General features: G+C 46.5%; 1 protein-coding gene across 4 annotated transcripts; it reads right to left on the bottom strand.

Moving 5' to 3' along the window:
• Positions 1–3,550: 3,550 nt before the first annotated feature.
• Positions 3,551–54,415, bottom strand: MAPK8 (mitogen-activated protein kinase 8). Of its 4 annotated transcripts, none has more exons than XM_083146051.1 (12): positions 54,202–54,415; positions 38,571–38,751; positions 30,920–31,049; positions 30,498–30,556; positions 30,101–30,239; positions 26,098–26,263; positions 25,069–25,140; positions 14,219–14,401; positions 13,605–13,729; positions 8,282–8,345; positions 7,532–7,609; positions 3,551–5,378 (listed from the first exon to the last, which is right to left on the bottom strand). In XM_083146051.1, exons 2-12 carry the CDS (start codon positions 38,690–38,692, stop codon positions 5,236–5,238), a joined length of 1,281 nt encoding a protein of 426 aa, XP_083002177.1. In that variant the 5' UTR covers positions 38,693–38,751; positions 54,202–54,415; the 3' UTR covers positions 3,551–5,235. The 4 variants fall into 4 exon arrangements, with proteins under 4 accessions (XP_083002177.1, XP_083002176.1, XP_083002180.1 ...); XM_083146050.1 differs by lacking the exon at positions 25,069–25,140 and adding an exon at positions 20,554–20,625; XM_083146054.1 differs by lacking the exon at positions 25,069–25,140 and adding an exon at positions 20,554–20,625 and having other exon boundaries at positions 3,551–5,383; positions 54,202–54,414.
• Between the last annotated feature and the right edge of the window lie 1,263 nt (positions 54,416–55,678).

Raw genomic sequence — 55,678 nt, 5'->3', positions numbered from 1 at the left:
CAGCTATTACAAAGATCAGCGCCGCCGTCTGGACCAGGGGGACACAGTGGTGCATTTTTTTTGGGGGGGGGGGGCGCGCTCCCCAGAAAAAAAACTCGCCCAGTGGGGAGCGCTCCCTAAAAAAAAACACCACTGAGGTTAAAACCTTTTTCATGCACAAATAAAATATATTTGTGTGTGTCATGTGCTTCATGCATTTATACAACATAAATGCAAGATCTCAAGATCTAAAAATATTCAGTACTTGTGTATTACCTGGGCGCCCGATTTTTTCATCCATCGCACATTAAAAATCGCATACAATCATATCGCATGCAATGCGATGCGATTGGGCCCGATTTTCAATCGCACATGCACCCAGATGCCTGATTCTTATGTTAAATGCCCCCCCAGACCCGATTTTTGATTGTACACCCACCCTGATGGGTGATTAATATGTTAAATGGCCCCCCATTGTTAACGCCACCCCATTATCAACGCAAACCCGAAGCGTGGCGAGCGCAGCGAGCCCGTGAGGGGGCGGTGGTACGCGTCCTCCAACCTTTTAATACCCCCACTATCCACGTCGGCATGGATTTGATTTTATATAGTGTGGCGAGCGAAGCGAGCCACCGAGCCCGAAGCGTGGCGAGCGCAGGCGGAATACATGTGAAGTAATACGCGTCCCCTCGCCACGCTTTGGGCTCGGTGGCTCGCCCCACAATAAAAAATCAACTCCACACCGACGTGGATAGTGGGGGTATGAAAAGGTCGGAGGACGCATACCGCTGCTCACGCCACGCTTCGGGTTGGCATTGATACTGGGGTGGCGTTAACAACGGGGGGGGGGGGGGATTTCACATAGTAATAACCCATCAGGGTGGGTGTACAATTAAAAAACGGGTATGGGGGTGCATTTCACATTGTAATCAGGCATCAGGGTGCCTGTACAATGTATTATCGGGTATAATCGCGTTGCATCGCATGCTACTAGTAAAGGCATGCGATGCGACGGGTATAAAAATTGTACACTCCTCCCGGTAAAGGATCAAAATCGGGTACAATCGCATCACATGCCTTAAGTAGTGGCATGCGATGCGATGTACCGGGTGCCGAGATAATACACAAGTACCAAATATTCCAAAATACAGAATATTACATTATCCAAAATTCTTCTGGTCCCGAGCATTTTGGATAAGGAGCACTCAACCTGTACTGGTGGCAGGATTTTAATCTATTGATATTATACTCCATTATTCGTTTGCCTAATTTATAGCACTTCGTGAAATAACTTGATGCAGTAAATAAGTGATATTCCTTGGGGTGAAACATCAGAGGTACACCTGGCACGCTTACTGGCAACTTATCACCAGCTTCGCTCAGTAACAGGTGGAAAGACGAAGGGCCCATTCATCATATTTTGGGGTATTTTCCCAGAACACCCGTTTCCGAGGGGTTAGCTACAAATAAGTATCTCTCTGATCACTGCTGCAATTCCTCATCCACCGCCAGTCATATCCCTAATAGGTGCCTATGGGGGATGCCATGCTGAGCAATGTATTAATATTAGGCAGAATTGCATCAGGTCCCTGGGCTACCGCCATTCTGAGATAGGGCGGTGCGGTCTGCAGGGGGCCTGAATGGGCTCCTTTCTGAGATCCTGTCCATGCTTCTGCAGAGACCTACACCTGGAGGTTAGGATTGCATTCTAGGTGGCAAGATTCTGCCCAAAGTGCATTGTATTTCTGAACCTTCATAAATAGGCCCCTAAATGTGCAAATGTGACTGCAGAGCGATATAAAGATTGAATGATTCAATGCAGTAAAAACATTTAATGCCATTTTTGGCGCTCACCTCATGTCAAAAGATTTTGTGAACAATTCACAATACCAACACATCTGAATAGCACTGGCCAGCAACTGTAATGTAACTTTTTTCTCTACTTACACCGGGGATATAGTCAAAACGTTGACAGTAATGTCGACACCACAGTATCAACAGTTTTGTAAAAATGTCAGATAGGCATTAGGGATAGTGGAAAATTACTTACCAGAACACTGGAGGATCAGAGATCCGATTCAGAAGTCAGAGTCACATCAATACCAGGATAGAGAGAATAAGCCACTGGAGCACCAGGGGCTGTATAACATCTAACCCAGGGTCCTCAAACTCGGTCCTCAGGACCCCAACACAGTTCACGTTTTCCAAGTCACACGGCAGGTGCACAGGTGCATTCATTACTCATTGACACATTTGAAAAGATCCACAGGTGGAGATAATTATTTCACTTGCGATTCTATGTGGAGATCGGCAAGACAGGCACCGCGTGGGGACAAGAGGACAGAGCTTGAGAACCTGTGATCTAACTGTCAACTTTTTATCCTGGTCTAGATCAGGCCGGGCCAACCTGTGGCTCTTCAGTTGTTGTGGAACTAGACATTCCAGCATGCCCTGACTCAGTCTTAGCATTCCCTAAAAGCAAAACTGTGGCAGAGCACGCTGGGAATTGTAGTTCACACCAGTTAGAGTCACAGGATGGTCAGGCCTGGTCTAAATCAATAGTTCCCAAATTCAGTCCTCAAGGATCCCCACACAGTGCATGTTTTCTGGGTCTCCTCACATAATCTCAATTGAAATAATTAGTTCCACCTGTGGATCGTTTAAAAACATGTGAGGGAGTAATAAAGTGCACCATGAAGACTGAAGGGGTGTATTCATTCTGGGATTCCGACAGTTGGCAAACCAGGCCATTTTTGGGCCAACGCATTTTGTAATAACTTTTAGGTCTGTAACAGTGCAATTTTTTTTTTCACAATTCAAACAGTCTGGTTTAAATTGATTGTAATTTAAAATTTATACAAAAACGGTCTACATTGAATGTTGAACAATGTTAAGGTGTGTACACACGGTCGACATGCTGCCGTGCGATGCGAGTCCCGACGCGATCTGATGGCATCGGGACTCGCATCGCACGGCAGCATGTCGACCGTGTGGGAGCATGTAGGAGAGAGCAGAGACATTACCTGCCGGGCCCGGGATGTCAGCGTGTGCACATCAAACAGCTGTCCCCCGCCGTGCCGTGCAGACATCAGGATATCAGGCCACACCCCCCCTCCTCTTTAGGGTGACTTCTTCCGGCCGGGTCATCAGCCGCCCTGCAGCGCAGCCCCAGGACTCGTCCCTCTCCCTCTGGCCGCCGGAGGTATGGTGAGTATAAGGCACAAAGACTATATAGTGCAGATCTGCACTATATAGTCTTGCCTGCCCTCACTATGTCGCTGCCGATTTGCGCTCACTCGGGAGCGCGCATCGGCAGCGCATCGGGCTCGCAAGCCCTGAAATGTGCACAATCGGTATGCGATATGGCTTCCGATGTGCACTATATCGGCAATATCGGAAGCCATATCGCACCCGTGTGTACGCACCATTAATGTTCTTATTTTAAAGTGTCTCACCACTGGATCTGCCAATAGCGCTAGGGCTGTTCAGCCTGACTAGACACTGGTTCTGAAAGGGTTAAGTTGTAATGTAGAATACTTCCCAAAAAAAAATGCCAAAAAACAGTCAAACGTGTTTTACCCAACATTGATCTTTTATTATGAGTCGGTGATCATATAAATGGCTGCTCTAGTGTCTGTGGGTTCCCACAGCTGTCATCAGCAGGGGTAACGCACACTGGGCTGCATGATTGATCTGCACTGCTAACGTAAACAGAAGAGGGATTAACAAGCAGTGATATGGTGCGTCTAGACAGAAAAGAAGGACTCTATCAAGGTTAAGATTGCTCCTCCACGGCAGGCCGGCTCTGGGGAACGCAAAACCTGGTAAATATACCATAGCGGTGACAGGGAGGGTGAATGCTTTCTCGCAGTTCAACCAAGCCCTCAACTCTACCTATTCAAAGCAACATGATCGATAAAGTTTTTTTTAACCCAACCCTGAATAACATAAAAAAAAGAAAGAAAAAAAAAGAAAAGAAAAATAAATAACCTGCATTTCCACACAAAACAATGTCTGCTTCCATCCAACTATTTGTTCAGGTTCCTGAGAGGAATAAAAATAAGATATATTTTTTTTGTGATTAGCCCAACATCAACCCCATGCCGCCCCAGCCTCCAGATTGTTATGTGCTGAAGGGCTCCCCAGCACCAGAGGGGGTATATCTGTCAGGTATTAGTGTGAGCACTGTATTGTGTGTCAGTTAAGTATTCCTTTTCATTGGAGCATTGGCCACAGAGAATACAATGAGGCCAGTCAGTCTGTAAACCATACTGGGAAGAGAGAGGGAGAGAGGGGATAGAAGGGAGGTCCTGGCATGAACACTAAAACAGAAGCACTGCCGAGGTTGGGGATTTGTACTCTAATGGGGGATAACGGCTCGCCATGTGATCAATAATCCATACAAAGACTGTAGTCAGGAGGATGATTGCCACATCTAACGCTTCCATGGAAATTCAGACAGATAGAAGGTGTCGTGACTTTCCAGGTTCAGGAAGGTTTGGTGTTCTGACCCCTCCAAAGCACAGGAAATAGTACGCCACAGGAAGTGGGTAGAAGCAGTGCCTCGCTTTGGTTTACTGGCACTAGAGGCATGAATGCATGAGGAGAAAATGCTTACAAAAAAAAAACAAAAAAAATTTAAATTAATAGAACACGGAACAGACCTGTAAAACTCTAAAAGATTAGAAGAACACATGAGCAGCACCAGCAAAGAGTCAGAAAAAAACCCAAACCAAAAAAAAAAAAATTAAAATCAAATAAAAAGTAAAAATTTCAAGACAATCAGGACCAAAGTGACCTTTTCTCAAAAAGTTGGAGCGCTAAGCCCCTCCCCCTCCCCCCATCCTCTCCTCGCACAATGGAAAAAAAAAAAAATACAATACATATTTATGGCAGCGTTTCAAACTCTCCAGCACTTAAGTGTTCAAATTACAGCACACAAAACAAAAACAAAAAAATGAATAAAAAAATAAAATTGAAACTACACCTTTTTTTTTTTTTTAACCTAGTCCTGGTAAGAAGTACATTGGATTATATGTCTCCTTCTCCAGCGAGTAAAAGGTGCCTCAGTCAAAATTTTTAAACCTTGCCCCCCCCCCCCCCTAACCTCGACTGCAGAGCAGTTTCTGGTAGCTAAGGGGTTAATAATATTTACTCTACAATACAAGTGGCATCTTCCGGCCTTCATCTTGTGCTACCCTAGAGGTTCCTCTACCCCCTCCTCCCTTCCATATCTCCTTATAGTTCCCTACTGGATCATCGACAGCAGCCCAGGGCCCCTGCTGAGGTTTCAAGGCTACTGTCCGTGTCTGAGGGCAGAGTTGGGTCTGTGGACATGGAGGAAGCATCAGCTGACGAGGAGGAGGTTTGAGGCTGGGAGCCATCAGTTACTGCTGCACCTGTGCTATGAGAAAGCAGAGAGGGGGGGGTTAGTTGTAGTAAGAGTTCCTCCAAACAGCAAGACACATCACAGCGAACAGTGAATTGTGTTTAAAAGCATAAAAATCTAAAATAATAAAACACAACTATATTTTAATATTTTCTTTTGTACATCCTTACATTGGGCAGTATACAATGAGGCTGATTCGCCATGTTCTGCGATTTTTGTGCTATTTTTGTGCTGTAAGGCGATTTTTTGACTAAAACGGTGAATCACCCTATTCAATGACCAGATGGCGAATACATTTCAAGGTTTTTTTCGCCATGATTCACCGAGTAGCAATCGCTATCTTTTTATGGTGAAGTGGAATGTGAACTTTTAAAATAAAGTGTTTTGTTTTTACATTTGTTGTCAAAAAAATCAGGAATTTTATTCTGAGGAGGGGCATGCTATTTTTATTCATGTGCTGTAAGCACATGAATATATATTTAATAAAAAAAATAAAATAAAAATAAAAACGTTCTGGGGCAGGCAGGGAGACTTCCATCTCCCTGCCTGCCGCATCGCCGCAGGAGTTGAAATTCGCCGGTCAGGGGCAGTGAGCCCCTGACTCGTTGAATACTGGAGCCGGCGAGGCTCTGGAACACGGCGGGCAGTGGCGAATGTGCAAAATTCTCATTGAATACTGCCCACTGTATATAAGAAAGTCCCCAAAGCAAGTCTGTCTGACTGGCTGCGCTACTCTCAAAAACCGCTGGACACATTTTTGTGCAATTGTTCACTATTATGCAGTATAGTTCTCAAGGCTTCTCATCAGCCTAAACCCTATGGTCATTGATGGACTCAGCCTGCATGACAATATATATCACTATGAGGTGAATTACCACCAGTGACTACTAGAAGCCGCTCCACGGACTAAATGACTCCTTATACCTCTTTCACATCTGAAATGCCGGGTCGCCCCGAGGATTTGGACCCGGTTCCGTCCCAGCATTTGCTATAAATCATGCCCTGCCAGGACTCGGCATATTGCCGGGTGCTGACGTCAGACCAGGGGGTGGGGCAGAGCAGCGGCAAGTCATGTGGAGCAGGGGAGGAGGAGGTAGCACTGATGGGGATCTGAGTTGCTCAACCCTGGGTTCCCATTCAGACTGGCCAGTAACCCGGTTCAGACCCACGTAAAACACTGCTTTTACCCCGGCTCAAATCGCTGGGTTGCTGGACCCGGGGTATTGAAAATGGCCCTTTTCACAGCACACGCTCGACCGAGTGCACTGGGCAAAAAGTCGGGGTCCACCCGGGATATTTGTGCGATGTGAAAGGGGTATTAGTGCGCCAAAGTATGTCATTACAGAAAGTGGAAGGAATTGTTACAGGGACACCAATCGGTTTCAAAGTCGGCGGAAATGAAAAGAGGGAGCGGTGCAGACAGATTGGAGGTAGGAGCGCATAAGGACTGGGGGTGGGTTGGAGGAGTTTGTGGGCTTAGAACGGTCATAGCTCACAGTGAAAGCACATTGCAGAAGCTGCCATTTTTATGTACTTTTAACTAGTTAAATATAAAAGGGAATACAGCTTTTATATACATTAAGGCGGGGGTTCTCAAACTCGGTCCTCAGGACCCCACAAAGTTTACGTTTTCTAGGTCACCCGGCAACTGCACAGGTGCATTCATTACTGACTGACACATTTTAAAAGATCCACAGGTGGAACTAATTATTTCACTTTGATTCTGTGAGGAGACCGGCAAAACATGCACTGTGTGGGGTCCTGAGGACCGACTTTGAGAACTCCTGGGCTTGCCAATAGACGTGGATAGCTTAAAATGCTCACATATTAACCTTTTGAGTGCCAAGTGGTTTTTTTTGTGTGTTTTTTTTTTTTAAATTGGTGTCAAAATTGTCAAACATCTTTATTCATCATAATGACGTATAATGTTACCTTGTATAGGAAATATAATCTTTATTACACAACATTTTTCAACAACATTATACGAGTGATGCCGGCATCTTAGCTGATATTTTGCACATCTCACAGTTGTTGACACAAAGGGTTAACAGGCCGCATAACCGCATATAAAGGTTCTATTTATGTAAAGGTGTAGAGGTTATTTTGTTATCCCCCAATGCTGGCATATGCCTAAATCCCCATCTCTGTGCAAAGGAAACCAACCTAAAGGGGCCGGCTGCCCGCGAATCACACCGTTCCTTGCTCTTTCCTCCCAATCCAGGACTTCCTTGTATATTAGCTCTGCAAAAGACAAGAAGGCAAAAATCAGCTTATGGGTATGGCAGCAGCTTGATCCCAGGCTGTGGCTGTAGCTTTGTACCACGTGCCTGACAGAACATACCATGTGACCTGCAGCAGTGACAGCAACATGGTTGGTGGAACATCAATTTGACTATCCACACCACCATCTAGCCTTCGGGCCTGAAGCGGGGCAAAGGTACACTTTGGGTGTTCCATTATAAGCTTCCATGCTCCCCCTGCCCTATCAGCTCATATGTTATGTCTGGTCAGCCGAAACATCTACTGCATGAGATCTATATGCAACCTTATGGGTTTAGGTCTGAGCCCTTTTCACAAAAGACATCTGCTCAAATATAGATTCCACCCTGTCCAGGAACTTCATGCGAAGATAACTGGACGCCAGTCAGAGAGACCGACAACAATGATCTTTTCTAGCAAGATAAAACCCTGCCCCTGCCTTGTCTGGTGGAATAGGATTAACCACGTGCAGAGCATTGCGGAGAATGCAGATGGGGAGTAAACTGCATGCTAACAAGTTACGTTTGCTATTGTACCTGCTCCTTGAACAGTGCCCTCTACATCCAGGTTTACCAGTGTCCCCGACTGTCTATACCGTACATGCACAAAAAGCTGGAAATTGATGCAGTACCTATACGATGAAGAGTCATTTACCTTTCCATTCCTCTATTGTGTGTTCTCGCTCATCTAGCTGTTTGTCTGGGATCTTTGGTGGAGGCTGTTTTGAGAAAAGTAAGCGTCAATGTGGACCATTACCCAGGATGCATTTAGAATATCAGAGAATACCACTATTCTTATATAGATCATAGAATACCACTGCTTTTATGTAAAAATAAGAATAGTTCTCCCGGACTATAATCTGAGAAATTAGATTTTTTGGGCGTGTAATGTTTTAGTAACCAGATTAAAGAGGCGACTTAAAGCTGGAAAAAAGGAAGGTAGACTGCGCTCATTGATGACAGAGTGAGGATATTTAAAACAGAGTATATTTTAATACTACAATGGCATGTATAAAATACAATATAAATTCACAGTAAAAAAAAGGGGGGAGGGAGGGGGGAAGGGAAAGGAATGTGCTGCATCCACTGAATGATAGAGATCGCCTTTTTGTAAGTCCACAGTTCAATGGGAACCCAATGCTGGTTTGATCCTGTAGTGCTTGGCCACAGCGGTGCTCTGTAAAACTTTATCCAGATGTGGTATGGGGGTAGCGAGCCTCCCAATTCGGAGTGGAAAGTTAGGTCGAGACGTCCGCTGGATGACACTGGGTGGGTATTAGATAGGCGGCTTGCCTTCAAAAGGAGAGTGCCTCACTCCAGGTCAGGTGTGCCGGTGATGTTTCGCAGCTTTAGGATCTCCAGTTGGTTGTGGGTAGTAGATGGTGATGGTGAGGAGCAGCGTATTGAAGGGGCAAATTGCAGCCTGGGCCAACGCGTTTCGCTGCAAACAGCTGCTGTTTGCAGCAAAACGCGTTGGCCCAGGCTGCAATTTGCCCCTTGAATACGCTGCTCCTCACCATCACCATCTACTACCCACAACCAACTGGAGATCCTAAAGCTGCGAAACATCACCGGCACACCTGACCTGGAGTGAGGCACTCTCCTTTTGAAGGCAAGCCGCCTATCTAATACCCACCCAGTGTCATCCAGCGGACGTCTCGACCTAACTTTCCACTCCGAATTGGGAGGCTCGCTACCCCCATACCACATCTGGATAAAGTTTTACAGAGCACCGCTGTGGCCAAGCACTACAGGATCAAACCAGCATTGGGTTCCCATTGAACTGTGGACTTACAAAAAGGTGATATCTATCATTCAGTGGATGCAGCACATTCCTTTCCCTTCCCCCCTCCCTCCCCCCTTCTTTTTACTGTGAATTTATATTGTATTTTATACATGCCATTGTAGTATTAAAATATACTCTGTTTTAAATATCCTCACTCTGTCATCAATGAGCGCAGTCTACCTTCCTTTTTTCCATTTTCTATAGGGACTGACAATCCCTTTTTTGACAGCTGCTGGTAGAGGCCACTCATACAGGCGCCCCTCCAGTTACTCCGGTAACTGACCCCCCTGTTCCGGCGACTTAAAGCTATATAATGATCTAGCAAGTGATTTAATAACACTGAAAGGAGAAGGAGGGGAAAAAAGCTAAATATATATAAATAAATAAGACTTTAGAATCTCATATCCTTATAATTGATATAGATGTGTTTTCATTTAGGGCATTAAAAAAAAAAAAAAAAGGAGTATAAAGGATTAAAGACCTACTTGCTCAAAGATACATATAGACAACTAGGTGATTCATCGCGCCCTACGGGCGCTCTTCACACCGTCGTAAGGGGCTGCGCCCCCTTAATTTGTGAACATTTGTTTATGAGAAAGATGGTTAGAATTGTATGAAAGATGGCCTGTATTGCAACTTGAGTTATAGGTGAAATGTGTTAAATAGAGAGCATATGCTGTGGAAGGGGGTGTGTATTGTTTTGTTTAATTAAAAAGCGGTTACAGAGTAAGATGTACATTGACAGTGTGGATGGTACAGTGACATTTGTGGGTGTGTGGGGGGGGCTGTGTGTGCATGTTGTTTAGGTGTGTGTGTGCAATAGTATAATAGGGTGTTTCTGAGTCAGCGGCTCCCCACTGGCGGAGGTCACGACACAGGAAAACAGGAGGCTGGGTAGTGATAGGGGAGTGTGGGCATAAGGGGGACTAAAGAGGAGGGTGGGAGATACTGTGCAGCTTCTGCCAGTGGGTGAGGGTCCAGCATGGCAGTACAGGAGTACAGGATGGTGGCCCTTAGTCAGTGTCTCCTCCTACTGGGTGGGAGTTTGGGTGCATGAGAGCAGGAGGCTGGGCTATGAGGCATGATAGGGGCATGTGGGCAAAACAGCGTCAGCGACTCCCCAGTGGTGGAAGTTACGGTTCAGGAGATCAGGAAGCTGGGTAGTGATAGGGGTGTGTTAGTATACGGGGTACTAAAGAGGGGCTTAGGGGTGCCGTGAATTGCGGGAGGGGCGCTGGGGGTGCTGTGAATCGCGGGAGAGGGTCCGCAAAGCGTGGGAGGGGGCGTGAATTGCGCGAGGGGGGGTTGCGAATCGAGGGAGGGGGGGTGCGCGGGGGTACGTGAATTGCAGGAGGGGGGGGCACGGGGCGCGATGAATCACCTAGTTGGTTATATATTCTTGTAGAAGGATGGTAGGATGTTGCTGTCATTCAGAATGCGGGAGGGGGGGCGCGGAGGGTTGCAGTGAATCGCGGGAGGGTGGGTCGCGGGGGCGGGGGGTTGCCGCAATGACAGGAGGGGGGGTCAGGGGTGGGGAATCGCGGTAGGGGGGGTCGTGGGGGGCACCGTGAACCGCGGGAGGGGGGGCCCGGGGGGTTGGCGCGAATCGTGGGAGGGGGGGTCGCGGGGTGCCGCGAATCGCAGGAGGGGTGGTGTCACGGGGTGGGGCCGCGAATTGCGGGGGGTGTGCTGCAAATCGCGGGAGGGGGGTCGCGGGGGGTGCCGCGAATCGCCACAAGAAAAAATCAACACAGAACGTTCAACACATGTAAATGTTGACATAAGTGTGGCACTTCATCGGTGTCCATGTCGACACATGAGAATGAATATGAAAACATTGAAAAAAAGAAAAATAAATCTTCAAAAACTCATGTCAACCTTTTTCATTGTCGACCATAGCCGTGCCAGTGTTTTGCATGTGCCATTTAATCCTGGGGTTGCCGTGAATCGCGCGTGGGGGTGGGGAGGGAGGAGGTGAGGGGTGTCCGCGAATCACGGGAGGAGGGGTCGTGGGTGGACGCCGTGAATTGCGGGAGGGGGGGTCGCGGGGGGGGGGGGGGTGTGTGTGGGTGCCGCAATGACAGGAGGGGGGGTCAGGGGTAGGAAAGCGCGGTAGGGGGGGGTCGTGGGGGGCACCGTGAACCGCAGGAGGGGGGGCCCGGGGGGTGGGCGTGAATCGTGGGAGGGGGGTCGCGGGGTGCCGCGAATCGCATGAGGGGGGGTGTCACGGGGTGGGGCCGCGAATCGCAGGAGTCACCGGGGGTGCCGCGAATTGCGGGGGGTGTGCTGCAAATCGCGGGAGGGGGGTCGCGGGGGTGCCGCGAATCGCCACAAGAAAAAATCAACACAGAAAGGTCAACACATGTAAATGTTGACATAAGTGTGGCACTTCATTGGTGTCCATGTCGACACATGAGAATGAATATGAAAACATTGAAAAAGTGAAAAATAAATCTTGTCAACCTTTTTCATTGTCGACCATAGCCATGTCAGTGTTTTGCATGTGCCATTTAATCGTGGGGATGCCGTGAATGGGGGGGGGAGGGGGGGGGGAGGTGCATACCTCCCAACATGACCCTCTCCAGGAGGGACACATTGCTCTGTTTCTGGACTTTCTTCTTAATTTATGGATTACCATCACCTGTGCTTAAACACCTTTCTTATCAATTACCCTGTTTAAAACAGGTGATGACAATCATAAATTAAGATGGAAGTCCACAACCCAGCGTTACAGCTCCAGACACACTTTGAGTGACAGATGTAGCCAAATATATAAGAGATATGAGGCTTATAATTTAAATTTATGGAGAAGCTGCAGCAGGATAGGGGATGAGACACAGACACTGCGGATTCCCTTGGCTCAGACGCATCCCAGGCCACCCCTGCACGCCCATCCTGTACACAGTAGCCAATAGCCGGCTCTGTGTACAGTTAATTGAATAAGTGGTGGTGGGGGGTTTGTAGTCTCTGCCATGGCCGCACCCGCACTGTGGCTGACTCAACTCCGGTGCTCAGCCAGTGGACAGTGGCAGGCAGCAGCATGTCAGTGCATCCAGCGGGTGCTGGCGCCCACAGACTCCACTGTGACTTGTTCTCCCAAGCGGCAGCTGGGGCTGCCTTACAGTAGTTACGCCACTGGACTGTACATTGATTGTAAATAGGAATGGCGTATATTGCTCTTATAAAAATGTTCGGTACTTGTGTAGTTTCACGGCGCCAGTATGGCGCCGTGCGTCTGAGTCCCCTTGCGGGGCTCGCTTAGCTCGCCCACGCTGCGGGCTCGGTGGCTCGCCACGCTATTTAAAATCAACTCCATGCCAACATAGATAGTGGAGGTATGAACTATCCAAGTTGGTATGGAGTTAAGTTACTTTTTTTAACATTGTTTGTGGCGAGCGTAGAACCCGGCGCCGTGAAACTACACAAGTACCAAATGTTCAAATACTGATGATCTGTGACAGAGCTGATATAAGGCAAGCAATATAGGAGCAATTGGGGTTTTCTTGAGCGCTAGGGGCACGTGTGCTGTGTGGTACAGAATGCTGCCCTCTGGTATAGGGATGCCGCCCTAACAAGAGTGCTTACAAAGAAAAGAGAGCCAGTGGGCGCCTTCTGTACACTAAAAAGATTTAATCGATATACACATAGATACAATACACAAAACACAGATTACATATGACGAATAGTATGCATGCATGCAAACAGAATAAAAATGTATATTCCGTATAGAGATATTCTAAAAATTGAAAAAATAATAAAAATGAAAATATAGGAGATATAGTAAACCTGCACACTGGTCACATAAAAAAAAATAAAAAAAAAAATAAAAAAAAAAAATCACACGTATAATTATCACTAGGAATTCGCAAAGGCTTATTATAATTTTTATACAATTAATTAAGCAATTAAAAACACAGATTTTCTTCACCTAAATAACTGAACCCACTGATTTAATTTTTTTTTCACAGAAGCTCAAAATAACAAGTAATGTTTTCACGTTTTTGATTTTTATTACCACTTAGTACAAACATAGATGAGAGAAAACCCACATACCGATTTCTTTAGATCTACACAATGTCCACAGCAAATAAGGAAATAAATGAACACAATAAAACTACACATTGGCTTACTATAGGAAATGACTCAATCAAAAGAAACTTCATGGCTTTGGAAGCAGTGGGATAAAACTTACCGCTTCAGCCTCTAGTGAGTCGTACCAGACATTGATGTAAGGGTGCAGCAAGGCATCATCAACGGAGATCCTCTTCGATGCATCGATAACCAACATTTTGGATAGCAGATCTCTGGCTTGACTGGCTGCAGGGGAGAGAAAACGTATTTATATATAGTGTTATACACTGAGGGGACAATCCGATCAGTCTGACAACATGAGTTTACAATCCACTGGCTGAAATGATTTAACTGGGAAAACATTTCCCAAACAATGCACATCACATGCGGCACGTCATCACTAGCAACCTGCAGGAGAACACATATCGTTGGTACACACTAGAACAGCCCTGGCCAACCTGTGATTTTCCAGCTGCGGTGAAACTACAAGTCCCAGCATGCCTCGCTACCATTTTGCCATTAGAGAATGATAAAACGGTGGCAATGCATGCTGGGATGTGTAGTTTCACAACAGCTGGAGAACCAAAGGTTGGCCAGGCCTGGTCTAGCTGAAGTTCCTGATAGGTCAGAAGTGAACCGTAGAATCAGGTGACATATTGTTGAGTGTGTAACCAGCTTGATACCATAGTCCAACAATAACTGGGGCAAAATAAATATAAAAAAAAAGTCTCCTACCTTTCAACTTGTTGTGCTCAGAGTCTGCAGGAAACAGGACATCTGGGAACAGTTTCTCAAAGCTGTAGCCGGCATATTTGGGCCGGTTTTCCACGTATGTCCTCACCGTGGGCTGCAGCTTCTTCATAAATTCTGTGCAGGGCGTTCCCAGCTGCTCAATCACTTTGTTCCACTGATCAATATCTGAGGTTGGAGCTCAAGAAAATGTGGAAACAAGTGGCGAGGCAAAAAACCATAAACCCAAGCAAGTGTGCAGCCATGATACACCAACCGCACTGAACCCAGCTTAGATAACATGGCATCAATGGCACGTTTACACCATGCCCACTACAACATTATAATGTGATAAACTAAAATCGCACCGATTCACAATGGGGAGACGTTACAGACGTACACAGCATTAAGCCTTCTGCTTTCTGATCATTCTCCTGACTGTGCAGATCACAATGAAAACCTACTGTAGCTATCTACCAGATCCTCACACTGACACATAGCACCTACAAGACTGGCAGCATGACATGATCAGGGGTGTGTCTTGTTGCACAGAGCAACTGTTCTCTTAATAACTGCACTATGCCCTAGAGTAGTACATGGGAGGACATCTGAAATGCAGGGGAAGACGCATCTATTATTCAACCGTCTCAAACTCTGGTCAGGTCATTAACACGTGCTGTACCAATAATACTAGGATGTGCTGGAGTAGAATCTTCTTTTAGGCCTTTGGTTTTAATGTAAATCAGTACCAGGCTGATATACTCTATCTAAATTTAAGCAAAGAAAAACAAGAACTTGTGGTTTAGCCCAATTTGGAAAGAGGGGGGGGGGGGGGGGGGGGGAGAACAACCATGCAATTGCCCCAGTTTTTGAAATTGCCCCTAGGGTGCCACACGGTATCTAGACTGACCAAGTTATGGTCAAACACGCTTAGTCGAACCAGTCTAGTTAGAAGCCTAAAGAAAGAGAGTCGACTGCGTCTAAATCAACAGAAATGGAAGTTAGACGGCAGTTTTAGAGCAATGGGAGCGTGGTCAACACACGTCTTCAATGTTTTGATTTTTTTGTGGTGCCGAATGTCACAGGTCAACTGGGTTCATACTTTACTATCCAAGAGGACATAGAGATTATAATTAGTGTGCAGAGTGTAGCGAGACACCGTGCCCAAAGCATGGCGAGCCAGGTGAGGGGACACTGTGCACCCCCAAATAAAAAAAACTCATGACGACCATGTGACTATCGGCCACGCTCCCATCGCTCTGGCGTCTAACTTCCATCACGGTCTATCTAGACGCGGTTGACTATCTTTAGGGATCATCAGAGAGGAATGTGGTGTCACAAGGGAAACGCAACGGACACGTTAACATATTTAAAAAAAAAAAAAAAATGGGACATAGCTTTATCAACAGCCTATGAAGAATACAAAATGTGCAGTTACGCTAAAGTGAATAAAGTTCCAGGGTTTGGACATTGTTTTGCCAATGACATCAGAAATGGAAAAAAAGGGCGCTAATTGCATAAATGATTAAGGAGAAGCAAATCCCTAAACATAAAATTTGCGTATTTAAACCATGGAGATACAACGTTGCTTTGGGTTGAGCAGACATTTTATTGCAGCTTTGGTTAAAATCAATCTATTATAAAAGGTCATATGTATAAACAGGGAGCAGGGAGATATAGGGAATGTGTCATATTCTTTACCAACATCACTTAAGAGCGTGAGAGTAGTTTTCTATTGGTGTGCAATGTAGATGATATAGTGGAAAATGCAGTCATTTAAGGTACTTTGAGGTTATTGGCTGTGCCCCTTGTCAATCATTTAACAGTCTATGAGGGGTATTCAATTAAGTCCACTTTTTTCAGCTAGCCCCCCCAAAAAAAGAACTTTGCTATTCAATTTGGTGTCCGTTTTCAGGTTTGTTTGTTTTTTAAATAAAGTTGAAACTTCATTAGCAAAACATGAATAAAAATAGTCAAAAAAGGGCCCCGATTTCGACAAAAACACGTGGATCTGCGAGTAATGTTTTCTGACCGTGCCAAATTTTACAGCAGTCAGGAAATCTGCACTTTAATTGAATAGGTTGTGTGTAGATTTGACCTAAAAGCATTGAAAAGTGCAGTTGTTTCGACCGTCCCCTTATTTCTGCTTATCTTGTTCGCCAACCTACTAGACACTCGGATTCCTGTGTTAGCGAAGAAACTCCACACATTACTACCAGCCAGCTAATGACAGCAGCCACGGCTAGCTGCAGAGAGAAAGGTAAGGGATTTATGCTGGGCAGAGTAATCAGAGATGGCAGCTGCAGCTTTGCTTGACAATTGATTTTTATTACATAGGGCATACTTAATTTGCCGCAGTAAAGTTTTTGTTAGCATGGTAACTTCATTTGGCAGGTCTGTGTGTGTAGAACAATTGGAAAAAGCACTTTGATGGAAACTCGTCGCTGTTAATACCGGTGGGGGGAAAAAACCCTGTTTTGCAAGTTAACTGAATATGCCCCATGTATTTAACAAAAAATAAATTTTACAAGCCCCAATCACGAGCAGGGCCCTCTTCCCTCGTGTCCTTCTATCTTTGATAGCACAAAATCAGTGTTCTCTGCTGATGTAGCCATGTTTATCTTCCCTGTACTTGTCTACATTGTCTTAAACTGTAAGTCACTGTCTCCTGTTTTGCTTATTCGTTTATGTACTCTGTAATTGGGTGTCATCAAGTGATAATATTTTTTTATAGCCACAATCCAGGGTCTAGTCCAAGTTACTGAACACGAGATACAAGCCATAGTGCCTTAAAACTCGTTCACACCACAGGCTGGACCTGGGATATTTTTGGGGATTTGCTTCAGTGAAGACAAAAATTTACTTTCCTACCCTTCAACCTATGGTGGACACTGGGTCCGTGGGACCTTTCCAAAGCGATCCCATTAGTCAGGAACGCTCCCAAGCTGCACTAAGGGCATGATGCCAAATGGCCACATTGGCCAAGGCAAAGGTGACATAAAACTTAATAGAACAGAAGAAAACATAGCTGCCCGGCAGAAGTCACATGGCGGACCACCCAAGAAGGGCCAACTGTTTTTGAAATGAGCTCTTACGGACACCAGAGGATGAGGGTGACTGAGTCGGAACCATAATATCTGACTGATAAGGAACTTGGAGACTCTCTCAGGGAGATAGTCTGAGTATGTAGATCCAAGTGGAAACCACAACGTGCCCAAGTCTGAAACTTGACTGTCCGAAAAATGAGTCGGAGAAGCCAAGAAGATCAACAGAGTGCAAGGGCTCAAAGGGAGTCACAGGATGCCTACACCTGACCTAGGATAAGTCCCACAGATGAACTGACGCTATCAAGGGAGGCTGTATATACAGCACCCTCTGCAGGAAAGTTTGAACTGCAGAGGAATTGGCGACCGTGCGCTAAAAGAAAAAGTCAGACACTTGTACCTTTAAAGAAGACAGCAGACTGCCCAATTTTAACCCTGACTGAAGGAAGACCTTGGAAACCCTGTATACTAATGGGTTGAAATGGCAGCCAGCACACCACTGGAAGTACTTCTGACACACCCTGTGATATATTCGAGCCAAATTAGTCTGCCTGAGAGCATGGTCTGGATGAGTCATGAGCTCTTAAAACCGACCTCTCAACAGCCACCTGTTAAAGCCATGTGGGAAAGATCAGGGTGAATACATGGGCACTGGGACAAGAACTCTGGACAAAGAGGCTGGTGTATTGGGGGCTCTACGGACATATCGCTGAGGTTTATGTACCAAGCCTGTTTTGGTCAGTCGGGGGACCAGAATGTCATTGACAACTTCCTGCTTCAAATGACTCTTGGAAAGAGGGCAATTGGTAGAGATAGATACACCATGCAAAAAAGGACTAGGAAGCAACAAGAGCATCTACTAGAAAAGGTGACTGGGTCCCTGGTCCAGAACTCGTATTGAAGAAGCTTGTGGCAGGAAGCCATTAGATCTGTGTGTGGCCATCCACAGTGGCCCACAAGAATCTAAAAAAAATGAAAGCGATCACTCACCAATATGGATGACCTGTCTGAGAAAGTATGCTTTCCAGTTCTGATTTTATAATGCCGACAGAGCAGGAAGAAAATGTTCCCACACATTAGAGAATGGGATCGAACACTTGCCTTGTGGCATAACTTCTTCTGCCGTCCTGATGATTGATGTATGAGACTGCCATGGCGTTGTCAGTCTGGACCTTCACAGATTTGTTGTATGGGAATAGTCTCGCTTGTCAGGGTGCTTAATAACCAACACCCTTAAAAAATAAGTTCTCACAGTCGCCCATCCACACAGAGTGGCGTCCATGGTAAGAATGGCCTAATCATGGATCAAGAATGGATGACCCTTGTTCAGACGAGATAACTAGAGCAACCACAAGCGCAAGAGACGGGTCTCCATGGATCAGGTGTTACTTGAGATGGAGAGGCCTTAGCATTTCAATCTGTAATGGCCTGGAGTGGAATTAGGCCTTATATTTTACCATGTCAAAATAGGAGACCATCTACTGTCCAGAACTCGCACACAAAAAAAAAAAGTATCAAGACCATGCATTGTCTGCAGAGGAAATCACTGCTCAGGGACTGGAGATCCTTCAATGTGCTCCTGGGAAAAAAAATAATTTGGACTCTGGAGTCCAAGATCATCCCCAGATGAAGCATGGTCTGGGATGAAGTCAGCCATATGGGTGCAACAAAGACCACAGCTATTTGCAGGTGGTATTGCAAAACTTCCTGAGGCTGAGCCATGAGTATAAGATAGTCCAGGGAGGCCAGAATGTGGAATCCCTGGAGATTGACTTGGGCCACCATAAAATCACCATGACCTTGGTAAAGACACTGAGTAGTAGAGTCTGAAAGGTAGGGCGAGGAAATGGATAGTGCAGCAAAGCCCAGATAGTGCTGGTGATACGGATGAACGAGGGTATAAAGATGAGTCTTGAATATCCAAAGAGGCCATAAAATCCCCTCGTTCAAGAACTTGCATGATGGAACAAATTGATCCCATCCGAAATATTTGAAAGCAAAGAAATAGTTTAAACTTCCAAAGACTGAGGATAGGACAGAAGAATCCATCTGGCTTTCGAACCAAGATTTCAATAAAAGCCTGTACTCTCCTGAGTATTTACCACCATGGACAGGATTCAAACATTCTGTGGTGCATCAAATGGCTTCATAAGACAGGAAGAGGACCCGTCCGACTGTGAAACATCCTTGTAGTCTTATCCAGAACTTACTCTGTCTCAATCTTATGGCTGGAAAAATGGTTTCTGGAGTTCTCTCTCTATTTTCCATTGTGATATATATCGGGGGCACTTCTATTGCTGCTTATTCTTGTTTGAGAGTTGTCCTACCACAGCTAGATCTCCAATCATGTTTCCTCTGAGAGCGATCACTAGATTATCCCACAGGAGAGTGGGGGAATTATTTAACATGAGGTTGGTGGTCCTGAGTGAGGTTGTAATTGACTAATGAATGGTGAAATTAATTGAAGACATGTTATCAAAACCGGATAATTGGCCATGAGAGATTATTGGTCCAAATATTTGGCCACCAACTCTGTACTGCTAACTGGGCATGGGACAAAACACTATGGGTACAGGATTGATCTTCTTTACTGCCAAACGTAACTCGCCATCCCACACATGCCCAGTAGAGATTCTCTGTGCAGAGAATGTCCCACTGGCTCAGTAACATCCCAACAGACTGATAAAGCGATTTCCTCACTATTTTTCTTGTGTCGCTAGTATTGTGTAGCGACAAATACGCCTTGGGCAAAGAATGGGTCGCAGTCATGGTTTCAATACATTTCCTACAGGCTGGCTATTTGTCCCCAGAACCAATGTCTTTACTGGTGCTTACAGACAGCCAAATTATGGATTATATTACATCAAAGCAGGACTGCTGCAATAAGCTGCTTTCTTAAACACAATACCTTTCCAATGGTCATCGAGAAAGGGTAACAGCAAGTGAATGACCAAACAAGTCTTTATCAATGGCCCAAAAATGTACCAAGTGGGCCCTTACATGCTGTTGCATCACAAACACGGAGGCGACGCTGTGCTTTCTGCTCACTCAACGCACCTTGCAGCAAATGAGCACATATTAAACCTGGGCAGTGAAGCCGCAATACATACATTCACATCTCATCTTGTACTTACTATTGCATCATCATTAAATAGTTTTTGCATGGGAGGAAGTGAGCCTACAGAGCAACTTGATATCTGTAAAGAATAACTTGATATATGTAATCATTGGTACAGCCTAGTATCCTAGTTTGGGGGAGGGGGAACCGTGGTTTGTAAGAGCCAATGGGAAGGATACGGTCTGAGCCAGGGAATAACACACCACCTTTGATCATCTCTCCCAAGATGCACCCCACTGACCAAATGTCAACTGAAAACAGAACGTAAGGCAATTAGCAGGGAGCAGCCTTATACTGAGCACCAGATAGAAAAGGGGGAAGGGGGAGGGAGGAGGAAGAGTGACCAAATAAAATGCATAATTTACACTGAAAGCTCTGTCACTTGGCTGCAGACATCAACCGTGTTAATCTACTCTGATAGGTGACTATTGACATCTATTAAGTTATAAAACTGCAAAAAGAAACAAATTCAAATCTTTAGTTCTATGGATAATTTTTGGCATCGATAATTTAATAACATTTGTTGAACCGTTAAATACTAAATTAGGTACAATTAGCTGGACTACATTTGATTAGCAAGCTATAATTACAGGATGGAGGAACGTCTGGCTTTGCTAAGCCATCATTTGCTACTTCACGTTCGTAAACTGCAAAGTGTGGGCGTAGCGGTCCTCGTGGTCACCAACATCACACATTGTCCCTTTTACCCATCAGAGGTTCGCTGGATGATGAGCCTACCATCATTTATGGGATGTGACCAACACTATTTATCAAAGTAAACTACTCCGTGGGTGTACCAAATATTCTGTAACTACCAAAGTGCTCGGGAATTGGCCAGTGCAGGGGTTGTCTACTGCAATTCTCAACCAACCCCAACAGGCCATGTTTTTTAGGGTTTTTGTCTGTTGTATTAATTACAGACCAACGGCCTGATTCAGCAGCTAATTGCAAGGTTATTCATAGCCGGCGGCAATTTGTGGGCGGCATGGTGGCGTTGCCCCGGATCACCCCGCCACGGTCATCGCAGCACTGAGTAAGTCTAGACTTATCATGGTGGCTGTGAGCAAGGGGAAAACTATTCAATGGTGAGTGATTGCGAATGGTTTTCCCCGTGTGCAGGTCTGCAAATGTATTCGCAGCCATGCGCAGGAGTGGGGTACAACTCTGGCTGAGGCTACGTGTAACCTGATCGCTGGGCCCAGCAAACAGATCTGAATCAGGCCACAAGCAAACGGATTAAAATGACCTGTGCATAACGAAAAGGAAAAACTGAAAACATGACCTGTTGGAAGGAAGAACTTGTGGATCGGAGTAAAAAATTATTTGAAAAACCTGGCTAGTAGTCCAATGCATATTGTAAAGTTGTATTTGATGTCATCTAAAGCATTTTAAAAAAGCAAATGAATAAGGACATGTTCTCTCTCAGCTAGGTATATTCAATGCTCCTACCTAACTTAGTATGTTAAAAAGCAGCAAAAACACCACATGGCAATCACCTATGTCTAACAACCACAATCACTCTAATATCTAACGACCACGGCTGAAGTTTGCAGTCAATTAACAATGGGCGCTCCATGCGGTTGGCGGCAGTGGTTTTGCTTTTTGAAGCTAACACTCTGTTTCTAAAGTGAATTTACATTCGCTGATGCAGCAGCACAATTAGCTTGAACACAGAAATGCAAATGCTTTGCTCTCCCCGCTCACCCTTGCGGACAGTGCCGGCCCATTACCAGCGGTACTGGGGGAATAACAGTGTTGACAGAAAACGGTACCTTTTCTCTTTTACCAGTTGAGAACAGGTCATCGGGGGAGAAAAAATAAAATCTTTTTGTTGGCAAGAGCTAATGCCAGTGATGAGAACAGATTCACAGTATATTGTAAAATCTACATTACTACGTTATACAAATCCAAAAAGAATCTGATGTCTTATACTAGTGCAGTGATGACTAACCTTGACGCTCCAGCTGTTGTTGAACTTCACATCCCAGCATGCCCTGCGTTAGTTTTAGCATGACCAAATAGTAAAACTGTACCAGGGCTTGCTGGGATGTGTAGTTCAACAACCGCCGGAGTGTCAAGGTTAGCCATCACTGTACTAGTGTGTAAAACACCTCAGGTTCTCTTACAATTTACTGTGTGCCGTTGGCTTAAGCTGGTTGCAGCCGTGACAGTGGGAATGGCAACTAGATTTTTGAACCTCGAAGCATTCAGGAGACTGTCAGCCAATCAGCTCCTAACAGTCGTTTTTGAAAAAAGACAGGTAAGGAGCCGATTGGCTGGCTGTTGATTGCTCTCCGTATTATCAGTTTTTAAAGCTTGATACATCTAGCCCTTCTTCATTTAAGAAAGACCACTCACACCGTCACAGATAGCTCACACTGCATAGGAGAAAATGTAGGGTAAGGACTGATATGAAAACATTTAATCTCCTGTTGGGGGGTATGAATGCGCACCTAAAATTCTGTATTAGCATGCTCAGTTTTGCTATTTGGAGTTTTTAGTTTATCATGCCGATACTTTAGCATATGATCTGTGATCTAAAACAGTTTTTCCCAAAATCCAAGCTTGTCGTTTTATCTAACTTGAATCAGATTATCCAGAAATACATAAATCTCCAGGGATCAAAGTGAAAAGTGATTTCATGGTTCATGATGGCACAATGGCTTAGGAAACACAAGTAGTAACATATTTTACATGTATTTGTATGTACAGATGTGTCCGCATATGCTGTGGTTTCAGTAGCGACAACGCGCCCGTGCAACTCATCTGTTGAGACTGCCTTCGTCTCTCAAAATGCAGAAATAAAACTAATGGGAGCAACTAAACGACTTTGCTAGATTGAGTTTATCAATTTGATTTGTACATCGGTGGGTGACTGAGGGGTAGATGTATGTAGCAGTGATAAGGGAGTAGAGAGCCAGAGGAGAAGTGGCCCATGGCAACCAATCAGCACTGTAGTAACATCTATAATTTGCATAATATATAATTATACACAGAGCAGCTGATTGGTTGCCATGGGTCACTTCTCCTCTGGCTCACTGAATCATACATCTACTCCCTCTGTAGGTGAGAGGCATCGAATCTGGGAGAGAGATAAAATACTGACTAATAAGCTTCTGATATTTGACAGGAGCGGACATTTGCTCTCTCCAAGCTTTGTACAAATGATGCAGCAGTCGCTCAGGTACTGCTGTGCTTCATCTGTGACTTGGGAAGGGTTCCAATTCCAGTTGCATCTAGTACATTTTGAGTTGTGTTTTGTTTCATCTGCAATGCGAATAAGATGCAAAAGTTTTTACCCTTTGGGGTGTATTCAATCTGTGTCATTTCCCCCCAGCGGAAATAACGGAATTCGCCTGTTGAATGCTGCAGTTGCCAGCAGCACTGAAGGAAGTTAGATCTGACTTTATTTAAATAAGGATCCGATTTGTCGGAAATGGCAGCAGTGTCAAATTCATTGACTTTTTCGCCAATCCACGGACTTTCTGATACTCAGAACATGGAATTCCGGCTGTCAAGGTCCTGTCTGATCGGAAGAAAATGGCCCAGGATTCTGACCATCAGTACGTTCCCACAGTCAGAATCCCAGAATGAATACCCAGCTTTGGAGTGCCAAGAGAATTTGTCAAAATAGCTCGGAAAATTGCAGAGCAAACATTTGTAGGTACTTGTGGAGTATCACGCCTCCCACGATGGCCATCGCACGGGAAAAAAAATCGCATCGCATGCGATTTTTAACAGAAAAGCATCCACATGCATTGAAATTAGTAGCAAACATGTTCAATGGCCCCCAAATGTCATTTTGCCCAAAGCGTGGCGAGCGCAGCGAGGGGACACTGATATCTTCACAGGTATACGCGTCCCCTCACGGGCTTCACAGGTGTCCGCTCGCCACACTTTCTATTCTCAACTCCACGCCGACGTGGATAGTGGGGGTATGAAAAGGTCGTAGGATGCGTACCGCCTGCGTTCGCCACGCTTCGGGTTTGCGTTGATAGTGGGGGTGGTACAGCCTCAAAAATGACATTTGGGGCCCATTGAACATGTTTGATACTAATTTCAATGCATTTGGATGCTTTTCTGTTAAAAAACGCATGCGATTTTGTAAAAAAACGGTAAAAACGGACAAAAATCGCATCCAATCGCATGCCATATATATGGCATGCGATGGGAGCCGTGATAATCCACAAGTACCCATTTGTATTCATCATAATGACCTGTAATATTTACCTTATATAGGAAATTTTATCTTTTTTTACACAACTTTTTTTATTTGAATTTATATAACAAATGTGAGAGATACTGACATTTTTAGCTGATTTTTTTTTTTTTTTTTTAAAGCCACCTCCCAGAGCATCTCAGTCAGTCACACCAGATGTTTTGCACTGTATGGCGGTGTAGACGCTGTAATTGTATGGAGGACACAGCTGTAAATCTATAAACTGCTTTTTTAAATTGCAAAAGCAAAAAGGCAGATTTAATACATTTATAATTATAATATAATTAGATTATAGCCATATTAATAAGTCACTTGTCACTTAAAATCACTGTTTGGTCCCGGGAGGCAATAGTTCTATGAAAATATTAGTCAACATTGGTATTTGAAGAATGGATGAACCAAGTCACGCACAGGAAGTTATTCACTTGCTCTCCCAGCTGTCAAACCATATATTTTTTTAAGTGCGCAAGGATACAGTCCCTTCCCGGGAAGAGAATCTTGTGGCATATCATTTCTCCCATAATGCACCCCACCGACCACAAGTCCACTTTTAGAGTGACAGCACAAGGAGAGGGAGGGGGAAATAGATGGTAGAAGGAGGAAAAACAAAAAAAGCAGAAGCGAGAGAAAGAGAGAGAAGTGTCAGTGAAAACAAGTGAACAGCCAAGTGCGGCAGAACCTGGAAAAGGTGAGAGGTCAGCATGAAAAAAAGACAGGAGGAGCCCAGGGCAATGCAGAGAGGTTAGCTGAACATTAACCTGTGTTGGCTACAGGTCCATATGTTGCCAACATAACCAGAGGGTTAATGGAGAGATCAGTGCTGTGCTTCAGGTGTGGCATCCTGCTAGAGGCTTCTTGTAACATCTAGGCTCAAAGTTTTATAGACATTACCATGATGCATTGCAGCCACTTTTGCCATACAGAGGCGTCATTTTAGGTCAGCTTCACAATGGTAATGAATAAGGATCTCCATGTAAACTAGACAGTGGTCACATGTGCATCACTGTCAACAAGTTATGAATTGTTCCGGAATCCACTATTAACAAAGTTGTACTTGACGGAAACCCTGGCTACTTGCCACTTGCTATAGGCTGCCATCTCTTTGACCATGTGCAAAGAGAATAGCGGTTCTTAAATCAATGGGGTATACACACACACTGGTCTAGAAGGTGAAACAATCTGAGGCAGATGTATCAAGCCTGGTAAAGTGATAAATTAGAAGAGGATAACGCACCAGCCAATCAGCTGCTGTCATTTTTCAAGCACAGCTGATTGGCTGGTGCGATATGACCTTCCACTTTGTCACTTTTTGCCTCTTTGTTTGATGATCACATAAATAATGCAACTGCTGAGAGACTAGAGACTGCGGAAACACCTCCACTGATGTAACAGCCTGCTCACACTTATGAACGGCGTCATGGAAACATAAAAGTGACCGGGGATGGCAAACTCAAAGAGATGTGAGGTGCGTATGTGTATGAGGGGGGAGGAGGAAGAGACTGACCGTTTTCCTTGTATCCCATCCCTAGGATCACTTCCGGAGCTCTGTAGTAACGGGTAACAACGTAAGGGGTCATCATGAAGCTTGTTCCCGCTGTCCGGGCAAGGCCAAAGTCCAGAATCTTAAGGGTGCAGTCAGACTTTACTACAATGTTACTTGGTTTTAAGTCCTGTAAAAATAAAAAATAAAGAGTATTGGTCTACGTAACATATGTTGTCATTTCTGTCACAGTGCCCATTTTACAGCACAAATGAATGACTCAAACAATACAGAATATTCTTGAATGCAAATGTGTCAAAAACTTTACCAGCATAAAATAGAAACATAAAATAGAATATAGGGAACACTTCAAGGTGTCTGCTGCATCGGCAGGACTGATTTACTGTATATTATCAGCAGCTTCTATGTATAAAGTGGAAATGGGATAGATACAGATGACCAGCATCCTGATGGAGGGAATCCCAACAGGGGTCTAGTACGTATATGTACTGCCCTCCCCGCTACTGCCTAACCCTGGTACTCCGCCACCTAAACCCAATCCCTTCCTAAGTATATGTACTGCCCTCCCCGCTACTGCCTAACCCTGGTACTCCGCCACCTAAACCCAATCCCTTCCTAAGTATATGTACTGCCCTCCCCGCTACTGCCTAACCCTGGTACTCCGCCACCTAAACCTAATCCCTTCCTAAGTATATGTACTGCCCTCCCCGCTACTGCCTAACCCTGGTACTCCGCCACCTAAACCTAATCCCTTCCTAAGTATATGTACTGCCCTACCCTGGTACTCCGCCACCTAAACCCAATCCCTTCCTAAGTATATGTACTGCCCTCCCCGCTACTGCCTAACCCTGGTACTCTGCCACCTAAACCTAATCCCTTCCTAAGTATATGTACTGCCCTCCCCGCTACTGCCTAACCCTGGTACTCCGCCACCTAAACATAACCCCTTTCTAAGTATATGTACTGCCCTCCCCGCTACTGCCTAACCCTGGTACTCCGCTACCTAAACCTAATCCCTTCCTAAGTATATGTACTGCCCTCCCCGCTACTGCCTAACCTTGGTACTCCTCCACCTAACCCTTTCTAAGTATATGTACTGCCCTCCCCGCTACTGCCTAACCCTGGTACTCCGCCACCTAAACCTAATCCCTTCCTAAGTATATGTACTGCCCTCCCCGCTACTGCCTAACCCTGGTACTCCGCCACCTAAACCTAATCCCTTCCTAAGTATATGTACTGCCCTCCCCGCTACTGCCTAACCCTGGTACTCCGCCACCTAAACCTAATCCCTTCCTAAGTATATGTACTGCCCTCCCCGCTACTGCCTAACCCTGGTACTCCGCCACCTAAACCTAATCCCTTCCTAAGTATATGTACTGCCCTCCCCGCTACTGCCTAACCCTAGTACTCCGCCACCTAAACCTAATCCCTTCCTAAGTATATGTACTGCCCTCTCCGCTACTGCCTAAGCCTGGTACTCCGCCACCTAAACCTAATCCCTTCCTAAGTATATGTACTGCCCTCCCCGCTACTGACTAACCCTGTTACTCCGCCACCTAAAGCTAACCCCTTTCTAAGTATATGTACTGCCCTCCCCGCTACTGCCTAAGCCTGGTACTCCGCCACCTACACCTAACCCCTTTCTAAGTATATGTACTGCCCTCCCCGCTACTGCCTAACCCTGGTACTCCGCCACCTAAACCTAATCCCTTCCTAAGTATATGTACTGCCCTCCCCGCTACTGCCTAACCCTGGTACTCCGCCACCTAAACCTAACCCTTTCTAAGTATATGTACTGCCCTCCCCGCTACTGCCTAACCCTGGTACTCCGCCACCTAAACCTAATCCCTTCCTAAGTATATGTACTGCTCTCCCTGCTACTGCCTAACCCTGGTACTCCGCCACCTAAACCTAATCCCTTCCTAAGTATATGTACTGCCCTCCCCGCTACTGCCTAACCCTGGTACTCCGCCACCTAAACCTAATCCCTTCCTAAGTATATGTACTGCCCTCCCCGCTACTGCCTAACCCTGGTACTCCGCCACCTAAACCCTTTCGAAGTACTTAACACCCCCACCTCCGGAAAAAAATAATGTAAAATGCAAAAGTGCCTAACAAGAAGTGATTTTTTTTAAGTATAGTTTTTAATCCTCCATTATACCCAACACAATATCACTAAATTCAGTTGTCATGGACGGGACAAGCCAAGTCCGACACCGTTTTGTAAAAGGAACTTCTTCTGATAATTCCCCGCAACTAGGAAATTCCAATACCGGGGAATTTTTTAATCCCAGTCTCCCCAAACCGGCTGCCCCCACACATTTACTTACATTAAGAGGACTGGTGGTGCGGTCAGGAGCAGCAGAGCAGCCGATCAGGTCACGAAGTGCATAGCCGCACGGCCAGAGACAGGAGCAGCGTCTGAGCGCGTGCTCAGACCACGCCCAACATTAGACCGTGCATGAGCAGTCTAATCCATAAACCCCGGGGATTGGAAACTCCAATCCCAGGATTCAAACCCCGGCAATTTTAGGGCAAAATCCAGGGATCCCGCCATCCCCGGGTATTCGCTACTCGACCCTCAACTCCAAATTAAAAGCCTGTGTTATTTCCTTAAAACCTATGACAAAGAACTGTAATTTAAGTTAGAAACGTATGTTGAAAACTGGAAAGATACAGAGGATGTATTTTTTACATTGTCACACTGGGACATGTAAAGGCCCTGCTTCATTTCAGTACAGATCAAAGACAGGAAAAGAGAGAATCAGAAATAGTAGTATTGGGACAGAAAATGGTCTGTAGGATAAATATCACAAACACCCTGCAGTCCACAAAACAAATAAAGTTTTTAATAAAATCAGCTGATCTAAGGAACAATCTCGACAGGAAGGTGAATGGGTTAATATACACAACAGGAGAAGCTGGCTTTTAGCCTGGCCTCCAAAAGCTATAAACTCATATATGCAAGAACATTAGCCGCCTGGAGAGCTTTAAAACGCCAGTTCAACCGGCATATGTTCCACATTTATTTTACATGAGTTTGTCATAGGCCACATTATCTGCATATAGGTAAAAGGTGCCCATACACAGGTCTGATTTGGCCTGTTTTCACCTGATACCGACGGATCAGGTGAAAAGTGTCCAAATCGGACCGGTTCTGACATCCGATGCGTGGTCCTGCGCACATTGGATCGGAGAGTTTACGTGCAGCACGTATCATCTCTGACCTGGCCCCCTGACGTGCAGCAGGGAACGGGGGAATTGCATGCGATCTATCACATGTAGAAGGACCGCATGCGATGCAGGAAGTTCCCAGGTGGCTTACAGGATCGGATGCCAATACACTGCTCCGAAAAGTTAAGCAATACTCTAGGTAGAGTAAAGGCCCCCATTAATGTAATAGGCGATTGGCCGACCCTGCCAGAAATACCAGATTCTGGCCTGAAATTGGTCAGGAACTGGATTTTTAACAGGTTTACTATACAAACCAGCCATCGGTGGATCGGGGCATTGTCCCAATATACGGTATAGTGCAGATGTATGGGAGCCTTAACACGTCCTAGGACTGGATGCAGAAGAGCCGCAGCCTAGATCGGGCTGTACGGGCAGGACCACGCAATTGTTCAGACAATCAGAGAGGAGAACAGAAGAGCTAAAAGCTTTACTGTAAGCGGGAAGTGAGACGCTGGGAAATATCAGCCGTCCAGACTGACATATCTAGGAAGACAATCTGGTTCATAGCGTGACCGGGAAACCTGGCCAGATATCACGTTCTGAATCACTGCTAATAGGATGATGTTGCTAATAACAAGCCCTTGATATTCTAATGGAAGACAGAGCTTTGGGACAGTTACAAATTAAATTACAAGCAAGGGACAGGGACATGCTAGAAGTTGTTTAAACATGCGACTTATCAGGCTTCAATGGATGGATGGATATGGTGGCATATGGATTTTAAGTTCAAAAGACCGCCACGCTAAAACTACACCGTGAGGATGTGACTCACCCGGTGGATGATCCCTGCAGAGTGTAGGTGCTTAATGCCACACAGCATCTGGTACAGTAGATAGGACATTCGCTCATGATCCAGTTCCATCTGTATAACTTGGCATAAGTTGGCATCCATAAGCTCCATCACAATGTACCTTGAAGAGACCCATAAAAAAAATTAAATTGTAGCTGCTAAATAAAGTTTTGGGTTCAAAAAATGCACAAAAAAACATTGGTTATCCATAAACATGGAGAGAAAACCAAAAGCATCGGCCCTATGGGTCACCAAGAAGTTTCAATGAGGGAGTATGCTTTCATTCTCACTACAGGAGGGAGAAACCGTGTCTTCTTATTATTCTATTTATGAAGGCACGGTGTGTATTGTCCAACCACACAAGCCATGCAAAACTTACAAGTCTTGAAATTCTTCCAGGGATTTCTGTGGTGTAAAGACATTTAGGAGTCCAATTATCTGAGGAAACAAGAACAAAAATAAAAAATAAAAAAAATTACAAAAAAAGTCATTTTCGCACTAGATATTTGGAAAGATGGCACAGAGATTGTATATGGCTTCCCCCACAGTGGGTTGCAATATAACCTAAAACTTAGAGGGGCAATTAAATTCTGAATGATGTGAGGCTGCCCACACTGCGGAACTTAACGGTAGTCCTCGTTGCAGATGTTCCTGCCCTATGGGATGTGAGGGAACATCTGTGATGCTGCTAGTTGCAAGGCCCCAGCAATATGGTCAGAACTGAATTGCCCCTGAGAATAGGTGGCGCTTATTTCAATACAAAGCGGGCTCGTATTGCTTGCTGTAACCCGTGGGACTTACATTCTTGTGATTGACACATTTCATGAGCACAAGCTCCCGATACGCTCTCTTCGCGTGGGTTTGGTTCTGGAAGGGCCGACTCAGCTTTTTGATGGCAACATGTCTCTCTAGTACACTGTCGTATGCGGCACTGTGGAAAAGCACAGAATATAGTACATCAATCATCTAGAAGAAGAAGAAATTCTGCCAGTTTCTAGAACAGCAAAATACACGCTTCTGTGAACAAAACCTAGAAGCATTCCCTCAAAGAAGAACAGCCGTATAAGTCATCTTACTATACAATGAAAAAAACCCAGGCTGGGTGTATAATATGGCAGCGGAGAGGCCAGAATAACAATATAAAAGGGGAGTGATAAAGAATTAAATGGGGATTAAACGTGAAAAACTCATACTGAATATGTGACCGTCAACCAGGCTCCCATCGCTTACTTCCGTTATGGTCAATCTAGAAGCGGTTATCTATCTTAAGGCGGTCTAACTGGACGACCATAACATGGTCTATCTAGACAGCTTCGATACGCTATACCATAACCACCCCCATAATGTAAAACCAAAGGTACTTGTTTCCTAGCAGGGCGCCCAATTTCAGTACGTGCGGTACCGCACTGAAATCGCATCACATGACGTTATAGTGGCATAAGATGCGATTTCAGTAACGCTCCCTGTCCGATCACCTCAGAAATCATTCTGAGGTGATTTTCTGACAGGACTGGAAGCTCCCTTAGAGCTGCTGCTGAACTATCGCAAGTTTATGAAATGGCTGCATCTATTAATATGTTTAGCTTGCCTCAGACGGAGGAGGAGGCTATCGAATAATGGGCACGCTATGCGCCTATACATGTAAAGTAATCCGCGTCCCCTCGCTGCTCTCGCCACGCTTCGGGCTCGGTAGCTCGCCACACTTTATTAAATCAACTCCACGCCGACATGGATAGTGGGGGTATGAAAAGATCGGAGGCCGCGTTCCGCTGCGCTCGCCACACTTCAGGGTGGCGTCGATAGTGGAGGTGACGCAAAACAATGCCGTAGGTGCTTTCAATTGTAAGCACACATCACATCTCATCGCATGGGTGCTTCTACAATGAAATATCGGATCGCACCCCATCTATGGTGCCCTCCGATCCCATGCGATATTTCATTGTATAAGCACTCCTGTGCACTTAATATGTACAATACGCCGTGCGATCCGATGCAATGCAATTTCACTATGGAGAATAGCCCAGTACGCTAAATGCGTACTGGGCACCCTGCTAGGAAAGTACCAAAATAATAATCTTAACTTATTATGAGCAGTGTGTAAAATCTCCATATTTCTCTCCATAAACTTCTGCTCGATGCCCTCCTGTCCCTTCTAACTGGTCACCTTCTCTCACACAGGCCTCCGGGACTTCTCCTGTGCTGCACCTTTTCTCTGACACCGTACACTGAGCGCTTCCAAGTTCTCATAATAGTCAGCTACTGGCATTCCATGCCCTGATGCAGTTTTGCTATTCAGTCATGCTAAAACCGTTGCAGGGCATGCTGGGATGTGTACTCCAGCAACAGCTGTACGGCCAAAGGTTCACCATCCCAGGCTTGTGCGATATAACAGGACGCCTTAGACCATTATTCGAGGTGTTAAATACACATTTAACTTACAAGTTCCTTTGCCTCTTTTTTCGATCCCCTTTTCCTTCAACATATTTGAGCAGTTTTCAATTCTATATAAAGATAATCAAATCTGATGGAAAACATTGGTTTTTATTTATAAAGTTCACCCAATGAACAAATTTCACTGCAGACAATTTCACTGGGAAACTGTACACAATATCATAATGTAGTGCGGTAATGTATTTCTAAACCTGGACGGATGGGCGCCTTGAGGACTGCAGTTGAGGACCACTGCTTCACAAACCAAAAAAAATATACCTAAAAATAGGATTTTGGGTACCTACCGGTAAATCCTTTTCTCGTAGTCCATATGGGATACTGGGTTGTATACTATGGGGTAGAGATCCTCCGCAGGAGAGACAGGCACATTAAAGCTTTTAGTGTGGGTGCACTGGCTCCTCCTCTCTACCCTCCCTCCACTAGTCAGTTAATGAAAAACTGTGCCGAAGGAGAGCTATGTGAGGAGGTATGTGAACAATAATTGTGGTGAGATTCTCACAGCACACCCAAACCAAAATTACAAAAGTAGGTGAACCATAACAACACTTCTGGGATCACCAATAAACCTTAGAGAAGGTCCATATATATATAACGTGAACGGGAACGTGCGGAGTCTGCTGTAAAACCGCTTGTCCGAACTGGGAATCCTCCCTGGCCAGGGTGTCAAATCTGTAAAACTTGACAAAAGTGTTACTCCCCGACCAAGCTGCGGCCCTGCACAGTTGCATGGCCGAGACACCTCGGGCAGCCGCCCAAGAGGTCCCAAGAGATCTGGTGGAATGGGCCTTTAATGCTTGGGGAAGGGCCAAACCAGCCGATGCATAGGACTGTTGTATGGTGCAACGAATCCAACGGGCTATGGTCCTGGTAGATGCAGGAGAACCCTTCTTTTGCGCATCCTACAAAACAAACAGGCTATCCGACTTGCGAAGTCTAGCCGTGCGTTTTACATACGCCTTAAGAGTATGCACCACATCCAAGGAAAGTGGAATATCAGGATGTACCGCGCTGGAAGGAACCACAATGGGTTGGTTCAAGTGGAAGGCGGACACAACCTTTGGCAGGAACTGCGGCCTGGTCCTGAGTTCAGCCTTATCCTCGTGGAACACTAGGTAAGGACTCTGACAGGACAATGCCCCAAGCTCAGACACACGCCTGGCTGAGGCAAGGGCCAAAAGGACAACAGTCTTCCAAGTAAGGTGTTTTAATTTCACCTGTTCCAAGGGAACAAACCAGGCAGACTTGAGAAAGGTGAGGACCATATCCAAGTCCCAAGGCGCGGTAGGTGGCACAAAAAGAGGCTGAATCCTCAGCACCCCCTGCAGGAAGGTGTGGACCTCCGGCAACAGCGCCAGTTTCTTCTGAAAGAATACTGACAGAGCCGAGATCTGTACTTTCAAGGATCCCAACCGAAGGCCCCAATCCAAACCTGCTTGAAAGAATCTTAACAAATTGTTAAGACGAAATACCGCTGGCGGCAAGGCATTTCTTTCACACCAGGCTATATACTTCTTCCAGATTCCATGGTAGTGAGAAGCCGTGACTGGTTTCCTGGCACGCGTCATGGTTGTGATAACAGAGGGATGCAGGCCCTTAAGGCCTAATATCTGCCGCTCAACCTCCAGGCCGTCAAACGCAGCCGCGGTAAGTCCTGGAAGACAAACGGTCCCTGAAGGAGAAAATCTTCTCTTTGAGGAAGACGCCACGGGTCCTCTACCAGCATGGCCTGAATGTCCCCGTACCAGGCCCTTCGAGGCCAGTCTGGAGCCACTAGAATGGCTTCTACTTTCTGGTGCCGAACCCTTTTTAGCACCCTTGCCAGCAAGGGTAGCGGTGGGAACAGGTACACCAACTGGAAGTCCCATGTCCAAGTCAGGGCAACCACTGCTGCTGCTCCTCGGTCCCTGGTCCGGGCACCGTACCTGTCCAGCTTGTGGTTCGACCGAGAGGCCATCAGGTCGATCTGAGGGAGCCCCCAAAGATCTACGAGGTCCTGGAACACCTGAGGGTGGAGTCCCCCCTCTCCGGGGTGGAGATCGTGACGACTGAGGCAGTCCGCCTCCCAGTTGTCGATTCCTGGAATAAATATTGCCGACAGGGCCTTTACATGGCGTTCTGCCCAGGAGAATATCCTGTTGGTTTCTCTCATACAGGGCATGCTCCTTGTCCCTCCTTGGCGGTTGATGTAAGCAACCGTAGTTGCATTGTCCGACTGGACCTGTACCGCCCTGCAGCATAGGCTCCGCCTGTAGGAGGGCATATTGAACAGCCCTCAGTTCCAGGTTGTTTATGTGCAACCTGGCTTCCATCGGAGACCAACGGCCTTGCAGGCGAACTCCCTGTATCACGGCTCCCCAACCCAAAAGGCTGGCGTCCGTGGTGATCAGGACCCAGTCCTGTATCTGGAAACAGTCCTGTATCTGGAAACAGCGACCCGCCGAATCTAGCCACCACTGAAGGGAGATTCGGGTCTGTGCAGACAGGCAGATCCTTCTGTGCATCTGCTGAGGGGATCCCGACCACTTCGTGAGGATGTCCAGCTGAAAAAATCCTGGAGTGGAACCTGGCATACTGGATGGCTTCGAAGGAAGCAACCATCTTGCCCAAGAGCCTCAGGCACAGGTGCACTGCGACCCAAGTACTTGATAGAACCTCTCTTACCAAGTCCTGCAAGGCTGAAGCCTTCTCGGGCGGCAGGAACACCTTCTGCTCCTCCGTGTCCAGAGTCATTCCCAGGAATACCATCTTCCGGCTCGGGATCAACGAGGATTTTGGTATATTTAAAATCCAGCCGTGTTCCCTCAGCACCTGCATCGTCAGAGCTAACGCACTTCTCAGGGCCTCCTCCGAACCTGCCTTGATCAACAGGTCGTCCAGGTAGGGTATGACATTTACCCTCCAGAGCCTGAGAAGGAACATCATCTCTGCCATGAGCTTGGTAAAGACGCGCGGGGCAGTTGACAGCCCGAAAGGTAGCGCCTGGAACTGGTAATGGCTCTTTCCCACAGAAAATCTTAGGAAGACTTGATGGGGAGGCCAAATTGGGACGTGTAGATAGGCGTCCTTGACGTCCACAGCAGCCCTCTTTCCAGGGAGGCAATCACCGACCTGAGGGACTCCATTTTGAATTTGAACACCTGCAGAGAGGGGTTCAGAGACTTTAAATTCAAAATGGGCCTTACTGAACCATCTGGTTTGGGGACAAGGAACAGATTTGAGTAATAACCCTGACCTTGTTCCTGTCTTGGTACGGGTATTATTACCTCGGACAAGAGGAGCTTTTGAATGGCCCCCTGAAGGAGCGCCTGATCCTCCAATGAGGCTGGAAGGGCCGACTTGAAGTATCTTCGAGGAGGAGGCCCGGCAAACTCCAGCCTGTAGCCTGCTGAAATTAGATTCCTGGCCCAGGAGTCTAGGCAGGAGGCGTCCCACTCCTTGCTGAAGTGCGACAGACGGGCCCCCACCTCGAGATAGTCTCGTGGTGGGTGTACCCGGTCATGCTGCTGGCCTGGAGGCAGCAGGGGCGGTGGAACGGTCCTGATGGCCTGAGGGGTTGTGCTTTCTGAACTTCCCTCTTGTGCCTCTGCTAGCGTTAGAGGCGCCTCTGGCCTTAGGGCGGAACTTGGACCCGCGAAAGAACTGCTGGGAGGGTCCAGTGAAAAGGGCGTTTTGCTGCCGTGGGGGCTGATGGGAGGAAGGTGGATTTCCCTGCTGTAGCTTTAGAAATCCAATCATCCAGCTCACTGCCAAAGAGCCTTCCCCCGGTGAAGGGTATGCTTTCCACACTCTTCTTGGAACCCACATCAGCCACCCACTGGCGCAACCACCGAGCCCGCCTAGCCGACACAGCCATAGCAGAATTCCGCGCATTTATAGCGCCCAATTCCTTTTGCGCTTCGCACAATATCCGTGCGGTATCCTGAATGTGGCGCAGGTTTTCCCCAATCTGAGCCACGGACATGTCCCCCAACAAACCCTCTTGGATCTGCGTGGACCAAGTATAAATGGCCTTAGCCATCCAGCAACTTGCCAGTACCGGGCGTTGTGAAGCCCCGCTGGCCGAAAACATAGACTTTAGCATTGCCTCAAGTCTCCTATCTGCACCATCCTTGAGTGTGGACACCCCAGGGACTGGTAACAGCACCTTCTTGGAAAGGCGTGAGACAGAGGAATCCACCGCTGGCGGTTCCTCTCCTTTCTTCCTACCAGCAGGATCAAAAGGATATGCATTAGTGAAGCGCTTTGAAAGCTGGAATCTCTTTTCGGGGTTCTGCCAAGCACTCTTAAAAGCACCTTCTAACTCAGCCTGTTCTGGGAAGTACACCGGCTGTTTTCTCTGGGTCATGAAGAAGGAGTCTCCCTCAGAGGATTCCTCCATAGGAAGCTCTAACACCTCCCTAATGGCCTTAATCAGAGGCTCAGAGCCATGAGCCAAAGACTGCTCCTGAACAATCTCTTGTTCATTCTGCTCCTCTCCCTCATCAAGGATGTCATCATCATCATCGTCAGAATCAGGGGCCATTGCAGTAGCAGGCCGCTTAGGAGGTTGAGCAGGGGGAGGGGTGAGGGTATCAACCCTGGCAGACAACATGGCTAACTCCCTTTGTACCCTCTGCGTCTGCTGTGTATTGGCAGAGAGCTGGGAAGCAGCAGAGTCCATCAGCGTTTTTATGCTGCTGGCCCAGGCAGGCTCTTGACTATCAGCCTGAGACCCATCCACAAGTTGTGGGGGCACCCCACTGACCTGAGAGGTCACTCCACTGGGTTGTGGAAGCATACACGGCTCACAGGTGACCTGTGACTGTGAAGCTGGTATAAACCTTGTGCTGCACACCATGCATGTTAGCTTTTTCACCATGATGAAGCAACAGGACACCCCCAGCAGCGTACCCACGCACACACATCAACACTCAAACTTATGTACTGTAATCTATCACAGTATAAGTGTAATTCAGCCTTGTTTAAAGACTATGTATGTGGACAAGTGGTTAACTAGCCAGTGGGGAGACTCAGAGCAATATTGAGGGGACCAGTACACCCAAAACCTCAACTCACGGATTGTAGTGAGCTGGTAGCACAAAACACACAGTGATATATATCAACACAGTGTAATAACAGAGCTAAGCAACGCTGCTGCGCTGTTAAACTTGCTGTCTCTGCTGCAAGGTCACATCCAACCACGCCGCTGAGGTGCTGTAATGGCGACCTCTGGAAGCGTGAAGAAGCAGGCAGCAGAGACAGAGCGCGCCCAGCAGAGCCTGGTCCCGCTCTGAGTGAAGCCCCGCCCCCTTTGCACGGAGCTGGCGCTTCCAGTATATTTATACTGGCATATGCATCGTTTTTCACATAAAATGCATCGTTTTCCACATAAAATGTTATAAAAACCTGCTGGGCATCCCTGGTGGTCCAGCGGCATTACCCTATGCCAGTCTGATGAGGGGGTTTCGCGCGGTCCCTGCGAGAGGGCCGCCGCTACTCCCGCCGCCATCTTGCCGCACGGAGCAGTTGGGGTGTCCCCTTGTGGGACCCCCAACCTGTACTCACCACAGACGTCTTCGGACCAGTCAGGGGGTGTGCGGCAGCTGGGGGGCCTGCTCGCTACAGCGCAATGCTGTGCGGTGACAGGCCCCAACTCAGGACAGATTGTCCTGCAGCAGGGTCGTCTCTGACCTTAAGAGGTCGTGGCCTGACCCTTCCCCTGACACCCTCGAAGTAGGACAGCTGCCTGGTCAAAGCAGCGCCCCAAAATAATAAACTAAATAAAACTTTGAAGAAAACTCTGGAGCATCCAGAAGCACTGCCTCTCCTGAGGCACATTTTTCTAAACTGACTAGTGGAGGGAGGGTAGAGAGGAGGAGCCAGTGCACCCACACTAAAAGCTTTAATGTGCCTGTCTCTCCTGCGGAGGATCTCTACCCCATAGTATACAACCCAGTATCCCATTGGACGGTAGAGAAAAATGTATACTGTTATGTTATGTAAGCGCTTCCAGCATTCTCACCATACTATCCCCTGCGCTCCAGATCCAATAGGCTTCAGGTTTTGGTAGCGCTTCAGAACGGTGAAAGTGGAGTCTCCTATCTCGAAGACGGAGAAGTTGGTGTCACGCTTTCCCCGGCTCATCGTTGCAGGAACGGTCACCCCTGCGGCTTCATCCACACAGTATTAGCCTTAGTTGAAAGCTGACAAAGAAATAGAAGTACACATTACTTGTAAATACACGTCACACCTACCCTTTATAACCAAGTCAAGGGGCTTTGCCTGGCATAAGAGATGGACCTCAAAACACAAGACTGTGTATAAACAAATTGCAAAAGAATAAATCACACAAGGGTCCTCACCGAATGACCCCACAAGGTTCAAATACAGACAAATAATAGGTGTCACATTGGCGCCACTATTCTGTCTAATATTTCCCTGAACAGGGCTACAGGCTTTTGGTAGACATACACCTAGAAATAATTAAAGTAAGATTTAGGTTTTTGACATTCACCTAGATGTGAGATTCCTGATTGCAAACCACTCAAGCACCAATATGAGACCCAATGTTTGTCTGTATAAAAGAAGGAGCTGTGCATTGTGAGAAACCGCTACTCTGATGGGATATGTGCAGCAAGTGGCCGTTGCACATCCCAGGTGTTTAAGTGCCATGGTCAGACAGCTGTGGCAATGGTTTTCAAACATTGATGGAAGCTCTCAAGAATCTGGAGTGGTCTCTTGCCAGGGGATTCGACCACCACCGGGGAGACTGGCGACAGAATACTGACAACAATGAGGATGTTGGCTAGCAGAGAGGGTAAAGCTGGATACACACTACAAGTTTATTTTTCCAAATCTGACTGGTTAGAAGGAAAATCTGGTAAATTGTACATTTTCCAGCTTTTGGGACCAAATGGTTGAATATAAATTGTTCCCAGATTTTCAATTTCAAATACCCAGATTAACCTGCAGGTGTATAGGCCCCTTAAGTCTAGTTTATTAGAAATCTACTACGACACCTAGAGGGAACCTTTTTTGACTACTTATCCGATCCATATTTTTTTTTTTTATTACAACCATTGTACTTGGTGGTCAAAGCATTTGTGGGCTGTGCAATAATTGTCATCTATGGCCCCAGGTATCTCTGGAAATACAGGCCTAGCTAAGTTTATAAAGAACACATTCCTGGTCTACTTACTGATTTCACATATTTTCTGGTGGCAAATTCTGCCACCAGCACTCTTCCACAGATGGCAAACGACACTGGGTGCTGGAAGAGGGCACTTTAGACACCATAAGATGTGATTGGATGCCATTGGACATCGAATCCAATCGCATAAGTGTATGGGCACCATTAGATAGACAATTGCAAAGCCCCAAAGGGTTAAACTTTTTAATTCTGCCGCCGCTGACCCGCGCCAGCGCTCCTTCACAGTACTACGTACACAGATGCCGCCAGCGCTCCTTCTCAACCCCCTCTCCCCCAAGCCTCTGAAAGTGTTCCTTCTGCCCATCACCAGCATTTGAGCAACCGCATGTACTTACAAACCACATGCGATAGCTTCTACAAGATATTATGTGCACCACATATTATCTATCAATGCAACATCCGACCGGCGGACCCGTGCATCGCTTCACATGGTACAAAAATATGCATACAATCATTCGATTTATCGAACAGATGTGGTTGAAATCGAATGATTGTATGCAATATCTTTTAAGGTATGAGCTACATAAGAATTGACCATACCTGCTAGTTTTAAAGCCAACAGAATTAGGATTTACAGGAATCTCTCTCTTATTTGCTTTCACATCGCCTAAATGGGTAATGACCCAGTATTTTTAAACTGGTCTGAGCCATAAAGACCCTTTCCCACTGTATGTTGTAAACGGTATACTACTGGTTACGGGATGCAGTTAAAATCCCGGCGTTCAGAATGCCGACGCCGGAATCCCGACCGCCAAAATCCCGACACTTTCTCCCTCCGTGGGTGTCCACGACACCGCTGGAGGGAGAGTAAAATTAGCGTGCCGAGCGTAGCGAGGCACCGGGCCCACAAGGGGGGGGGGGCGATCCACGTCCCCCCCTTGTCGGGATTTAGGCGTCAGGATTTTGAACGCCGGGATCCCGACCGCCGGGATTTCATACTGAATCCCTGGTTACTTAACGTTTTTGTACCTTTCGCATTGAGCCCGTTTTGAAAAAGGTACAAAAACGGTAATTCACCAGTAATATACCACACATTCCGTGGTACCTTTCCTGCCCCCCCCCTTCCCCTGGTACCTGGCAGCCTCGTACTGTCCCCTGCCCCCTCTCCTCCTCCTCCTCTCCCCTTACCCCACCAGCATACATTTTTGTAGGTACTAACCACTACATAATGGGAACAGCACACCTGCCATTTTGGAGACGCTCTAGCCAAGTCACCTAGCCATCACAATGTGGCTCTTGCCAAAGTTGCTCAGAACCCTATGCATATCTATTCGCCTACTTCTAACATAACGTACAGAACTAACTGTTCAGCTGGGCAGATGGATACCATTAATCTGCCTGTGTTGAGAAATCTCCTCCTGTTTGCATGGTTTTCATGTCACACTCCAAAGACGTTCTGTGGGGTTAATTGGTTTCGGTTTGAATTAACCCTGGTATGCCTGTGTGTGGTAGGGAATACATTATTAGCTCCACTGTGGCAGGGACTGATGTGTAGGTCTGGAGGACTAAATATTCTTTGCAAAGCACTAAAGACATCCACTGCCAACCATGTATCCAAACGCCAACTTATCAGGAACTACATTTTCAATCACGTAGTATTAGCATCCAGCTAATCTGTGTACGGCCCATACACTTGCTGCAGTGCCAGATGGGCAGTGAGATGCAAATGCTGCCCATCTGTGATGTCAGATATATCTATTACGCCGTGTATACACGGGCAAAAATCGTTGGCAATATAGTGAGCGACCATATTGCCTGCAAATGGAGTGTGCACCGGCAATAAATCGCCGGGTGTGCGCTACCGTTTTTAGCTCCCTTATGAACGCTGGTTCCTGCGATCAGCTGATTCCCTCTGCGGCTACCCCTGGCAGAGGTTCCCTTTCATCAGCGACCATCTCTGGTCGCTGATGAAAACTGGGCACTGAGCAATAAATCACTCGGGGATAAATACCCCAGCCTGAGACTCTTCACTGCTCCTCAGTAGGTGTAATTAATGAGGTTCTCATATGCTGAACCATTGTTTACACTGTTGAACTACCATAATTGTAGTATACTGCAACTAACAGATGCTTAATACCGGCTGGAATAACGAACATAATAGTGGAAGCTGCATTATTCAGCTGTGTTTGAAGTAAAATGTATTAAGAATTTTAATAATTAGGATTGTTTACGGTTTATAGTTCTCTGTATAGTTTCCAGAAAACAATCAAATTACAAAAAAAATGGTTGGAAACCACTATTTATGTAAATACTGTTGGATACTTCTGCAAACTGGTCTGCACAGAGAATATTTTTAAGGAAAACAGCCAAATAACGCAATGAGCTGTCAGATTATATAAACATAAATGGATGCAGTGAATGGCTGCCAAATTCTATACAAGCTGGTGGCTTGAATACCACACTGCGTCATTTCAACAATATAACGTATGCATCAACTTTTAAAAACACCCTGAGGTACCAGATCATATTGATTAACAGAGCTTTGAATACCATAACTTTATAGAGTGACTATATTCTGACAGTAAAACAAAGCAGCAGTATGAATACATCTCAGTAACGAGGCAGCTTTACTATCAAAACAAGTTTGCTTTCAGAATGTTAATAAAATATCAGTGATGTATAAGTGAACAGCAGATAGACGAATTATAACTCAGAGACTGCTGTATGTACAGGTATATAAAGTAAGAATAATTATTAAAATAGCACACATTGCATCTAACATTGAAACCGCTGTTTAATGATACTAATACACACCAAAGGCAATAACAGTAAACTAAACAGTGTATATAGCAAAAGTGGCAAATAATAAAACGACATTAGACACACTGTAAATTAATAGCTGGTGGTTGCAGTATGAAATCTTAATTAGTATTCATTCAAGCACCCTGCATCTTTCAACACCCATGCAGTTCCTCTTCCCTGCCTGAGGAGTCGCACTTGGTTGTGGTACTTCTATCACATGTCTGGTCTGCCTGTAAGTGCTGAAATACAGAACACACTCTGCTAGAAGCAGAGAAAAACACAGCAGAGAGCACCACCTCAGGCATGGAATAGGAATTGCACAGGTTTTGTGAGACGCAGGGTGAGCAAAATGAACACTACTTAATTACACAATTCAATTTCCCGTTAAATAGAAATTCCCTATTTGTCAATTGTTTTCAAGAGCAGTAAAATAAAGATTTTTTTCTGTTCAGCTCATAAAATAAATAGTAACTGGAAGGGCTCAATAGTACACTACTCTCTGGAACTCGCCTTGTATCTTTTTGGTTTATATAGATATTTCTATTATTTATTTTGAGACTAGTGATTAAACACCGTTTTATTACTCTAAAAATAGAGATATTCAATACTGTAGGACAGAAGTATCAAGTTTCAAAAATGTATAAATTGTAGAGCAGGGGTCTTCAACCTTTAAGACAGCGTGGGCCACCTAAAAAAATCCAGTGAAGCCCGAGGGCCACTAAAATCGCCTACGGAATTTCGGACAGCCCCATAGAATCACAGGTCCCCTATAACGTCAGCACAGTCCTTCATAGATAGTTGGCACAGCCGCCCCTACTCAGCACATAACCCCCCACACACACACCCCCTAATAGTTATCAGCAGCCAATTTGGGTTCCAGTGCAAACAGTAAAACATGTGCCCCCCCCCCCATATATAATTTGATATTGAATAAATTGCACGCGCCGTAGGCGCGCTCCCAAAAACGGGTGTGACCTAATTATAAGGGGCGTGGTCTAATTATAACAAGTGTGAACTAGCAGGAAAACAATTACCTGACACCTCTTTTGCAACCTGCATGACCAGACATTGGTTACCGCAGGAATGGTCGTTGTCCTCACACGCTTAAGTTGACTGAAGGCTGCACAATGACATATAAATATGAAGGCCCACACAGTGAAATAGTATGCCTCACAGATCAAACCCAAACAATGAAAGGCTACTTAAATCAATATACACTGTTACACTGTTTATCCGTAATGCCCATTACACATTGTGCATCACACCATAGTGTCCATTAGACATTATGCCACACACCGTAATACCTGTTGTACATTATGTCATACACCATAATGCCCATTACACATTATGCCGCACCGTGATGCCCATTACACATTAATCCACACAAAATTATGCCCATTGCACATTATTCCCCACACTGATGCCCATTATGCCACAGACCATAATGCCAGCAGTACTCCTGCTTATACATATGATGCCCCAGCAGTGCCCCTCACACACACAATGCCCCAGCAGTGCCCCTCACACACACAATGCCCCAGCAGTGCCCCTCACACACACACAATGCCCCAGCAGTGCCCCACACACACACAATGCCCCAGCAGTGCCCCACACACACACACACAATGCCCCAGCAGTGCCCCACACACACAATGCCCCAGCAGTGCCCCACACACACACACAATGCCCCAGCAGTGCCCCCCACACACACAATGCCCCAGCAGTGCCCCACACACACACAATGCCCCAGCAGTGCCCCACACACACACACAATGCCCCAGCAGTGCCCCACACACACACACAATGCCCCAGCAGTGCCACACACACACAATGCCCCAGCAGTGCCCCACACAATGCCCCAGCAGTGCCCCTCACACACAATGCCCCAGCAGTGCCCCTCACACACAATGCCCCAGCAGTGCCCCTCACACACAATGCCCCAGCAGTGCCCCTCACACACAATGCCCCAGCAGTGCCCCTCACACACAATGCCCCCAGTAATGCCCCTCACACACAATGCCCCCAGTAATGCCCCTCACACACAATGCCCCCAGTAATGCCCCACACACACAATGACCCCAGTAATGCCCCACACACAATGACCCCAGTAATGCCTGCAGCTTTGCCAGGTCCCCTGCTCCCGCCAGATGTACCTCCTCATCCTGCAGCTTTGACGGGCCACCTGCTTCCACCATCCATGCCTCCTCCTGCAGTTTCGCCGGGTCCCCTCTGCCAGCTGTGCCTCCTCCTCCTGCAGTTCCAGTGTCGGGTCCCCTGCTCCCGCCAGCTGCGTCTCCTCCTCACGCAGCTTCGCCGGGTCCCAACTCATGTCCAGACGTGCCTCCTCCTCCCTCAGCCGCGCTGGATCCACTCCTCTGCCCTGCCTGCAGCCAATGGAAATCGGGTAGGCGGCACCCAAGGGGACTCCATTACACTGCCTCCATCGCCAGCATTTTCTTTTACTTAAAAAAAAAAAAAAAAAATCCTGTGCATGGCGGGCAGGGGGCCACTGAGATCAGCTATGCGGGCCACGGGTTGAAGACCCCTGTTGTAGAGTAATAAACAACCAGCTCTCACCTGTCATTTTTTTTTTCAAACCCAGCCTGTAACATGGCAGGTAAGAGCTGATTGGCTGGTTGATTATCACTCTCCATTTTATCACTTTCTGAAGCTTGATACATCTAACCCTGTGAGAGATATAGTTCCTTTGTACTTAATATTTTATGGTTCATATTAGCTATATGTGAATGCCGCATACTAGCCTTCATTAATTGGCATACCTCCCAACTTTGCCATTACAGCAGGCGGGACGCTGCTGCTGCGCGCCGCGTTGAAATTTCGGGGGGGGGGGGGGGGGGGGCGTGGCCTATACTTGCGGCTCTCCCGCAAGGCCACGCCCCCATTTTGCCACTATGGGGGCATGACCCAGAGGCTCTGTAAGCCTATTGCCATGCCCCCAGCCCCCTGGCTGCGGGAATAGACGCATGCGCACAGCGTTTATTCCCCGCTGCTTAGCAGCTGACAGGGGGGACTCCCAACAGCCCCCCCACACCGCGGGACACTGCCGCCCGCGGGTGGGACAGGCCCTGATAATCGGGACTGTCCCGCTAAAATCGGGACTGTTGGGAGGTATGAATTGGGAGTAAATCAAATATGATCATCTCTAACAGATCTACAGATTAGAGCAGCGGTTCTCAAACCGTGGGAACCGACCACCTCAACATGTTGGTAATCATTAAGCTAATGTGTCTGTGGAGGGGGACAGGGCATAACTCATTAAGTAAACACCCACTGCTTCCCTCTTCCATTACCCTGTCACCTTTTTCCATCCCCCCGATTACCCACTGTCTCCCTGTCACAACAGCAGTCACTTCACTGATCACACATGTGGCGGCCATTCAGTAGTATCTTGTACATATGTTTGGGTGGCTAAAGTAATGGTTACTTGTTTGTAACTGATTCTAGCGCTACATAAAGGGGATATTCACATTCACATTTGGCGCAAACTGCGGGGCACATTTGAAGGGGTATGGGTCTTGGGGTGAACACTATTAAAGTAGACATGCATTAGATTGACTGGGAATAGGTCAAAATGGCTACGGTTGACAGGGTCGGAAGGTCGACAATGGGAATGTCGACAGTCAACATGAATTGTTCATCAGTGCGCCATGCTTCGGGCACTGTGGCACCCTGTGCTTGGCACACTATTATTTACTCCACTCCCTAATGGATGGTAGGGTATGAAATACCGCCTGTTGTGTAATAAATAAATAAGTGACAACTCATGTCGACCTTTCCACGCTGTTGATCTTTGTCATGTTAATCTATTTCTTGTGTCTACCTAACGTATGTCGACCTTCATAGTATCAACCTAGCAACGGAACTTTGAATTAGTAGTCTGGCACAGTTGTGCCATATTGTGTGCCTATATGCAGAATTCCGCAGGGGTGGTACCCACGCCTTTCAGAGAACCATGGGGGTTAACCAGACCGGATCGCTACTGTGCGAATTTGTATGGTGACCGATTATCGAAAGACTATACGTGAATACAGATCTGAGCCCGCATGAGCGCAAATAGCGACAAAGATCAACCATTAAAATAATGGGGTTTTAGTTCATTAATTGATCAATGCAATTCATGAAACCAAACCCCATTATTTATTGGATTATATGTATATAAAGGTGAGTTAGTTTATTATAGTGAGTGTTGATCTATTTATTAGAGCATGTGGTCACAGATCACAGCACCCCAACCTGGGAATGGTCAGTGCAGTTTGTACGATCTTCGTAGGAATGGCGAGTGCGGTGGTACCATTCATGTATGTATGAAAAATTAAAAGGGGGGGTTGATGTCCTTGAATTTACAATTAACAATAGTTCTGCGATCATACCTATATCCAAAATCCAATGACAGACTTCTCAACAATATTAAAAATGATTTGCATATACCAACAGCCCTCTTCCATACATGGGAAGCCTCTCTGCCTATCAGGGCACTGTAAAAATCTATACTGAATCCACCTAAAACAGTACCTGGTTCTATATAGACATGGGAAAATGACAGGTAGAGGTAGACACTGGTCTTACACCAGGTCAATAACATTGTGAAAAACCCATTGTTTATATGGCTCTCTTGTTCTTCTCCCATAGTGCAAAACTATACAGGTAGGTTCATGGGTTTATTACTAAACTGGTACCTGGGGTAAGGATTAACATGAATTAATCCGGAAATTTTCCGTCCATACCACTATCATGTAGGTGTGTGGCAATGGTGCCTCCAGCTGTGCACCACCTCTAGCGGCACCCTCCCATTGCACAAACCCCCCCTCCCGGCACCCTCCCATTGCACAAAGCTCCCCTGCTGCAGCTCCCGCCACCATTAGCACTACATTAGTGACCAGGTGGGAGGCCTCGCTAGGGGAGGTGTGGGGCAGCTTGGGGGGAACTCAGTTCACGAGCCACCCCCGAACCTAACCGTACGTGGCCTGGCACCTGGTCACTAATGCAGTGAGAATAACGGTGGGGAGCTCCAGCGTAATATCACAGGGAGGGGGCGCGACAGGAGGAGGGACAGAACTGGCTGCTGCCCTTGAGTGTCGAATATTGCTGAAGGACAAACCTGCCCTGGTAGGTTTGTCCTGCCCCAGCAAATCCCACCCACTCAAGGGGTTAAACATCAGATATCTTCCATCTGAGGAACATAGCCAGAAACACTTAATTCCGTCTAAGTAGAGATGTGCAGGTTTGGATTTACTCAATCTCAAAGCGGGATCTTATTGGCTATCCAACAGTCACAAGTTTTGGAGCCAAATCATGTGACAGCCAGTAATCAATAAGATCCTGCTTTGAGATCCGGGTAAATCCGAACCTGCACATACCTACTCTGAAGATCTGCCAAAAGTCATACATGCAATTGTATCATCTCGATTAGATTACTGCAATGCCCTCTACCTTAAGGCCCATACACACTTGACGATTTTCACCTGAAAATCGGTCAAAACAGGCGTTTTGACCGATTTTCAGATGAAAATCGATTAGTGTGTATGGGACAGCGACCCCCGACTAGCGATGATGCGCGCTCCCGCATCATCGCTAGAAAAGTCTTTCATCTGCTGGTTTTACCAGCAGATCCAGCGATGATGGATGGCTTGTCATCCATCATCGCTGTGTGTGTGTACGCTGCTGGGCTGAAAGATTAGCCACTTTCAGCCCGGCGGTACGCCCCGCTGCCGCCCCCCCTCCCCTCCCCTCCCCCGCCTGTCATACTCACTTGTCCACGCTGACGCTGCCCAGCTGAATCGCTATGTCCGGCTGGCTGCTGCTGCGGCGGCTGGCTGCTGAAAGCCCTGCTCCCCGCCTGTCTCACCTGCCGTTCCCCCGCTGGTCACCTGTGCGCGTCCTCCCGGGTCAGGCCACATGTGCAGCTGATGCACCCCCCGCCTCCCTCCGTTCTGCTCCACACGGAGCAGCACTGGCCACCAATGGTTTTTTTTGTAAGCCAGTAATATATAGATTGCTGGCACATGCCAGCAATCTATATATTACAGGTACCACTGGGCACCAATGACAACCATAAGCCAGTAATATATAGATTGCTGGCACATGCCAGCAATCTATATATTACAGGTACCACTGGGCACCAATGACAACCATAAGCCAGTAATATATAGATTGCTGGCACATGCCAGCAATCTATATATTACTGGAACCACTGGGCACCAATGACAACCATAAGCCAGTAATATATAGATTGCTTGCACATGCCAGCAATCTATATATTACAGGTACCACTGGGCACCAATGACAACCATAAGCCAGTAATATATAGATTGCTTGCACATGCCAGCAATCTATATATTACAGGTACCACTGGGCACCAATGACAACCATAAGCCAGTAATATATAGATTGCTGGCACATGCCAGCAATCTGTATATTACTGGAACCACTGGGCACCAATGACAACCATAAGCCAGTAATATATAGATTGCTGGCACATGCCAGCAATCTATACATTACAGGCACCACTGGGCACCAATGACTAAGTTATTAGCCAGTAATATATACATAGCTTGCACAGGCCAGCAATGTATATATTACTGCCCACCATGGGTTAAATAGAGCCGGAACGGGGCATAACTGCGTTCCGTCAGTTCATTTTGGAGGAGGAACGTCCGCTCACCTTGCCCTGCTCTCTGTCCCTGCCTGCATCATTAAAGGAGACAGCCGGCAGAGTGGTGGTAAACCCGGCTGTCTCAGAGCAGGTCCAACCACCCGCTGTGCGGCTATTTTGAATGACACGCCTGCTTGCAACTCGCAAGCCACCGTCGCCTGATTGGCTGCGAGTCGCAGACAGATGGACCTGCTCTGAGACAGTTGGATGACCCCACCGCTCTGCCCGGCGGTCTCCTTTAGTGATGCAGGCGGGGACAGACAGCGGGGCAAGGTGAGCGTAAGGATGCAGTGCACATAGCATGTTACCCCTGGCACCGTACATGAAAACCCTAGCAATGAGCATGTAGGTAAGCGGCAGTTATGTGTCATTATATGTAATGGGCATTACGGTGTGTGGCATATGTGTAATGGACATTACGGTGTGTGTCATAATGTGTAATGGGCATTACGGTGTGTGGCATATGTGTAATGGACATTACGGTGTGTGTCATAATGTGTAATGGGCATTACGGTGTGTGTCATATGTGTAATGGACATTACGGTGTGTGTCATAATGTGTAATGGGCATTACGGTGTGTGTCATATGTGTAATGGACATTACGGTGTGTGGCATAATGTGTAATGGGCATTACGGAGTGCATAGTCCCTTGTCCCACAAAGCCATGCCTTACATTTTTCGCAGGCCAGCAATGTATATGTTACCGCCGCCACTGCCCCTCCTCCCCCCGTGTATATTTTGTTATGGCGTACCGTATACATTGATTTCTCCCTACATGCGCAGCTGCAAATGAAATTTTGCCGTGCACACGTTTGGGAGTTTTCCTGGTCAGGGCGGCGCGGGTGTAGTTTACCTGATCGTGGGCTCCGAATATACGCAGCCCAGCAATCAGCTCTGAATCAGGCACCAAGAACTGGAATGCACTGAATAAAATGGCCCTTGCTCCCACCCTTGTAATTCAAACCCAGCCCATTATGTAAATCACCTTTTATGTGAAAGATTTTCAGCAAAGTCTTTCACCTCGTGAAAATCTCTTGCTCTTTGGGAAAATGGCTCAGTGTGTACGCACTACTTTGGGGAAAGATATATCTATCAGAGATTTTGGGAAAGTCTTTTGAAATGAAAATCTTCAAGTGTGTATGGGCCTTTAGTCTAGGAATTGCATTGCTTACAAAACACATCTGCCAACTTAACCAACCAGTCCCACTCTAGCCTCATAACTCCCATTCTTTACTCCACTAGCTGCCTATAAAATGGCGAATAATCTTTAAGAGTAACTTAACGAGTTTGAAAGCCCTACATGACTAAGGCCCAAGGTACCGGAAACAGCTTCTGATTTCATACTCTCCCACCCACTTACTGCGATCTAAAGGTGATGGACTTTTAGCAGTACCTAGAATCTCCCATAATTCATCTGGGGGGGTTGAGTTTTTAGCCATGTGGCTCCGACTCTATGGAGCTCACTTCCCCATACAGTCCGAGAGGCCCCCACTCTAGAATCCTTCAAAAACAGACTCAAGACGTTCCTGTTTACTCAAGCATGTCCGTAATTCCCTTATGTATTGTCTCTGTATTTAATTGTTCCTGCACTGTATTACATGTATTCTATCTGTTAAGCATTTTGGGTCTTATTGGAGAAAGAGCGCTGTATAAATAAAATGATCATCACTCTAACCAGACACAAAACACACATTATCTGCCTTTATATGCTAAGGGTATATATAGGACAAGGATTCATAAGCTATTGGATTGCATTAATGGCACCTTCTAACAGCCACACTGTCGGCCAGATGCCCATTTTCTTATAGAGGTCATGAAATGATTTGGCTGGATCTAAAAGAGCATTATAAAACAAACTAAAAGATTGTAGCTATGATCTGTCTCCATAGCCCTGGAGCAGAAGACAATGCAGATGGCAATGCAGCAGCCTCTTCATAATCCATGCACTCAGGGCCGGCGCCACCACTAGGCAGCTCTAGGCATTTGCCTAGGACGCCGGCACCTGGAGGGCGGCAGTTCGCCCCTCACCCCCAGCGTACTGTGTAAAAAAATTGCTGCCCCGGCGTCCCTGCAGTGCTAGGGCGGTCAGGGGTGTCCGTGCCGTAGGGGTACCTGCGGCGCCGTCATGTGTATAAAGCTGGCTGCGGCCGGCGGGGTCCCTGTAGTGAATAGCAAATAACTAGTGCTATGCGCGCGGCGGCGCAGGAAGCGCTAGTTATTTGCTATTCACTACAGGGACCCCGCCGGCCGCAGCCAGCTTTATACACATGACGGCGTCGCAGGTACCCCTACGGCACAGACACCCCTGACCGCCCCAGCACTGCAGGGACGCCGGGGCAGCAATTTTTTTACACAGGTACCACCCCCCCTCCCCCCGGCACCGGGGCGCCCCCACCCCGACTCGCCTGGGGCGCTCCGGTGCCTTGCACCGGCCCTGCATGCACTCTGCTAATAAGGTTTACCACTGTAAGGGAAAAACAAGGATCCAATACCCCTTATTAAACAGGATGCCCTTTCTTGGTCTTTTTCCCCCCAAACCGGGCTAAAAGATTTGTGAGGGTATGACTCATAAGGGTCGGCTGTAACTAGGTAGACAGCCAATTGGCCTAGTTAAAATGTCGACACATGAAGGTCGATACAAGCAATAGGTCGACATGAGTTTTCATAATTTTGTTGTTTATGTCGACGGAAATGAACATGGACACCGTATAAATGTACTGCTTCGACCACAGTTATATTCTCCCTCTATGTCCACGTGGATACCATTTGTGAGATAGCACCTTAAATCTGAAGTGCAAAATTAAGAAATAGCTTCACCAGAAATCAGGCATGGGGAAACTGTGGCCCTCCAGCTGTTGTTTAACTACACATCCCAGCATGCCTTGCTACAGTTGTGCTATTTGGCCATGCAGGGCATCTTGGGATGTGTAGTAACAGCTGGAGGGCCAAAGGTTTCCCCATCTCTGAGAAAATGGTCCAAATTATACAATTTCTCTCAAATATACAAATAACAAAGCTTAACTGGGAGTAGAGGTGGCATTGCTCAGCCTATGACCTACAGGTAGGCCTATGGCCGTCACAATCACAGACTCACCCAATATTAGCCACCTGCCACACACATAGCTTACATACAGTCAAATAAAGGTGACAGATATTATTGTACATAGATTCATTTCAATAGCTGTCAGGTGTCTGCACTTGCAGCAATGTCAAAGCTAATTGTTTTTATTTTTAAGTGCTTGAAATGAATCCATAAAAGAATATTTCACTTATGGATTGGCATCCAGACTCAAAAGATGCATAAGTATGTAATTTCAACGACCAGAAAAGGCAAAATCGGCTTGGGGGCACATAAGGACCGAAGATGCAGTGTACAGATACATTTCTCATATTCCCTAACATTGCCAGGATGAGAATGGTCCTCTCTTGAGTCTGTATCACCCTTTTCGTTACAGAAGCTATACCACTTGTCATTTCATGTATTTGGCCGCAGGCTGGCTGTGTTACAGTATGCAAGCAGAACAGCTGGGAAATTAAAAAACCCTAATTAACGAATATTAATTGTTGCCTATGTATAGTTCGGGACAACTTTTTAGGGAAAAAAAAAAACTTTAAAGAGCTGTCAGTTACATAATATTATGGGATAGACGTGAAGAATCACTAGGATACGGTCAACCAAATGTCAGGGACTGAAGCTCCAGATGCTGGGAACAGTGCCCATTCAAGGCATTAAATTAGAAATTGATTTGCTTTATCGCTAAGGGGTGAAAAATAACATTTCAAACACTGGGTAGTAAGGATTGGTTAAAATGTACTTGTCTATTTTTTATGATATATATATATATATATATATATATATATATATATATGTATTGTTGCAAATATTTGTCTATGTAACCAGCATGAGATGGGAAAATTACCAACATATGGTGATTGACAGGTTCATGCATAACTGCTTCATGACAACTGATTGGCAGCTGTCAGCTGTGTTTCAAAATCTATTTTCATTTTTTTTTCTATAATCAGAATGTCAAAACAAATCAGGTATTTGTTAAGTTCTTGTTTGTGTACACCAATGTAGGACCCTGGAAAAAAATAGTTGTATTTGAATTGTTCACCAAGGTTGTCTTGTGGCTATTAAAGTTATATAATGTTAATTCTATCACCCTGCATGTTTTAAAACCTGTGCTGCTCCTTTTCTCTGCCTGGGGTGTCGCTCTCTGAAGTGATGCTTCCAGCACAGGTCAGGTCTGCATATCAATGCTCAAATACAGACCATACTGTGCTATAAGCATCGTGGCATAGAGCAAAACCCCAGGCAGAGAACAGGTTTTGTAAGATGCCGGGTGTTAAAATAAACACTAATATGGCATGTGCACTTACCCTCTATGCAGCAATGAGAGGCCTCAGAGAAGTGGTGCTCGTCCCAGATGCCCAGTCGGTCCTATAATGTGCCACCAGACAATGCCTGGGCAAGCAGCACTGGATGGATGATGTATATGGCTGAGCTGAATACAGGGTTATAAATTTCCCATGAGACAGCTCTCATGGACACGGTCAGATCCTGCAGGCCCTCTCTGCACCCAAGAAAACCATGTTAGTGCCACCATGAGCCTTTACTGCTAGATGACACCATTGCTGTCAGTGACATGGTATATACTGCACTGATCCAGGCACCTGGGTTCCTTACCCACTGAGCCAGGGTGACACAGCTACGGGTGCCCCCCACCCTACAGATGCCCTGCACCACTGCTGTGTGTAGGTGCCAGCTGTGCGTCACGCAGGAGGCTGCGGCCACACACGTACGTGCGGCTTCTTGGCTGCATCCCATTGTGTAGCGCATGGGTCCTCAAACTGCGGCCCTCCAGATGTTGTGAAACTACAAATCCCAGCATGCCTTGCCACAGTTTTAACACTCCCTTATAGCAAAACTGTGGCAAGGCATGCTGGGATTTGTAGTTTCACAACATCTGGAGGGCCGCAGTTTGAGGACCCATGGTGTAGCGCTCTGTCCCCTCCTCCTCTCACCTGTCCCTGGCGCCCCACAGGGAGGGTCCCGCTCCACTCGGTCAGGTCTCCGGCTCACGCGTACCGCTACCGGTCAATGGCGGCTCCCCATCTCCCCCGGTGCCTCTCTCCGGCTCATCCCGCTTCTCCCGGTGCCTCCTCGGTCCTGGAGGAGAATTCGTGACGTAACCGGAAGTCCGTGCACACGCCCAGTGCGCCCGCTGCGTCCCCGCCGCGTCACCATTACGTGTCTGGCGCATCGCGTCGCCCAGGCAACAGGGGCCTAGGCGCGTCTAGGGCAAACGGAGGCCTGGGGGCGGGGCTATGGGAGAGGAGGGGCTGCTGTCAGTGTGTGTTGTGAAAACAATGAGCTGTTTATTGCTTCTGGGAGAAGACAATGGGATAATAATAACAACGTGCAGGGCTCTATACAATGCTGTTACTCAAACTGAACAGACCTTGGGACTGATGTCAGTTGGCTGCAGCTGCCCCACGTTGTGTGTCTAGTGCTAAATGTGTATATTCACCTGTGTTCTCAGATACACCCTAGCCCAGGGATGGGGAACCCTTGGCTCCCAGCTGTTGTTGAACTACACATCACAGCATGCCCTACAACAGTTTTAGCTTGGCCATGCTGGGATGTGTAGTTCAACAACAGCGGATGCAAAGGTTCCCTAGGAAACCGCACAGTTCACGTTTTCCAGGTCACCCGACAGGTGCGCTCATTACTGACTGACACATTGAAGGGTTAAATTTGAACCCATGTAGCATATAAGAATTTGCACGTAGAATGCTCTCATTTTCAGTAGACTGTTTCTCTATAGCTACATTTCAAGGTTACAGAATAATAAGTCTGTGTGTCTTATCACTTCCTCACTGAGCTTCTACTTTTAACCCCCCCTTTGGAATTGCTATGCAGTGTGTTCATGCTTAAACTCCTCTATAATCGAAAACCCCCCTTGTTACTCATTTTCTTTGTGTATGATATTTTGTATGCCCTCCTTCCCTTCCCCCCTGTTGAATTTGCCCTGCAGACCAACAGACCAATCAGAATGTAACACATACATATTGTATACTCCCATGTATTATGCTTTTAACTAGCTGCCTTTGTGATATTAAACAGAGTGTTTTCTTAACTCGCCACCGTGTGTTTGGTGTGTAGTTTTAAGATACATTCTCACTGGTACCTAAGGGGCCACCAGGTCGAGGGGCTACACATTTATCCTTACAATTTGGGGGCCAGTCCGGGATCCAGACGATCGTCCCCTGATCGGTAAGATAGAGAATTACTTGTCTGTCTTTTTCCGCTAAGGGATTGCGACCATCTACTGGATCTGAACTCACTCCGTGTTCCGGGAACACGTGACAAGGTAATATTTAAGTCCGGGACTTAATATTACGTAATTGTATGTAAGGAAATTTATGACGCCATAAATGTATCAGGGATACAAGGAGGACCAGGGGTCCACGTCATAAAAAAAGGACCTGGGGTCCACGT

This window comes from Crinia signifera, chromosome 6 (assembly GCF_055691185.1).
Source record: "Crinia signifera chromosome 6, ASM5569118v1, whole genome shotgun sequence".
Lineage (NCBI taxonomy): Eukaryota > Metazoa > Chordata > Amphibia > Anura > Myobatrachidae > Crinia > Crinia signifera.
Note: the sequence above shows the minus strand (reverse complement) of the source record. Positions and strands in the feature narration are given on the sequence as shown.

Bases quoted from the DNA above. Each gene is read 5' to 3' on its own strand.
- MAPK8 (XM_083146051.1), bottom strand. From the start codon at position 38,692: ATGAGCCGGGGAAAGCGTGACACCAACTTCTCCGTCTTCGAGATAGGA. The intron at 30,240-30,497 runs GTAAGTTTTGCA...GGTCTCTTCAAG, and splicing joins CTGGAAGAATTTCAAGACTT to GTACATTGTGATGGAGCTTA. The intron at 25,141-26,097 runs GTCAGTCTCTTC...TCACTCTAAAAG, and splicing joins GATGGGATACAAGGAAAACG to TGGACTTGTGGTCGGTGGGG.